A 72,089-nucleotide genomic window follows, 5' to 3' on the forward strand; every position below is an offset into this window, starting at 1 on the left:
TAATCAGCAGACCGAGCATTTTGTAAGACACCCATTTGGTGGCGGACATACCCATCACTAAGACTGTTCCGGTAAGTCTCCCACAGTCCTGCGAACTGCGTCCAGTGACATTTGAGCCCCGGAAAAATCGAGGAGAGGAGCACTGATCGTCCTGTTCGAACTCCGTAACTTTCCATCAGGCAGGAGAGCTCTTACATGGTGTACCGACAAAGGGGACTGCGGTCCAGGTGCTCGAACAAGAACTGTGATCTCAAAATTGTTACATTTTAATTTTATCCATATTTTGCAACTGCTGACGTGACACTATTCAATACAGTGGAAGTACCAATTAAAAATGCCTTCGGTCACAAATCTTAGTGTTTTATTAAATAGACGGTGCATTTCACAAACTATCGCTCCATTATCCGGTGAAAATTGTCTTAACACATGACCACATGAACACATGAATCTCTTGAATCAGGTGAAATGCATGTTCCTATCATGAAAAGATTTGATGTTATGAATTTCGTAAGTCAAATGCGAAAAATATGTACGAAACTCTAGAAAAAATGACCAGTGTACACTTGCCACATAATCCAAGAAGAGCGTTTCTAACTTGCCGGCTCGTGACCTTTGGCCGCAGTGGATAACCGACTGACCTCACGGGAAATGTCTAGGAGTATATACGGTGCGTGTTTTTTTGGATCTGTTTGTGTTAGCGGTATAAGTAAGAATATCTGGTGGTCGTTAGCTGTATGCAAGATGTAGAGATGTTGATTTTGTATGGTGTAGGATACGAATTGTGTATGTACTGCCCCGATTGGTATGTGGTGATACAGCCCGGCTGGAGACCGGTTTCAGGCTAAAAAATTCAAGTTTTCCTCAACAGTAGGAGATCAGAGTAATTGAGAAAGTGTCCTTGACAATAGTTTCCATTATTTCATGATCTGTAGACCACTTTTGCACGTTTTAACTGTCAGTGCAATATCACTGCTGTATGTCTTCTTTTTTTTTCAATCTTTAAAAACTAGTTTTGCCGCTGAAAGTATAGTAATTTGCTCGTCTGCAGAAAATGGCGGACAGTGCTGCCACACCGGTGGCAGCAGCAGCAGTTTGGCGGGTAAATTCAGTAACAGCCAATCAGAATGCTCATTCATACGAAGTTCAATAACGTCAGAGTGTCACAAGACATCATTTGCGTTTGGCATAGCACTCTATACAGACTCGTTCGAACAAGAGGGGGCAAGGTATCTCTGTAGAGTTCTGTGGTGTCTGAGAGTCACGTGACGTCTTCTTTGTTCAAGTGTGGCAGTAAACATCGTAAAATTGAAGCAATCTACTCTGCAGCGAACTTTCTGAAAGTGTATTTAGAGACATATGTAGTTGGATTTACACTACTGGCCATTAAAATTGCTACAAGAAGAAGAAATTCAGATGATAAACAAGTATTAATTGGAGAAATGTATTATACTAGAACTGACATGTGAGTACATTTTCACGCAATTTGAGTGCATAGATCCTGGGAAATCACTACCCAGAATAACCACCTCTGGCCGTAATAACGGCCTTGATACGCCTGGGCATTGAGTCAAACAGAGATTGGATGGCGTGTACAGGTACAGCTGCCCATGCAGCTTCGACACGATACCACAGTTCGTCAAGAGTAGTGACTGTCATATTGTGACGAGCCAGCTGCTCGGCCACCATTGACCAGACGTTTTCAATTGGTGAAAGATCTGCAGAATGTGCTGGCCAGGGCAGCAGTCGAACATTTTCTGTGTCCAGAAAGGCCCGTACAGGACCTGAAAAATGCGGTAGTGCATTATCCTGCTGAAGTGTAGGGTTTCGCAGGGATCGAATGAAGGCTAGAGCCACGGGCCGTAACACATCTGAAATGTAACGTGCACTGTTCAAAGTGCCGTCAATGCGAACAACAGGTCACCGAGACGTGTAACCAGTGGCACCTCATACCATCACGCCGGGTGATACGCCAGCATGGCGATGACGAATACACGCTTCCAATGTGCGTTCACCGCGATGTCGCCAAACACTGATGCGACCATCATGATGCTGTAAACGGAACCTGGATTCATCCGAAAAAATGACTTTTTGCCATTCATGCACCCAAGTTCGTCGTTGTGTACACCATCGCAGGCGCTCCTGTCTGTGATGCAGCGTCAATGGTAACCGCAGCCATGGTCTCCGAGCTGATAGTCCATGCTGCTGCAAACGTCGTCGAACTGTTCGTGCAGATGGTTGTTGTCTTGCAAGCGTCCCCATGTGTTGACTCAGGGATCGAGACGTGGCTGCACGATCCGTTACAGCCATGCTGATAAGATGCCTGTCATCTCGACTGCTAGTGATACGAGGCCGTTGTGATCCAGCACGGCGTTCCGTATTGCTCTCCTGAACCCACCGATTCCATATTCTGCTAACAGTCATTGGATCTCGACCAACGCGAGCAGCAATGTCGCGATACGATAAACCGCAATCGCGATAGGCTACAATCCGACCTTTATCAAAGTCGGAAACGTGATGGTACGCATTTCTCCTCCTTACACGAGGCATCACAAAAACGTTTCACCAAGCAACGCTGGTCAACTGTCGTTTGTGTATGAGAAATCGATTGGAAACTTTCGTCATGTCAGCACGTTGTAGGTGTCGCCACCGGCGCCAACCTTGTGTGAATGCTCTGAAAAGCTAATCATCTCCATATCACAGCATCTTCTTCCTGTCGGTTAAATCTCGCGTCTGTAGCACGTCATCTTCGTGGTGTAGCAATTTTAATGGCCAGTAGTGTACAAACTCTTGGAACAGCCCATGCTAAAAAACTTGGATAGGCTATGGTATTTCGCACATAACCGCGCTCAACGGTCTTTTTATAGCTCGTGTTAGAGTGTGGCGGAATACACCACGAAATTTGGCAAACTAGTGTGCAGCGATCTTTTTCAAAGTATATTTAGAGACATTTTCAATTCGATTCAATAATTCTTCAAGCAACTTGTGCTCAAAGACAAGGAAATGATTTGGTATTTCAGACAAAAGCGCGCGAAGTATCTCGAGCATGGTTTCACAAGTGTGCCGAGATAGTATTTTAGAGTTCGTGTTCCAGTGCCGTGGTGGTATTCCTCGGAATAAAACATGTAATTACATCGCAAATTGTTTGTATATCCTTGCATCACCCGCTAAGCTGACTGACTCGCTCTCTCTCTCTCTCTCTCTCTCTCTCTGATCGAGCGAGGTGGCGCAGTGGCTAGCACACTGGACTCGCATTCGGGAGGACGACGGTTCAATCCCGCGTCCGACCATCCTGATTTAGGTTTTCCGTGATTTCCCCAAATCGTTCCAGTCTAATGCCGGGATGGTTCCTTTGAAAGGGCACGGCCGACTTCCTTACCCGCCCTTCCCTAACCAGATTGGACCGGTGACCTCGCTGTTTGGTCTCCGCCCCCAGAAACAACCCATCTCTCTCTCTTTCTCTCTCTTTGTTTGTGCAGTGGTACATTAGTACATTTGGTTCCTGTGACATCTTCAAGTTACGTATGTGACAATATTCCGCACATTGCTGAAACACCAGATGTAATAACTCCTGGAGCAGTTCGTGTTCAACGACGAAGGATGTCCGTGTGCTCGAGGAGGGGGAAGAGGTAGGCAGCGGGTATTTTCGACGCTTCAGGAGTTGCTTAGCGGGGCTACCGCGTTCCGGTGCTGTGAGACCGGCACGTGGCCTCTTCCACAGCAAGCGCTGAGATTCTGGGGCAGGAAGCGCGCGCGCGCCTGAGTGGATGAACATCTTTCTAACCTCTCGCATTTTGGAAGACTGACTGGACTTTTACTGAATCATCTACTGTCACGGCACACGCATTTGTCAGCATGAGTTGCGAAGTGCAACTTAGCCCCATCCTGCTGCACCGTCATTATTTGATGAAGTGTATTCGTCTTCTTCACACATTCACCAAGTATCATTGCTTTTCAAGAACTGCGCAGGTGGCTATGAGCACAGCTGTCAGCTCCATCATCACAACTGACACACCCGTCAACTACTCCTTCCCCAGCACAGACTTCTCAACCACTGAACACATACTGCACAGTAAACAATTACGTGCATCCTCTTGAGAAGCTAAACACAGACTGAGCTGATTACCCCTCCCCTCCCCCCGGACATTTCTTGCTTGCGCTGCCATCTTGGATTACGAGATAGCGGACAGGGGAGGCCAAAATGTGTCCTCTGGCGGTGGTGCTGTGAACTACACTCATGCTCATAAATTAAGGACAATTGCAGAATGTGGTGCCCCACAACGTGGCACTACACAAAACTGGCGCTAATAGAGGCACATCGGGATCACACACGACACATATCTGTAAGTCCACGGTATTGGTGATAAGTTGAGAAAACTGTCCCGAAACACGTGTGCTACAAAACACCACTGTTTCCTGCGCATGTACCCCGACATCAGTATGGGATATGATCACCATGCACACGCATTCAGGCCGCACAACGGGTTGGCATTTTTCTCATCAGGTGGTCGAGCAGCTGCTGGGGTATAGCCTCCCATTCTTGTACCAGTGCCTGTCAGAGCTCCTGAAGTGTCGTAGAGGTTTGAAGACGTGCAGCGATACGTCGACCGAGAGCATCCCAGGCATGTTCGATGGGGTTTAGGTCTGGAGAACCGGTAGGTCACTCCATTCTGTTTCAAGGTACTCCTCCACGATGGCAGCTGGGCAGGGCCGTGCGTTATCATCCATCACGAGCGAGGTGGGACCCACTGCACCCCTGAAAATGCGGACATACTGGTTCAAAATGACGGCCCGTTACAGCTGATTTGTTACAGTTCCTCTGTTAAAGACATGCATGGGTGTACGTGCACCAATCATAATCCCACCTGACACCATCAAATCACGACCTCCATACAGATCCCTTTCAAGGACATTCAGGGGTTGGTATCTGGTTCCTGGTTCACGCCAGATGAAAACCCGGCGAGAATCACTGTTCACACTATACCTGGACTCATCCGTGAACATAACCTGGGACCACTGTTCCAATGACCATGTACTGTGTTCTTGACACCAGGCTTTACGGGCTCTCCTGTGATCAGGGGTCAGTGGAATGCACCTTGCAGGTCTCCGGGCGAATAAACCATGTCTGTTCATTCGTCTGTAGACTGTGCGTCTGGAGAAATCTGTCCCAGTGGCTGCGGTAAGGTCCCGAGCAACGCTACCTGCAGTACTCCGTGGCCGTCTGCGGCCACTGATGGTGAGATATCGGTCTTCTTGTGGTGTTGTTCACTGTGGACGTCCCTTACTGTAGCGCCTGGACACGTTTCCTGTCTGCTAGAATCGTTGCCATAATCTTGAGATCACACATCGTGGCACACGGAGGACCCGTGCTACGATCTGCTGTGTTTCACCAACCTTCAGTCGCCGTAGTATTCTATCCCTCATAACGTCATCGGTATGTGGTCTTTGAGCCATTTTCATCACACAGTCACCATTAGCACGTCTGTAAACATCTGCACACTTACTCGCTGCACCGTACTCTGACATGGTTCAAATGGCTCTGAGCACTATGGGACTCAACATCTTAGGTCTTAAGTCCCCTATAACTTAGAACTGCTTAAACCTAACTAACCTAAGGACATCATACACATCCATGCCCGAGGCAGGATTCGAACCTGCGACCGTAGCGGTCGCGCGCTTCCAGACTGAAGCGCCTAGAACTGCTCGGCCACTGCTGACAGCGCGTACTCTGCATGCACCAACACACCTCTGCATATGTGGACTGCTGCTAGCGCCACCGTGCGACGACCGCAGGTCAAATGCACCGCATGGTCATACCCCGAGAACCCGCAAACCCCCCACCAGAGCGTTGTTTCACCATGTATCAGCAATATCCTTAACTTATGAGCATGAGTGTGGTCAGTCAGACTCCATGCTTCAGTGGACACACTGGATGGAGCTACGGTGGGGAGGGGAGTTATGTTAATGCAGGTAGCCCATATGACCTATTTTTCCGCCAAAATTTGAGCTTCCCGCTATGACGTAAGTGCGACATTGCCACATCTATCGCCGCCATATTGGATCCGCCACGCATGTATGTCCAATGCCACTTTACATAGTAATCGGAATAACACGGGCACTGCAATATCGTAAACGAGAGATGTGTATTCGACCAGTCAGTCGTGAGGAGGGAATGTTAAATAGCGGACGTGCGGGCGCATTGTGTCAAGTTCTTGTGTGACGCACTGCAGCAGTGCAACACCTCTTAAATGAAGTGTTCAGGATATTCTCCAAAACGTTTTGAAGAAGAGAAGTGTGTGCTCTTTTTGTATTTCAGCGAAATAGAGGAGATAGTGCCACAGACATGATCATGATACGTGAATTGGAATGGCACTCATTAAAACAAAAGATTTTTACGTGGCGACAGGATCTTCTAATGAAATTTAAATCACCAGTTTTCCCCTCCGATTGCGAAAACATTCTGTTGGCACCCACTTACATAGGGAGAAATTGTCATCACGATAAAATAAATCAGGTCTCGCACAGAAAAATTTAAGTGCTCGTTTTTCCCGCGCGCTCTTCAAAGGTGGGACGATAGAGAGACAGCTCCTAGGTGGTTCATTGAACCTTCTGCCAGGCACTTCATTGTGAATAGCAGAAATCACGTAGATGCAGATGCTCATGGACTAGTTAAGTCACTACCAAATAAGGACACTGCCGCAGCACCCTCTGGTTACGGACCTATTAGCATACTTTCTCGACTGTCCAGGACCGGTGAGCAATACTCAAGCAGTGGGCGAACAAGTGTACTGTAACCTACTTCCTTTGCTTTCGGACTGCATTTCCTTAGGATTCTTCCAATGAATCTTAGTCTGGCATCTGCTTTACCGACGATTAGTTTTATATGTTCATTCCATTTTAAATCACTCCTAATGCCTACTCCCAGATAATTTATGGAATTAGCTGCTTCCCGTTGCTGACCTGCTATATTGTAGGCAAATGATAAGGGATCTTTCTTTCTATGTATTCGCAGCACATTACACTTGTCTACATTGAGATTCAGTTGCCATTCCCTGCACCATGCGTCAATTCGCTGCAGATCCTCCTGCATTTCAGTACAATTTTCCATTGTTACAACCTCTCGATATACTACAGCATCATCCGCAAAAAGCCTCAGTGAACTTCCGATGTTATCCACAGGGTCATTTATATATATTGTGTTTAGCAACGGTCCTATGACACTCCCCTGCCGGAGTGGCCGTGCGGTTCTAGGCGCTGCAGTCTGGAACCGAGCCACCGCTTCGGTCGCAGGTTCGAATCCTGCCTCGGGCATGGATGTGTGTGATGTCCTTATGTTAGTTAGGTTTAATTAGTTGTAAGTTCTAGGCGACTGATGACCTCAGAAGTTAAGTCGCATAGTGGTCAGAGCTATTTGAACCATTTTTGAAGACTCCCCTGCAGCACACATCAGATCACTGTTACATGGGAAGACTTCTCTACATTGACAATTATATGCTGCGTTCTGTTATATAGGAGCTATTCAATCCAATCACACAAGTGGTCTGATAGTCCATATGCTCTTACTTTGTTAATTAAACGACTGTGGGGAACTGTTTCAAACACCTTGCGGAAGTCAAGAAACACCGCATCTACCTGGCAACCCGTGTCTATGGCCCTCTGAGTGTCGTGGACGAATAGCGCGAGCTGGGTTTCACACGATCGTCTTTTTCGAAACCCATGCTGATTCCTACAGAGTAGGTTTCTAGTTTCCAGAAAAGTCAATGTACTCGAACATAATACGTGTTCCAAAATGACCTGGAGGTTGCCATGGATGCACAAGACACAACTGTAAACTTCAGCAAAGTTTTTGACACTATCGACTTCGACATTTTGCTTACAAAACTTAGCAGAGTACACGGACGGGTCCCACTCTCGCGCCCCCTAATTTCCAGTTCTGCAGTCTGTACAGTTTTGATCAGATGGTTTGTCGGCTGGAGACACGTACACATATCCTGGCGCGGCGAGACTTGTTTACAGCTCGAACGACTCCACGCAGACGCGGCCGGCCTTCCCCCGCGTTCCGCCTGTGGGGAGCGGCAGCGTCCGCTGGCTCGACAACCGCATCCGCCTCGGAGTCCTGTTTGGGATCCCACCTACTGGGCGTCGGCCGCCGTGGTTTCCCCCCGCGCTACAGTATACGGCTGGATTCTCCAGGTCGCTGGAGAAGTGCCTGTCGGCGCTTGTCTCCAGCAGGGACACTGCACCAAGGCCGTCCACTGTCGCTTGACTCTCCCACCTCACACATATCACACGCCACGCATCACCGCAGTTGCCTCTGGGCAGTGTCTCTTCTGGAATAGCTGTCACCGCACTCAGCATACAGTCTGACGGAAGAATAATAAACGTAGGTTAATTCTTACAAAGAAGGAGACAGCAACCAGCCACTATTAATACTGCTATTTACTTAGGTAAATAGCGCCGTAACCGGTTTCGAGCTGACAAGGCATTCTTTGTGTGTGTCTGATGCTTTGCGCAATATGGTGATGTACAAATTATGTAAGTGCTGGATATATTTTGAAATATTTGAAAAATACATTCCTGCAACTTCGCAACAAAATCGAGCGGAATTTTCGACGGCAACGACACACCAAGAATATTTCGCCACAGTGGGAGAATAAAAGTCGAAAACTGACGATTATCTAAAGTGTATCCTGCAAATCATGCGAACAGGCGTCTGATGATGAACTTGCTAGATCGAAACCGGTTACGCCGCTATTTACCTGTCTTCTTCTTTGTAAGAATTGTTGTTGTTGTTGTTGTTGTTGTTGTTGTTGTTGTGGTCTTCAGTCCTGAGACTGGTTTGATGCAGCTCTCCATGCTACTCTATCCTGTGCAAGCTTCTTCATCTCCCACTACCTGCTGCAGCAAACATCCTTCTGAATCTGTTTGGTGCATTCATCTCTCGGTCTCCCTCTACGATTTTTACCCTCCACGCTGCCCTCCAATACTAAATTGGTGTTCCCTTGATGCCTCAGAACATGTCCTACCAACCGGTCCCTTCTTCTTGTCAAGTTGTGCCACAAACTTCGCTTCTCCCCAGTTCTGTTCAGTAGCTCAATAGTTATGTGATCTACCCATCTAATCTTCAGCATTCTTCTGCAGCACCACATTTCGAAAGCCTCTATTCTCTTCATGTCCGAACTATTTATCGTCCATGTTTCACTTCCATATATGGCTACACTCCATACCAATACTTTCAGAAACGACTTCCTGACACTTAAATCTATACTCGATGTTAACAAATTTCACTTCTCCAGAAACACTTTCCTTGCCATTGCCAGTCTACATTTTATATCCTCTCTACTTCGACCATCATCAGTTATTTTGCTCCCCAAACAGCAAAACTCATTTACTACTTTAAGCGCCTCATTTCCTAATCTAATTCCCTCAGCATCACCCGATTTAATTCTACTACATTCCATTATCCTCGTTTTGCTTTTGTTGATGTTCATCTTAAATCCTCCCTTCAAGACACTGTCCATTCCGTTCAACTGCTCTTCCAAGTCCTTTGCTGTCTCTGACAGAATTACAATGTCATCGACGAACCACAAAGTTTTCTATTTTTTCCCCATGGATTTTAATACATACTCCGAATTTTTCTTTTGTTTCCTTTACTGCTTGCTCAATATACAGATTGAATAACATTGGGGAGAGGCTAAAACCCTGTCTCACTCCCTTCCCAACCACTGCTTCCCTTTCGCGGGCCCTCGACTCTAATAAGAATTAACCCTCATTAATTGTGCACAGCCACGGTTTGACTATGTCAGTCGTAGACAAAATAGCTACAGAATAACACATCCGATTTTTAGGCTGCTTTCCATCATGATACAAGCAATCACGAGTAATGAACAAAAGGCAGTTTTTTTTTTTTTTTAACCTACGTCTACGTATATTGCTCCCCAAGCCTTGCAAGGTGTAAGGTGGTTGGTACATCCAGCACCACTGCAATTTGCGTCGGATGAACGCCTATCGATAATCTCCCGTATAAGCTGTAATTTATCTGATTTTAGTGTCGTGGTCATTTCGCGAGACATATCTGGGAGGAAGTAATATCTTGCCAGATTATTCTTGGAGCGTACATTTTCGGAATTTCGACATTAAACGTGTGACTGATACACGACCCCTGTCTTAGCGTGTGTGCCCCTGAAGTTTGTCGTGCTCCTCCACGACGCTCCCTCGCCGATCGGTCATGTGACGAAATAAAACTGCTACGGAAGCAAAGGGAACTTCACAGCAAAACTTAAACATAGCCAAAGCCTTGCAGACAAACCAAAGTTACACGAAGTGTAATGTAGTGTGAGGAGCGCTATCCCAGAGGCGTTCAACGAATTCCATAGTAAAGTTCTCTTTACTGACTTGGCAGAAAATCCTAAGAAATTTTGGTCGTATGTCAAAGCGGTAGGTGGATCAAAACAGAACGTCCAGTCACACTATGACCGAAATGGTACTGAAACAGAGGGTGACAGACAAAAGGCCGAAATACTAAATGTCTTTTTCCAAAGCTTTTTCACAGAGGAAAACGGCACTCTAGTTCCTTCGCAAGATTGTCGCACAGATGACAAAGTGGTAGATATCGAAATAGATGACAGAGGGATAGAAAAACAATTAAAATCACTCAAAAGAGGAAAGGCCGTTTGACCTGATAGGATACCAGTTCGGTTTTACACAGAGTACGCAAAGGAACTTGCCCCCCTTCTTGCAGCGGTGTACCGTAGGTCTCTAAAAGAGCGTAGCGTTCCAAAGGATTGGAAAAGGGCACAGGTCATCCCCGTTTTCATGAAGGGACGTAAACAGATGCGCAGAACTATAGACCTATATCTCTAACGTCGATCAGTTGTAGAATTTTGAAACACGTATTATGTTCGAGTATAATGACTTTTCTGGAGACTAGAAATCTACTCTGTAGGAATCAGCATGGGTTTCGAAAAAGACGATCGTGTGAAACCCAGCTCGCGCTATTCGTCCACGAGACTCAGAGGGCCATAGACACGGGTACACAGTTACATGCCGTGTTTCTTGACTTCCGCAAGGCGTTCGATACAGTTCCCCACAGTCGCTTAATGAAGAAAGTAAGAGCATATGGACTATCAGACCAATTGTGTGATTGGATTGAGGAGTTCCTAGATAACGGAACGCAGCATGTCATTCTCAATGGAGACAAGTTTCCGAAGTAAGAGTGATTTCAGGTGTGCCGCAGGGGAGTGTCATGGGACCGTTGCTGTTCACAATATACATAAATGACCTGGCGGATGACATCGGAAGTTCACTGAGGCTTTTTGCAGATGACGCTGTGGTATATCGAGGGGTTGTAGCGATGGAAAATTGTACTGAAATGCAGGAGGATTTGCAACGAATTGACGCATGGTGCAGGGAATGGCAATTGAATCTCAATGTAGACAAGTGTAATGTGCTGCGAATACATAGAAAGATAGATCCCTTATCATTTAGCTACAAAATAGCAGGTCAGCAACTGGAAGCAGTTAATTGCATAAATTATCTGGGAGTACGCATTAGGAGTGATTTAAAATGGAATGATCATATAAAGCTGATCGTCGGTAAATCAAATGCCAGACTGAGATTCATTGGAAGAATCCTAAGGAAATGCAATCCGAAAACAAAGGAAGTGGGTTACAGTACGCTTGTTCGCCCACTGCTTGAATACTGCTCAGCAGTGTGGGATCCGTACCAGATAGGGTTGATAGAAGAGATAGAGAAGATCCAACGGAGAGCAGCGCACTTCGTTACAGGATCATTTAGTAACCGCGAAAGCGTTACGGAGATGATAAATAAACTCCAGTGTAAGACTCTGCAGGAGAGACGCTCAGTAGCTCGGTATGGGCTTTTGTTAAAGTTTCGAGAACATACCTTCACCGAGGAGTCAAGCAGTATATTGCTCCCTCCTACGTATATCTCGCGAAGAGACCATGAGGACAAAATCAGAGAGATTAGAGCCCACACAGAGGCATACCGACAATCTTTCTTTCCACGAACAATACGAGACTGGAATAGAAGGGAGAACCGATAGAGGTACTCAAGGTACCCTCCGCCACACACCGTCAGGTGGCTTGCGGAGTATGGATGTAGATTTAGATGTAGATAGGCGCCGTCCTTCGTTTCATCCTCTGCAACCGTGGCCCCACCTTAGATTCTGTAATGAATCGAACTCGCGTGTGTAAAACAGCTTCAGATGTCTGGTTAGTTTAGAAACGAATTAATGTGCCAAATATTTGACTTTATGTTTGGTAAAAGCACAATGGTCGAAGATGCCAAACCATGACTGGGTTGGTTTTATTAGTTTCCGATTATTTACTCGAAGACTAATGAAAAAGTCAAAAACAAAAACAAGTGTATTGAGTTTTGAAAAGGCTTGAAAACGTGTTAGAATTATTTTGGTGTGGCAATGTGCTCTCATTCCAAAACACTGCATGAATGTACACTGACTTGACGGAAGTCATAGGATAACCATATGCACATATACAGATGGCGACAGTATCGCGTACACAAGGTACAGAAGGACAGTGCGTTGACGGAGCTGTCAAGTGTATTCAGGAGATCCATGTGAAAAAGTTTCCGACGTGATTTTGGCCGCATGGCGGGAATTTTCGTGCGACTAGGGCCTCCCGTCGGGTAGCAGAATCTGAATGCGAAATAGTCGTTGAAGCTAGACGCCATGGGGCATTTTTTTTCCGGAAATCGTTCGGGAATTCAGTTTTCCGAGATCCACCCGTGAAGATTGTGCCTAGAGTATAAAATTTCAGGCATTACCTCTCACATGTGCCCCTCTCTTAACGACCGGAAGCAGCGGTTTTTGCGTAGAGTTGTCAGTGCTAACAGACAAGCAACATTGCGTGAAATAACGTAGAAATCAGTGTGGGGCGTACGACGAACGTATCCGTTAGGACGGCGCGGCGAAATTTGGCGTTAATCGTCTGTGGCAGCAGACGACCGAAGCGAGTGCCTCTGCTAACAGCACGACATCGCCTGCAGCGCCTCTCATGGGCTCGTGACCACATCGGTTGGATCCTAAACTATTGGAAAACAGTGGCCTGGTCATATGAGTCCCGATTTCAGTTGGCTTAGCCGGCACGGTAGTTTACGGTAGTTTAGCGTGTTCGGTCAGAAGGCTGGTTGCCCCCTGCAGTAGAACAACTGAGTAAACGAATCAAGGATCACCTTAAACGGACGTCATGTGACGTCCGCCCAGACCAAACGCAAATAACCATGCCCATCAGAATGAAGAGACGAAAAAAAAGAATAAAAACCATCACCAATGGCGGCCGAAGACTTCCGCCACAAGAGTTCACCGTCTGAGAGGGCGGAGGAGCGGACACTCTCTTGTCCTGGGGGTGGGAAAACTGCCCCTAAAGGTGGAAGGATCAGCAATGATCAACGGCATGAGGATGCAGAAGGCAATGGAAACCACTGCATTAAAGACACGTAACGTGTATCCAAAGGACATGTGGCCTGTAATTGAAGAAGTGTCATGATGATCTCTCCATTGGCAAAAGATTCCGGAATAGTCCCCCATTCGGATCTCCGGGAGGGGACTGCCAAGGAGGAGGTGACGTCGAGAAAAAGATTGAACAACAAACGGAAGGATAACGTTCTACGAGCTGGGGGGTGGAATGTCAGAAGTTTGAACGTGGTAGGGAAACTAGAAACCCTGAAAAAGGAAATGAAAAAGCTCGATCTAGTTATAGTGGGGATCGGTAAAGTGAAATGGAAATAAGACAAGGATTTCTGGTCAGATGAGTGTAAGGTAAATCAATAGCAGAAGAAAATGGTATAACAGGAGCAGGATTCGTTATGAATAGAAAGCTAGCGCACACAGTGTGTTACCGTGAACATTTTAGTGATGGGGTTGTTCTTATAATCGCAAGCGGAATATGAAAAGATACAAAAAGTATATGACAATATTGAACGTGTAATTCAGTACACAAAGTGAGATGAAAATCTAATAGTCATGGGGCAGTAGTAGATGAGAGGGTTACGGGAGAACATGGACTTGGAACTAGGATTGAGAGAGGAGAAAGACTAATTGAGTTCTGCAATAAACTTCAGATGATAATAGTGCATACTCTGTTCATGAATCACAAGAGGAGGCGGTATACTTGGAAAAGGCCGAGAGATACGAGAAGATTTCAGCTAGATTATATCATGTTCACGCAGAGATTTCGAAATCAGATATTGGATTGTAAGGTGTACCCAGGAACAGATATAGAATCAGATCAGAATTTAGTAGCGATGAAGAGTAGCATGAAGTTTAAGAGACTAATTAGCAAGAAACAATACGCAAAGAAGTGGGATACGGAAGTACTAAGGAATGATGAGATACTCTTGCATTCTCTAAGGCTATAGATACCGCCATCACGAGCTGCTCTGTAGACACTTCATTTGAAGGGGAATGGGTATCTCTAAAAAGGGCACTCACAGAGGTAACTGCCAAGAAACCATGGGTAGCAGAAGAGATACCTTAGTGGATCACTGAAAGACGGAAGTACAATAAGGGTCAGGGAAATTAGGGAATACAGAAACACAAGTCGCTGAGGAATGAAATAAACAGGAAGTGCAGGGAAGCTAAGACGAAATGGTTCCTTGAAAAATATGAAGAAATCAAAAAAGAACTGTCTGTCGGAAAGACTGATTCGACATATAGAAAAGTGAAAACAACCTTCGGTGAAATTAAAAGCAAGGATGGTAACATTAAGAGGGCAAAGGGAATTCCAGTATCAAATCCACAGGAGAGAGCAAATAGTTGGAAACATTACACTGAAGGCCTCTCGGAGGGAACAGATTTGTCTGAGGTCATAGAAAAAGAGCCAAGAGTAGACAGAGAAGAGACAGGCGGAACCAGTATTAGAATTTAAAAGAGCTTTGAAGACTTATGATCACATAAGACAGAGGGGATAAATAACATTCCTCAGAATTTCTAAAATCATTGGGGGAAGTGTCAACACAACTACTATTCACGTTGGTGTGTAGAATGTGCGAGTCAGGTGATATACCATTTGATTTTCGGAAAAGCATCATCCACGCAATTCCGAAGACAGCAAGAGCTAACAAGTGCGAGAAATATCGCACAATCATCTTAACAGCTCATGCTTCCAAGTTGCTGAGAAGAGTAGTACACAAAAGAATGGAAAAGAAAAATGAGGATGTGTTAGATGACGATCCGTTTGGCTTTAGGAAAGGTAGAGGCACCAGAGGGGCAGTTCCGGTGTCGCGGTTGATAATGAAAGCAAGACTGAAGAAAAATCAAGACACATTCGTGGGATTTGTCGACCTAGAAAAAGAGTTCGACAATGTAAAATGGTGCAAGATGTTCGAGATTCTGAGGAAAATGGTGATAAGTTACAGGGAGAGATGAATCATAAAAAACTTGTACAAGAACCAAGAAGGAATAATAAGAGTGGAGGAGGGAGACTGAAGTGTTCGAATTAAGGGTATACGACAGGGATGTAGTCTTTCGCCCCTACTGTTCAACTATACACCCGAGAATCAATTATGGAAATAAAAGAAAGGTTGAAGAGTGAAATCAAAGTTCAGGGTGAAAGGATATTAATGACAAGATCCGTTGATGACATTGCTATCCTTTGTAAAGTGAAGAAGAATCACTCGATCTGCTTAATTTAGTGAACAGCCTACTGAGTGCAGATTATGGACTGAGAGTAAATCGAAGAAAGAGGAAAGTAATGAGAAGTAGCAGAGATGGGGAGTGCGAGAAACTTAATATCAGAAGCGATAGTCACGAAATAGATGAGCTTAAGTAAGTCTGCCACCTAGGAAGCAAAATTAAATGTGACGGACGGAGCAAGGAGGACACGAAAAGCAGACTGGCGCTAGCAGAAAGGGCATTCCTGGCCAAGAGAAGTCTACAAGTATCAAACATATTTCTTAATCTGAGGAAGAAATTTCTGAGAATGTACGTTTAGATGACAACATTGTACGTCTGCCCCCGGTAGCTGAGCAGTCAGCGCGACAGAATGTCAATACTAAGGGCCCGGGTTCGATTCCCGGCTGGGTCGGAGATTTTCTCCGCTCAGGGACTGGGTGTTGTGTTGTCCTAAACATCATCATTTCATCCCCATCGACGTGCAAGTCCAATAGAAAGACTTGCACCCGGCGAACGGTCTACCCGACGGGAGGCCCTAGTCACACGACATTAATTTACAACATTGTATGACTGACTAACATGGATTGTGGTGAAACCAGAAAAGAAGAGAATCGAACCATTTGAGATGTGACGCTACAGAGGAAAGTTGAAAATTAGGTGGACGGGTAAGATAAAGAATGAAAAGGTTCGATGGGGAATCTGTGGTGCCAGCCGTAGTGGCCGAGCGGTTCTAGACGCTTCAGTCTGGAACCGCGCGACCGCTACGGTCGCTGGTTCGCATCCTGCCTCGGGCATGGATGTGTGTGATGGCCTTAGGTTAGTTAGGTTTAAGTAGTTGTAAGTTCTAGGGGACTGATGACCTCAGATGTTGAGTCGCTTAGTGCTCAGAACCATTTGAACCATTTTTGAATCTGTGATGAAAGGATTGTATCGGAAACACTGACAAGAAGAAGGGACAGGATGATAGGACATCTGTAAAAACATCAGGGAATGACTTCCATGTTACTAAGGGGGCTGTAGACGGTAAAAATTGTAGGTGAAGACAGAGACTGGAATGCATCCAGCACATAACTGGAGACATGGGGTGCATATGCTACTCTGAGATGAAGAGGTTGGCACAGGAGAGGAATCCTTTAGAATTCTTGGCGGGCCGCATCAAACGAGTTAGAAGACTAATTACTCAGAAGAGCTGATGGTAGGGTTCGAGTTTGGCGGAAACCCGCCGAAGCAATGAAGCCAGGTTGTCAACAGGGCACTTTACAAGCTGTTGATGGCTCCATAATGGAATTAGCTGTGTATACGTGGAATGGACTGGATCCTCTGGTCCAACTGTACGGTCGCTGAGTGGGAATGGTTATGTTCGGCTACCTGGAGACCATTTGCAGCCATTCATGGACTTCATGTTCCCAAACAACACGGCATGTCACCGGCCACAGTTTTTCGCTATTGGTTTGAAGAACAGTGTGGACGGCTAGAGCTAATGATGCGGCCTCCCATATCGCCCGACATGAGTCTCAATGAACACATATGGGACATAATGGAGAGGTCAGTTTGTGCGCAACATCCTGCACCGGCAACACTTTCGCGATTGTGGACGGCCATAGAGGCAACATAGCTCAGTACTCCTGGAGGGGGCTTCCAGCGACGTATGGACTCCATGCTGCATGGAGCTGCCGCACTACGCTGGACAGAGGGGGGCCCAACAAGATATTAGGAAATATCCCATTACTTTTGCCACCTCGGTGCAGTCTGGGTAGTTTGACACTATTCGTTACGCTGCATCAAGAGAGGTACACCGTTTCTAACTGCAACAATTTTTATGCTGTCAAACCATTAGCGTAAGATTATGCATGCCGCTCTTTGACTAGCTTATTTCAGCTTTTTAAGCACGAAATTTCGTCAAAAGCCTATGAAATACTGAAAAGTATAGTTCTGGTGCCCCTGGATCCGTGAGACAGGCAACCTGCAAATGTGATTGGGTGACGGTTTCAGCGGTCCAGTCCTACGCGTGTCTTCTATTAATCCCACTTGGCAAGGGTGCTAGATTTGATGAAAAATATTGTACAACCGGGCGAATAAGTGAACGTATGGCTGCTCTTCCGTAGATGAATCGCATTTCCTTAAGACTGACGCAATCAATCTCAGGCTGGCATACGTTTTGCCTGCAGTTTGCTTTATGCAGTCATTCCGCTTTATCATTTCCCGGGCGGATATTTGTAGGTGTTCCGGGTTTGTTACTGTTTGCAGTGACTTTTTGGCAATAGCTTAATCTAACAGCGCAGGATCTTTTCGCCTTTTTTATGCTGTGTATGTTATATTTCTACTACCACTAACGTGAATTGACAGTCCTTGCGTCAGTCATCGATGCTCCACAAATATTTCTTCTGTCCTCTGTCGCTGCAACCTTCCCGTAGCCATCCACATTATCCGTGACATCATTTACTGAATGCTGGGTGGTTATAATTAAAGTTCTGCTACTCAACAGAGGTCCAGTGTGGGCTGTAATTATCGTATGGCAGCGAAATTTGGTAGATAAGCTAATGCGTTAATGTGATGTTGATTGATGATGGGAAAAAATTACATCCAGTTTTGGTCACCAGACGCCGTACACTGTTTGTATGACGTCATCACACCACATCGTGAGTGAGCAGTACGGCTATAGAGAAGAGAAACGGTGCGCTATTTATGAAACTGTTTCGAGTGAACGGCAGCAATTACAATACCGGTACTGCATTGAGAGAATGGCGCCGGCTGAAAAGTCTGAGGAAGAGTCCGATGTCATTAAATATGATGAGGACGATGATGGTGATGGTGATGATAATGATGATGAGATTCGAAAATAGGGTGGACCTGCAATGGCACGTGGAAGAGGAAGACGTCTTATCCCTGTGGAAGTTATTGACGAGGTTGCTGTTGCTCTAACTGACAATGCAGCTCGTGACCCGGGTATTGTTAGTGTTCGTCCAATATCGCGGGAATGGTCCTCCTCATGTTCAACAATGCAGAAGACTTTTCGGTCTATTTTACACTGCTACCAGTACTAGATCCAGACGGTGCAGCAACTGAAACCTCATGATCCGCAGCAAGGTTCCGACTTTGCTTTTCGGTTTATGACTCGGATCTAAGTTAACCAAAGAAGACGAAGTGGATACTCCTGAATTCCAATCAAGAACAACTGCCAAGATGAGAAACATAGAAGCAGATATCCTCGGTGTAACAAACCAGCTTACAACACTTAATAAAGGCAAGGCCTCCGGTCCAGATTGTATACCAGTCAGGTTCCTCTCAGAGTATGCTGATACATTAGCTCCATATTTAGCTCACAGAAAGATCCGCATCTAAAAACTGGAAAATTGCTCAAGTCACACCAATACCCAGAAAGGGAAGTAGGAGTAATCCGCTGAATTACAGGCCTATATTACTAACGTCGATTTTCAGTAGCGTTTTGGAACATATACTGTATTCGAACATTATGAATTGCCTCAAAGAAAACGATTTATTGACAGATAGTCAGCACGGATACAGAAAATATCGTTTTTGTGAAACACAACTAGCTCTTTATACTCATGAAATAATAAGTGCTGTCGACAGGGGATGTCAAATTGATTCCATACTTTTAGATTTCCACAAGGCTTTCGACACCGTTCCTCACAAGCGTCTTTCTATCAAACTGCGTGCCTACGGAGTATCGCCTCAGTTGTGCGACTGGATTCGTAATTTCCTGCCAGAAAGGCCACAGTTCGTAGTAATAGACGGAAAGTCATCGAGTAAAACAGAAGTAATATCCGGGGTTCCCCAAGGAAGCGTTATAGGCTCTCTACTGTTCCTGATCTATATTAACGACACAGGAGACAATCTGAGTAGCCGTCTTAGATTATTTGCAGATGATGCTGTCATTTACCGCCTTGTTAAGTCATCAGATGATCTAAACGACTTACAAAATGATTTAAATAAGATATCTGTATGGTGCGAAAAGTGGCAATTGACCCTTAATAAAGAAAAGTGTGAAGTTACTCACATGAGTACTAAAAGAAATCAGCTAAATTTCGATTACGCGATAAGTCACACAAATCTGAAGGCTGTAAATTCAATTAAATACTTAGGGATTACAAGTACAAATAACCTAAATTGGAACGATCACACATATAATATTGTGTGTAGAGCAATCCAAAGACTGCGATTCATTGGCAGAACATTTGGAAGGTGCAACAAGTCTACGAGAGAGACTGCTTACACCACGCTTGTCCGCCCTATTCTGGAGTATTGGTGTGCGGTATGGGATCCGCATCAGGTGGGACTGACGGATGACATCGAAAAAGTTCAACGAAGGGCAGAGAAATAGGGCATAGTGCCACAGACATGATATGTGAATTGGAGTGGCAAATATTAAAACAAAGGCGTTTTTCGTTGCGACGGGATCTTCTCATGAAATTTGAATCACCAGTTTTCTCATCCGATTGCAAAAACATCCTGTTGGCACCCACCTACGTAGGGAGAAATGATCATCACGATAAAATAAGAGAAAAAAAGGGCTCGCACAGAAAAATTTAAGAGTTCGTTTTTGCCGCGTGTCGTTGGAGAGTGGAACGGTAGAGAGACAGCTTGAAGGTGGTTCATTGAACCCTCTGCCAAACACTTTGTTGTTTATAGCAGAGTAATCACGTAGATGTAAGTTGATGACACGTGGCCGGGCAATATTCTGTGGAGGGGCGAGGCACATTTTACACTACAGGGCGCAGTAAATATACAGAGCTGTCGAATTTTTTATACTGGTCAACCGCGTGCTGTGTACGAAGAGACATTCCACTGCGGCTGTGTGGTATGGATTCACAAGCGCCTTCAATGTCAGTACGTTCTTTTTTTGGAGAGAATACACCCAGAGGACATATCGGGTATACAGTGACGTCCACACGATACAGAGACCTCGTTGTAGAGCACAGCATGTGGTTGCTGCTTTTGCGGAGCACAACTACACTCCTGGAAATGGAAAAAAGAACACATTGACACCGGTGTGTCAGACCCACCATACTTGCTCCGGACACTGCGAGAGGGCTGTACAAGCAATGATCACACGCACGGCACAGCGGACACACCAGGAACCGCGGTGTTGGCCGTCGAATGGCGCTAACTGCGCAGCATTTGTGCACCGCCGCCGTCAGTGTCAGCCAGTTTGCCGTGGCATACGGAGCCCCATCGCAGTCTTTAACACTGGTAGCATGCCGCGACAGCGTGGACGTGAACCGTATGTGCAGTTGACGGACTTTGAGCGAGGGCGTATAGTGGCCATGCGGGAGGCCGGGTGGACGTACCGCCGAATTGCTCAACACGTGGGGCGTGAGGTCTCCACAGTACATCGATGTTGTCGCCAGTGGTCGGCGGAAGGTGCACGTGCCCGTCGACCTGGGACCGGACCGCAGCGACGCACGGATGCACGCCAAGACCGTAGGATCCTACGCAGTGCCGTAGGGGACCGCACCGCCACTTCCCAGCAAATTAGGGACACTGTTGCTCCTGGGGTATCGGCAAGGACCATTCGCAACCGTCTCCATGAAGCTGGGCTACGGTCCCGCACACCGTTAGGCCGTCTTCCGCTCACGCCTCAACATCGTGCAGCCCGCCTCCAGTGGTGTCGCGACAGGCGTGAATGGAGGGACGAATGGAGACGTGTCGTCTTCAGCGATGAGAGTCGCTTCTGCCTTGGTGCCAATGATGGTCGTATGCGTGTTTGGCGCCGTGCAGGTGAGCGCCACAATCAGGACTGCATGCGACCGAGGCACACAGGGCCAACACCCGGCATCATGGTGTGGGGAGCGATCTCCTACACTGGCCGTACACCACTGGTGATCGTCGAGGGGACACTGAATAGTGCACGGTACATCCAAACCGTCATCGAACCCATCGTTCTACCATTCCTAGACCGGCAAGGGAACTTGCTGTTCCAACAGGACAATGCACGTCCGCATGTATCCCGTGCCACCCAACGTGCTCTAGAAGGTGTAAGTCAACTACCCTGGCCAGCAAGATCTTCGGATCTGTCCCCCCTTGAGCATGTTTGGGACTGGATGAAGCGTCGTCTCACGCGGTCTGCACGTCCAGCACGAACGCTGGTCCAACTGAGGCGCCAGGTGGAAATGGCATGGCAAGCCGTTCCACAGGACTACATCCAGCATCTCTACGATCGTCTCCATGGGAGAATAGCAGCCTGCATTGCTGCGAAAGGTGGATATACACTGTACTAGTGCCGACATTGTGCATGCTCTGTTGCCTGTGTCTATGTGCCTGTGGTTCTGTCAGTGTGATCATGTGATGTATCTGACCCCAGGAATGTGTCAATAAAGTTTCCCCTTCCTGGGACAATGAATTCACGGTGTTCTTATTTCAATTTCCAGGAGTGTATGTGGAAAGTACTGTTTTCGTGCAAGATGGGGCAACGCCTCATGTCGCTCGCTCAGTGAAAGATCGACTCTGCAACTTTCAAAAATGGTTCAAATGGCTCTGAGCACTATGGGACTTAACTTGTGAGGTAGGATTCGAACCTGCGACCGTAGCGGTCATGCGGTTCCAGTCTGTAGCGTCTAGAGCCGCTCGCCTACCCCGGCCGGCAATGCAACTTTCGACGAACGTGTTATCTCCAGAGGTTTACCAGATGCGTTGCGTGTAAGATCACCTGATCTGAATCCATGTGATTTTTGGGTCTGGTGATATCTAAAAGGACGGGTTTACCAAGGACACGTTCTGTCTCAACCTGATCGGAAGGTCAGAAAACAGGGACACGTTGCCCCTAATCCCCCGGACCTGCTGCGAGCAATTGTTGATCACGGCTTTTGACGGATGTAGCATTTCGTTGACGTCTACGGTGCTCATACTGAACAAAGAGTGTAAACGGCGGTTAATGCTAAATTAAACATCATTCCTTTCTCACTTGCCTCACTTTTTTTTCCACCCACGTGCCATCCCTAATTCACTACATATGGAAACATTTATATACGTGCTTCTCGCACTCACATCACTAGATTCGTACCTGGTGGCCCAATTTCGCGTTAACGCATTAGCATGTCTAACAAGCTTCGCTGCCATACGACAATCACATCGCACACTGTACGTCTGTGAGTTGCAACACTTTAATCATATGCGCCCAGTCAAACAGTAACAGTCGTATCGCGCTTGCTTGGGCACTACTGAAATTTCCATCGTATCTGTCAGTTTGATTCCGTCAAGAGCTACGTGTTGAGTCTTGTCAGCAAGAAAGACCTGCATCCAGCCACCGGTCTGGTCCGATACACGGTAAGCTCGAACTTTCTCCACTCTGAACGACAGTGAGTAACCGTGTCACACGCCTTCCGGGAGTCACGAGACGCGGCATCCATCTACGTGGCCGCCTTTGTCTATGGCTCCCTAAGTTCCGTTCTCCAGAAGCATGGAGGTAAAAGTAAGAGGAGTTGTCATAACGTCACAAACTTGGAGCCGACCCAAGTGAGGATCCGCCATGTTAGCTACCCCAAAACATTCGCTTGTGGTAGTTTGATTCCGTGTAGTTGTGAAGTGTTTTGATAAAAAATGCCGGCTTGCGTCGCTTACTGGAGTACTAATAGTTCTGATTGTAGCCTAAAGTTTAAACAAATCACACTTCATTCGTAAGTGGACTTATTTAAGCCCTATTTTCTTATATATACTTGAAATTCTGATGCACTGCAAAGTTTTACAGCATGGTTTTATTTCTGTGATTTGACTTCAGATTTCCTATCAATCCAACGCGAAGAGCTCTCTGGAGGTGAGCAATACACGTGGTTTTCATTGCTTGGTTATTCCCAAGTAACTGAAAAGTCCTGGCAAGAAATATCCTGGAAATGGGGCTAATGTTTCAAAATGCGGTAATTTAATATAAAAGTAATGTAACTACATGTATTTCATTAAATCTTAAGTAACCTGTTACAGTGGTTAAATTATGAGTACTTAAAGGGTTTGCCACACTGAATGTCACTTGGTAGGTACAATTTAAAAGCAAAGCAGATGTTTAAAATACAATGGGCCTGACAATCTTAAATTCCATTTTTTTCCTTCGTAATTTAACAAATCTTTCACTTTGTTGACATGACAGCTGGCTTGTTTGTATCATCCCTGCATACATCTATGGGGCACCAAACGAAATACGGCAAGTTTCTTGCAAACTTGAACATTTAAAATTTGCATTTGACTTGAAAATGCAACGAATACAAATCGACGCCTCTAAACTATCAATCACTGCTTTTAGATTTCTGGCTTTATCAGTTATCGACACAAACACAATGAAAGTGAATAGAAATTGATTATGAAAGCATGCTTGTCATAGCACACCCTTCTCTTCTCGGTTATTCGAAGTGTATAAACAAAAAGGAATTACCGGACTGAGGCCAGAAGCGTCATATTCTCGTGTCGTATTACTGTATCGAATACGCATTTAAGACCAGAAAAACGTTTGAAGTTGCGTTCCTTATGCTGTGTTGTTCACTAAAACAGTGCAACATTAACTATATAAAATAAATATCACGTGCACACGACAGAAATAACGAACAAAATGGAATTGTAAACACTCGTCTGCTAATTTTTTGGGTGATCCAAGATGGCGGCAAGCCCAACCCATTGGCTTCAAAACAACGTACAGCGTAAGTCTGTAGCGCCATCTCCCCTTATTCTATCTCCATGTCCAAAAGCATCTTAAAGTCTGAGCGTAAAACACCTTCGATAATTTTGCATCAGATTGAAGTCAGCGATATGAGCCCACAATTCTGGGGTAGGGAGAACTGGTTCAGAAAAATTCATTCGAGAGTTGCAAGTGAAAATTACAAGACTCTGTAGGTCATAGCTGTGTCACCTAAACCGGTGGCCGCCTTACAGAGAGTATTAGTTTGAAGTCTGATCCTTTGTCTAGCGAGTAAGTTATTCATTAATAAGGGGTGAAATCGGTGTGATAATTTTCTGTGTGTTTACAAGACGAGACAAAGACGATAATTAGGTAAGTTTGGTCCTTCTGCACGAATGTGTTTTCGGATCTTTTAAATTACTTTGTAGCTCAGTCAATTTGGAATTATTAATTCTGTGGCTGACTTACATTTCCTCAAGATTATCCTCATGAACCACAGCCTGGTAAGTAGCGTCGAGTTATTTAAAGTGGCGCCCCTTATCTCCTGTGCTGATAACAGCTTTCGACAAGTCACTGAACTGAATCTCTCTTGTCGTGTTCCACTTGCCAGAGCAACCGGTGGGCAGTGTAAGTGTAAAAGCACGGTCTGCCGACGTACATAAAACTCCCAGAGGAAATTCTCTTTTTCGTGATAATTTTATTCGCTTGAGCTACTTGTGCTGGAAACAACAGTTACTCACCGAGCGAGATTAGCACACTAGACTCGCATTCGGGAGGACGACGGTTCAAACTCGCGTCCGACCATCCTGATTTAGGTTTTCCGTGATTTCCCCAGATCGCTTCAGGCAAATGCCGGGATGGTTCCTTTGAAAGCGCACGGCCTACTTCGTTCCCCAATCCGATGGGACCGATGACCTCGCTGTTTGGTCCCCTCTCCCACTCTCCCAAATCAGCCAAGTGCCCCCCCCCTCCCCCCCCCCCGTCTCCTACTGATAACAGCTACTGTCGAATCTGAAAGGTATAGTATAGGAAAAGATAAGTTCTGTTATTTGGGCATCGTAATTATAAAAATAGACAGATGTTGGACGGAAATAAGAGAATGTATTGCAACAGAAAATGTTGTGTTCTGTGAAGGAAGACAACTATTCGCGAACGAAACGTTTACTATAAAAGAGAATAAAATTATTATCTTAAGACGTTTACTTGGAGTGAGTCCCTGTATGGCTTTCAAAGTCAGGCATTGCTGGACAGAAAGCGCCTAAGGGCGATTGGAACGCTGGTTCGGAGAAGGCAGGCGAGGACCAGAGGGACAAAATGAGAAACCAACGATGATGTTTTCAAGGAAGTTAGCGAACGACACAAGTATTCAAAACATTATAACCAAATTTTTTCACATTTATGTAGAGACGAAACATGTTACTAAAGGAAAATGCTAAGGAGGAAAACCAAGGCGTGGGCAAGAAAGGAATTTGCAACAGTAGTAATGGAGATAGCCGAATGTCAAACTATAAAAAAGGAGTGAGAGTGGGGGAGAGAGAGAGAGAGAGAGAGAGAGAGAGAGAGAGAGAGAGAGAGAGAGCGTGTGTACTACACGAAGTGAAAAAGAGTGGTTGTGACGACAAGTTAGAGTATTCAGGAGTTATTTGACCGATGGCAGTCCAAAAGCAAAAACGTGTAAACTGTATTACGCTACAAAGCAAACCGCTGAATCACTGCAACTGTCCCTGAAAAATGCACTGTATTACAATGAGTTTTTCGATTAACGCAACGAATCCCACGTCTTTCTTTTGATTTCTTTCAATCCACGGCGTGGTCCTGGTAATACTTTCAGTATTATGGAAACTCCATTTTTTTCTTCTACTTGCGCTTCAACGGCGATACTACTGACATATTCAGTTTTTAAGAAGGTAATTTAGCAGTTGAAGGTTGTTTAGTCCAACATTTTGAAACACACCTATGGGGGACCGTTTTGTCGATGAACAAGATGTAATCCGCTGTGCATTGCTTTTCGATGCACGCCGGAAATTCTGCACTAATTGCTACTCAAATTGGTTAATTCTCTTCGCGTAGGCCGCTTCGAGCAGTAATTGAATGTCAGAAGACCCTTCCTGTACTGTCAATCATCAACTATTGCTCCGAGCAGGTATGAATGTTTATCAACCAACAATTTCCGCAATCATTCAGTATGCTTATGCGATGACTTCGCCCGTTCTCAACCACGACAGATTTTTATAATCAAGCGGGACACATATTAAAAGCACTTCCTTGTGATTGTATGCCGTAATGAGACAGGGTGTCCTAATTGTCCCTTTTCGATATTAACCTCTTTTCTGAGTCCTATAACTAATCTTGCTCTAATATGTATTATTTACGAGGTATGTTTTAGCTGCCTCTTTAAATAGGTGTATTTTAGTCATCTTTTTCATCAGTTTGGGCAATTATTTATTATTATTATTATTATTATTATTGTTATTCACGTATGGACCCATTAGGACCACGCGAGGTACAGTCAATGAATGTCGCATTTGATGGTTGGCCTTGCTTCGTGTCCAAATTTGTTTCATCCTTTCAGAATGAAGTCTCTTTCTTTCATCAAACCACTGTATTCCAGTCCGTTCTCTAATATCCCTCTGACCAACTTTGCAGTCACACATCTTTTGTCTGGATGTTTTGCTATCTGTAACGTCTGTCTGAATTATACTGGCTACTTTAAGATCCTCCTTAATCGCAGTGATCAATTTAATTGGTTCAGTTTTGACCTTACTTCTGTTTTCGTAGAATTTTACTGTTCGTTTTGTCAACCTAGTGAGTCCCGTTCTTTTAATGTGCCGATAAAACTAAATCTTCGTTTTCTCATGTCACCATGTATGTCTGTGTATTCTTCTATTTCCTTATTACTTGTCACCCTATATGTTTCTCCATCAGTAATTTTGAGGCATAATATTTTTCTAATAGTCTTTCTTTACTTCGTTTGAATTTCTTCAATATCCCTATTTCTATTTGAAATTAAAGTTCCTGCTCCATAAAGACATTCATGTTTGATTACAGCTCTGTAATGCGTAAGTTTACTGAATTTAGAAAGTTATTTTTATTATAAATATTTTGTGTTAACCTGAATGCACTTGCCATTTTTTGAAAGCGAACTTAGATCGCAGCTTTTTCCAGACGGTTTTCTTGTATGATTTCACCCCAAGTATTTAAGCTGAGAAATCTTTTATTTTTCCATATTTCGTGTTCAAAAACTTTGGTGCTTCTCTGTTGCAAGTTATATATTCCGATTTTTCGAATGATACTTCTAGTCCTACTTTTCCTGCAACTTACTTAAAATTTCAGTTTTCTTTTTTTTTTAATTTTTTTTTTTTTTTTTAGCTGTGGTAATGGTAATATCCCTAGTTAACACTGCCAGATCATCTTCAAAGGTGAGCCAATCTACTCTAATATTAGTTCCACCTAAGTTCATTGATTGATATAAATTTTGACTCGAGATTTGCGCTCGCCATTTCCAAAACACAGTTAAACGGTAATAGGGAGAGTCCATCTCCCTGTGTTGCACCAATCTTAATGTCAAATAGTTCAGAAATTTCTCCCGTGGATGTAACTTTAGAACTGGCGTCGGTTAACGTTTCCTTAATCATTGTTAGACTTTCATTTCTAGCACTGGTTAATTTAAAATTTGGAAAAGAGATTCTACATCTACACCTACATTTATACTCCGCAGGCCACCCAACGGTGTGTGGCGGAGGGCACTTTACGTGCCACTGTCATTACCTCCCTTTCCTGTTCCAGTCGAGTATGGTTCGCGGGAAGAACGACTGCCGGAAAGCCTCCGTGCGCGCTCGAATCTCTCTAATTTTACATTCGTGATCTCCTCGTGAGGTATAAGTAGGGGGAAGCAACATATTCGATACCTCATCCAGAAACGCACCCTCTCGAAACCTGGACAGCAAGCTACACCGCGATGCAGAGCGCCTCTCTTGCAGAGTCTGCCACTTGAATTTGCTAAACATCTCCGTAACGCTATCACGGTTACCAAATAACCCTGTGATGAAACGCGCCGCTCTTCTTTGGATCTTCACTATCTCCTCTGTCAACCCGACCTGGTACGGATCCCACACTGATGAGCAATACTCATGTACAGGTCGAACGAGTGTTTTGTAAGCCACCTCCTTTGTTGATGGACTAGATTTTCTAAGGACTCTCCCAATGAATCTCAACCTGGCACCCGCCTTACTAACAATTAATTTTATATGATCATTCCACTTCAAATCGTTCCGTACGCATACACCCAGATATTTTACAAAAGTAACTGCTACCAGTGTTTGTTCGGCTATCATATAATCATACAATAAAGGATCCTTCTTTCTATGTATTCGCAATACATCACATTTGTCTATGTTAAGGGTCAGTTGCCACTCCCTGCACCAAGTGCCTATCCGCTGCAGATCTTCCTGCATTTCGCTGCAATTTTCTAATGCTACAGCTTCTCTGTGTACTACAGCATCATCCGCGAAACGCCGCACGGAACTTCCGACACTATCTACTAGGTCATTTATATATATATTGCGAAAAGCAATGGTACCATAACACTCACCTGTGGCACGCCAGAGGTTACTTTAACGTCCGTAGACGTCTCTCCATTGACAACAACATGCTGTGTTCTGTTTGCTAAAAACTCTTCAATCCAGCCACACAGCTGGTCTGATATTCCGTAGGCTCTTACTTCGTTTATCAGGCGACAGTGCGGAACTGTTTCGAACGCCTTCCGAAAGTCAAGGAAAATGGCATCTACCTGGGAGCCTGTATCTAATATTTTCTGGGTCTCATGAACGACTAAAGCGAGTTGCGTCTCACAGGATCGCTGTTGCAGGAATCCATGTTGATTCCTACAGAGTAGATTCTGGGTTTCCAGAAATGACAGGATACGCGAGCAAAAAACATGTTCTAAAATTCTACAACAGATCGATGTTAGAGATATAGGTCTATAGTTTTGCGCATCTGCTAGACGACCCTTCTTGAGGACTGGGACTACCTGTGCTCTTTTCCAATCATTTGGAACCTTCCGTTCCGCCGGTACACGGCTGTTAGAAGGGCGGCTAGTTCTTTCGCGTACTCTGTCAGGTCCAGTGGACTTTCCTCTGTTGATTGATTCCAGTTGCTTTTCTATTCCTTGGACACTTATTTCGATGTCAGCCATTTTTTCGTTTGTGCGAGGATTTAGAGAAGGAACTGCAGTGCGGTCTTCCTCTGTAAAACAGCTTTGGAAAAAGGTGTTTAGTATTTCTGCTTTACGCGTGTCATCCTCTGTTTCAATGCCATCATCATCCCAGAGTGTCTGGATATGTTGTTTCGAGCCACTTAGTGATTTAACGTAAAACCAGAACTTCCTAGGATTTTCTGTCAAGTCGGTACATAGAATTTTACTTTCGAGTTCACTGAACACTTCACACATAGCCCTCCTTACGCTAACTTTGACATCGTTTAGCTTCTGTTTGTCTGAGAGGTTTTGGCTGCGTTTAAAGTTGGAGTGAAGCTCTCTTTGCTTTCGCAGTAGTTTCCTAGCTTTGTTGTTGAACCACGGTGGGTTTTTCCCGTCCCTCACAGTTTTACTCAGCACGTACCTGTCTAAAACGCGTTTTACGATTGCTTTGAACTTTTTCCATAAACACTCAATATTGCCAGTGTCGGAACAGAAATTTTCGTTTTGATCTGTTAGGTAGTCTGAAATCTGCCTTCTATTACTCTTGCTAAACAGATAAACCTTCCTCCTTTTTTTATATTCCTATTTACTTCCATATTCAGAGATGCAGCAACGGCCTTATGATCACTGATTCCCTGTTCTGCGCTTACAGAGTCGAAAAGTTCGGGGCTGTTTGTTATCAGTAGGTCCAAGATGTTATCTCCACGAGTCGGTTCTCTGTTTAATTGCTCGAGGTAATTTTCGGATAGTGCACTCAGTATAATGTCACTCGATGCTCTGTCCCTACCACCCGTCCTAAACATCTGAGTGTCCCAGTCTATACCTGGTAAATTGAAATCTCCACCTAAGGCTATAACATGCTGAGAAAATTTATGTGAAATGTATTCCGGATTTTCTCTCAGTTGTTCTGCCACTAATGCCGCTGAGTCGGGAGGTCGGTAAAAGGAGCCAATTATTATCCTAGCTCGGTTGTTGAGTGTAACCTCCACCCATAATAATTCACAGGAACTATCCACTTCTACTTCACTACATATAAACTACTACTAACAGCGACAAACACGCCACCGCCGGTTGCATGCAATCTATCCTTTCTTATCACCGTCTGTGCCTTTGTAAAAATTTCGGTAGAATTTGTCTCTGGCTTCAGCCAGCTTTCCGTACCTATAACGGTTTCAGCTTCAGTGCTTTCCATCAGCGCTTGAAGTTCCGGTACTTTACCAACGCAGCAACCCTCTGCGATGGCGCCTTCCACTGCAGTTTCAGGTCTCTCTTGGCATGTGTTCGTTATAGAGCCACTGGTTCACTAATTAGTCATACGAGTCCTGAAGCCTTTGGTCTTCAGGCGTGCTCTCCTGAACACACAGGAAACCATCGTTCAACATTTGTAGGGCAAGATGTACCAGCGCAGAACACATTCTTACGTGACAGCGAGCGTGTTTCCTCGTTTTGTTTCCAGTCTGCAACGAGGTCACAACACTGAAGTTGTTTTCGCAAACGCTGAATGCAACAACTGCAGTCAGTAATTCAATACCAAGAAACAAACTTATAGCTGCTTGGCCAACTGCAATTTAGAAATCTATCATCACAGATGCAGGGCTCCATCCAGGCACGTTACATTAATACATTAATAGCTTAAAAAAAGCGTTCATATGTTTCTCGCTTTTCATTTGGCAGCAAAGCGTAGACAGCTGGAATGGTGTTAGTTTGCTCTCAAGAATTATTAAGTCGTTATGGAGTATAAACAACTGTCCAAACTGCTTGCGCGAACTCTTGCAACATTCAATCCACAAAGAATGATTCAGAGTTTTCCGTTTTCGCTGGTAAACACCAGTATTCTAATGGTTCAAATGGCTCTGAGCACTATGGGACTTGACATCTGAGGTCATCAGTCCCTTAGAAGTTAGAACTACTTAAGCCTAATTAACCTAAGGACATCACACACATCCATGCCTGAGGCAGGATTCGAACCTGCGACCGTAGCAGTCGCGCGGTTCCGGACTGAAGCGCCTTGAACCTCTCGGCCACCGCGGCCGGCACCAGTATTGGAACTTCCAGTCCCCTGTTGTCATCTGAAAGTAAAAAAGCTACCATTGTTCATCAGTAAATTACTCTCTTGGAAGAATATCCCTCTGGAAGCGATAGGATCTTGTGTAATTCCCACACATTTTCGCCTAATGCTATGTAACGATTGTCTTGCACTTCTGTGTGTCGGTAACGATGTTACTAGGTCGTTGCCTTGACTGAAGAGCCGCCCTACTTCTTCAACGTAAACTCATGAAGCTGTAGCGTCTGTTTCTTTTTGCCCGCTTCTTTGCGCCGGTAAAATGGTGTCACACTCCATTTGCTGATTCATCTGGAAAACAAACATGGCTACCTTCATGCCGTTTTTTCGAAAACTGACATTCCGAGCCCGTGGCTGTGTATAGAGAAGACAACAGCAACCAACCACTTTTTACATTGCTATTTATTTACCGAAATGGCGCCGTTACCGGTTTAGAGCCGAAAGGTTCATCTTCAGATGGCTAGTTCACGTTTTACACTAGCTTTCACTCTTTTCTTTCCCAACTGACGCTATTTCCTTGGATGGTGGTGTCCTACAAGTGAAACAAGATGCGAGACAATGTCTCTTTAACTGTAACTGTGGCTCACAACGAATTTAATTGATGTAAACAACTTACTCCAGTGAAGATGTTTGGGTTACTTACCTTGAAAAGCACGCGTCATTACGCTCCAGTGCGGCATGATCACAAGCAGTCAGCACTGGAACGTGTTAGCGCGGTTTTTTCAACGTAAGTAACCAAAACATCTTCACTGGAGTAAGTTGTTTACATCAATTAAATTCGTTGTGAGCCACAGTTACAGTTAAAGAGACATTGTCTCACATCTTGTTTTGGCTGCAGGACACCACCATCCCAAGGCGATTTCAGCATTTGGGAAAACAAAGAGTGAAAGCTAGTGTAACACGTGAGCTAGCCATCTGAGGATGAACCTTTCGGCTCTAAACCGGTAACGGCGCTATTTAAATAAATAATAGCAGTGTAGAAAGTGGCTGGTTGCTGTTGCCATCTCTGCAAGAATCAACCTATATATGGCCACCTTCCCCTAGAACTTCGCTATTTTTTTCTGGATACTCTTCCTTTGCATATGTCCTTTTTAAAGTTTAGACAACGCCAGTAACTCACTTGTGAAGTCCACTATATGCTGACCCCATTGTGAATCAGTAAAAGCTTCCCTTTGGTGACCTCGGTGAACTCCATTACCTCAGCACTAAAACACGGACCACTACTTGCCAGTCAGAGGTCAACTGCAGCACTGGACTCTGGTAGAGAGCCACAGCTGAAGTTGGCTGCGATTGGTTGATCAGCTTTGGCGCCATTTTTCTGCCAAATGTCTCTCGCGTTTCCTATGTTAGCCGTGCTTTTGAGTTTAATTGAAGTTCAGAGGACTTTTAGGAAACGATTAAAAGGTATTTGAATTATTGAGAGACTTGTTATGCGTTGTACATGCATGTTCGATTTAGTTGTATATCGTTTTTAGTACGTAATTAGCGTTTGCGTGCATAGCTTTCCTGAGGCCAATATCTGACAGTCCTTGCTGGAAACGGAAAGTTCCTGTAATTGCTGTGCCACGCCCATTCGACTTTATAGCGTCAAACTGTATTTCGTTCCGAATCAGAACACTAGGCATTATTTTTGTTTCAGTATTATTGCTTGACTGTTGACGCAGGCAAGTTTTATGCACATTTTCTGCAGTTGTCGTGGTTGCTGAAACATTATTCGCAGTAAATAATTGTAGGTACTCTTGAAGACAGTTTTTAATAGGCCTACTTACCGTGGAGTAGAAGGGATACGGTAGTTTTCTTGTTACATTTGGTCGTTATTACAGTAGCCTGCATTTAACAGCCGGCCCGTGTGGCCGTGCGGTTCTAGGCGCTTCAGTCTGGAACCACGCGACTCCTACGGTCGCAGGTTCGAATCCTGCCTCGGGCAGGGATGTGTGTGATGTCCTTAAGTTAGTTAGGTTTAAGTAGTTCTAGGGGACTGATGACCTCGGAAGTTAAGTCCCATAGTGCTCAGAGCCATTTGAACCATTTTTTTTACATTTAACATTACCTGATTTTTGTAATCTTTTTCGTTTGTTATCTACGAGAGGTATTCAGTATATATATGAAACAAAGTCGTAAGCAGGTGTTTACTTGCGACATGCAAAAAGTTTGAAGACGTGACAAGAAGTACTAACACGTCTCTCACTTTTTGCATGTCACGAGTAAACAACTGCTTACGACTTTCATTCATCTGACGTAATACAGGTTCGTTAAATCTTTAGCGTTATGCACTTCCGATACAAAACAAATGCTATACACTATTTTTTTTATTTACGTTACTTTCATTGCAATGTGTGTAGTAAACGAACTTTATAGGAGATAAATGCAAGTAACGAATAATTTTTACAGCCACTGTATCAAATTTTCATGTTCTGTACGTAGTAGGCTACTATGAGTATATTATAGCTGTAAAGAAAGACATTTAACGATTGATTCCGCCATATTGTCTTGCGCTTTTGATTCGGTGAGTGTGTACTCCACTACTCGCCATTCAAAAATCCCGCCCGCAGTTTGGCAGAAAAATGGCCGCCGTATCGTCCGGTTGGCCACTCTCTCCCTATACAGGGTCTCTAAACTCTTGGAGAGTGCCGCGCTCACTAAGAACTGGTGCGGGGACAAGGAAGTTAGGGCAGGAAATGCGCTTTGTCCTTCTCCGGAATGCGTCACAGGTATTGGCGGACACGCCGGCGTATCCTGCTTCTGGAACACCCTGTCTGTCACCTACAGTGTCCTGGTCTCCGAGAGGATGTCAACACTTTCCCTCTCCGTATAAGTGTCACTCGGTGCAAGTGTCACTAACTCCAGAGACGCGGTGTACTTTCGGAGACGATACTTCTGAGACATGGTGCAGGGCGCACTCTCGGAAGCGGCTCTGCTGATGCACTGCTGGGTACCTGCAGAGTGGCCAGGGTCACCAGTAGAGATGGGTAGTTCGCGAACGAACGGGTGCAAAGGAACAGTTCATCAAGGTGAACGAAAGGACCGAGGAACGAATTCCAAGGAACGATCGGTTCATAGTTCACTTCGGTCGCGGCGGTCTACTTACAGTTCCCGAGTTCCGGGGAACGAGGAACGATCGGTTCATAGTTCACTTCGGTCGCGGCGGTCTACTTATAGTTCCCAGGAACGAGGAACGATCGGTTCATAGTTCATTAGTTCACTTCGGTCGCGGCGGTCACTTCGGCAGTTCTCGTTCCAGCCTCGGTCACGTGCTCGTCTGTCTCCCTCGGCCGCACTCGTCTTTCTTCGCATGTCCACCTGTCTCAGTTCCACTGCCGATTGCTCCTCGTTAGTTCAGTATCCAGTTGTTCGTTTCGTTCGCTGCGCTCGCCCATTTTACATGTGTTCCAGACTGTTCTTTCACTTGGTTCTGGCTATTCAGCGTCCACGACCGGTAATCAAAAAGTATTTTATAGTTACGTAAATTACATAAAAATTACGTTGTACGTAATAGGTACGTCTTTTCAGGTAACAAAAGGGCATATCAGCTCATTTCATTATATCGATGAATAGCAGAAGACATACTTATAACAAGGCGAGTTTTTTTCTGTTATTCATATATTTTTTTGTTTCATCGACTTGCTTTAGCAACTAACTTTCAATAATTTGCTTCATTTTTAGTGTAAGAAAATTCATATAAAACGATTTTCCTGCATCTTTCATATACAAAACATTTCATTTAGAAGGCTCTAATTATTTATAAGTTTGGTTGTTTCCAATTTGCATTACCTGCTAGTTTGGTTTCTTTGAAAAAAAAAAAAGTGGGTTGTGCGTCATTTTGGCTCAGTAGGAAAAGCGGTGCCTCTCCATTTGAGAAGACATAGATTGCCATAAAATCATATTTACTTATTATCTCAAAAACATTTCTTCAGAAGGAGCTTTCAAACCAAAAACTTTATTGCGCGAACTTAATTATTATGATTATTATTATTGCTGCATTAACTTTAATAATGCAACATAAAAACCTAATTTTTACTAAGCGTGTGACGCAAGTATGATGAGAAAACCACATTTTATTTTATGCTTCCATAAAGTCTACTTCGCCTACGAACTCAGAGAGAACGTGAAGTATATATAGGGTATAAACGATTATTGTTTACAACGTAGCATAGCTATATAGTGGAAGTCGAAACGAAGAATGTTGTACATGACACTTATGGTCTATTAAGTCGGGAAACAGCCACCAACAGGTTTACCAGACTACATGTGCTATAGCCCATGCGCATGCGGTAGCGTTCTCGCTTCCCACGCCCGGGTTCCCGGGTTCGATTCCCGGCGGGGTCATGGATTTTCTCTGCCTCGTGATGACTGGGTGTTGTGTGATGTCCTTAGGTTAGTTAGGTTTAAGTAGTTCTAAGTTCTAGGGGACTGATGATCATAGATGTTAAGTCCCATAGTTCTCAGAGCGATTTGAACCATTTTGAACCCATGCGCGTCGCGTGAGATTTTCATGTTCTCTTCTCCAGCTCTCTACACATCGTCATCGATTGTTTCGCAATTGTTGCTTGCATTACCTTGTTATTTCTTCACTGCCTAATTATTACATGTTTGTCTGCCTGTTGTATCTGCTCGTAACGGGCAACACATCATCCGTAATTGGCGAGCAGTCTGTACTCGGGGCCGGTTTTCCGTGCGCCACCCTATATTATTTCCATGCGATCAGCCACACAACGCTACAGTTGGCTAAACGAAAGGTTCTGCAGAATCACAGAAATTATTTCTAAAAATGTGTAAGAATTCTGTAATGAATAAAAACTCTCTTGGTGCCCTCCATCCTTCAGTCACCTTCACTACTAGTTTTCAGTTTTTCATAAGAACCATATAACATATACCAATGAACGGTGAACGAAAAAAAATGAACGGTTCTCAAAAGAGAACGATCAACAGTGAACTGGTTCCCAAGGATGAACGAGTTTGCCCATCTCTAGTCAGGAGACCGGGCAGGTGGACAGCAGGCGGCTGTGACGTGTGGGCGCACGCGCGTCTCTGCCAAGGCCGGCACAAAGCGATTCTCCGCCATCACTCCCTCCCTCCCCCCCTATACCTCGGTCGACTCGCTCTGTGAGGCAATACCTGCTGCCCGCCTCCCACGCGGCATACAACACACCGGCTGGACCTAGTGAGCGGCCCCTGCGTTACAGAGCAACACGATTCTAGGTCCACTGGAAGTATGTTATAGATTTTCCAGAGTAAGTTTGCGAGTAACTGAATTTGTGACAAAAATAACCGTATCTTTTGACTGCGTTGGCTGAGACGTTCAAATATTTTGCACCGCCTTAGCACGGTACATAAATTTATACTCGATATCTTTTCGCGAAGACAGACAGACAGACAGACAGACAAGAAATGACAAAACAAATGTTTTTTCCTGTGATGTAATTATAATTCCACAATTTTCTCACTTTTTCTTTTCCTTGTACTATGAAACCTTGCTTCATACCAAATTTTACACTACTGGCCATTAAAATTACTACACTAAGAAGAAATGCAAATGATAAACGGGTATTCATTGTACAGATATATTATACTAGAACTGACATGTCATTACATTTTCACGCAGTTTGGGTGCATAGATCCTGAGAAATCAGTACCCGGAACAACCACCTCTGGCCGAAATAACGGCCTTGATACGCCCGAGCATTGAGTCAAACAGAGCTTGGATGGCCTGTACAGGTACAGCTGCCCATGCAGCTTCAACACGATACCAGAGTTCATCAAGAGCACTGACTGGCGTATTGTCACGAGCCAGTTGCTCGGCCACCATTGACCAGACGTTTTCAATTGGTGAAAGATCTGGAGAATGTGCTGGCCAGGGTAGCAGTCGAACACTTTCTGTATCCAGAAAGATCCGTACAGGACCTGCAACATACGGTCGTGCATTATCCTGCTGAAATGTAGGGTCCGCAGGGATCGAATCAAAGGTAGAGCCACAAGTCGTAACACATCTGAAATGTAACGTCCACTGTTCAAACTGCAGTCAATGCGAACAAGAGGTGACCGAGAAGTGTAACCAATGGCACCCCATACCATCACCCCGGGTGATACGCCAGTATGGCGATGAAGAATACACGCTTCCAATGTGCGTTCACCGCGATGTCACCAAACCTGTATGCGACCATCGTGATGCTGTAAACATAACCTGGATTCATACGAAAAAATTGACGTTTTGCCATTCGTGCACCCAGCTTCGTCGTTGAGTACACCATCGCAGGCGCTCCTGTCTGTGATGCAGCGTCAAGGGTAACCGCAGCCATAGTCTCCGAGCTGATGGTCCATGCTGCAGCAAACGTCGTCGAACTGTTCGTGCAGATGGTTGTTGTCTTGCAAACGTGCCCATCTGCTGACTCAGGGATCGATATGTGGCTGAACTATCCGTTACAGCCATGCGGCTAAGATGCCTGTGATCTCGACTGCTAGTGATACGAGGCCGTTGGGATCCAGCACGGCGTTCCGTATTACCCTCCTGAACCCACCGATTCCATATTCTGCTAACAGTCATTGGATCTCGACCAACGCGAGCAGCAATGTCGCGATACGATAAACCGCAATCGCGATAGGCTACAATCCGAACTTTATCAAAGTCGGAAACGTGGTGTTGTTGTAACGCTCAGCCTTCATCTTTTTGACTCGCACTGGAAGGCTGCCTAACATATGATCGAACTCAAAAAAAGTCACCATGCTCTGAAATTGTGGAGTATAATACTGCAGACGATAACTACCAATGAATGTCAGTCGAGCGCAATAAGATAATAATTTAGTTTCAGTCAGATTATTTCGCCAAACAGTCTTCACCTGTTGAAGTAAAGAAAGACTGTAAGTGAAACAAAATATTTTAAACTTCGAAATACTGCACGAGCAAAGATTACATTGAGCAACTAATCGCTTCATTAATCTAGAAGATTTATGCCGAAAGTAATAACTAATATACAAGAGATACCAAAATAATGTACAAGAAAGAAAGAAAGTAATGAAAGATATCGAAGTGAGACATACAAACATGAATAACGCCAAATCTAATTTAATAACTGAATTAATGGATCTCAGAGTTCTCGATAGCATCTACTAAAAAGTTCATCTCAAAACAAACAAAGAGAGAATATGCCTGTACACAGTTACATAACTAAATACGTGTATCTGAGAAACGCAAACACGTAGTCACGTAACACGGGTCGCATCACGCCAATGCTTCACACAACCAAAACACGATGAAATAATAATTCTACAAACTACTTTTAATAATGTTAGAAGTCTGTGGTACTGAAACTAACGAAAATTGCAGAAAATTAGATTATTTGAACCTATCCTCTAAGTATTGGAGTTATTGATTTGAAATTTTAACGGTGTGGTTGTGTTAAGCATAGAATTTAGTATACAAAGTATGAAAAAGATTGATTAATATTTAATAGTACTTCTTTAGATTCTTCGAGAGTATGTGCAACGTATTGCACGCAGCGTTAATCAAATACACTGTTCGCTCGGCCGGCCCGGTAGCCAAGCGTGAGAACCAAACATCTGCTGTCCTACCGGCTACATGGCAAGCTAAGCTTTCAGTCCAAGGTGACAACTCTTAACCATATACCAACGTTACACACCGACTCATTAAAGTGAAGTGGCGACAGAAGTGCCTCGACGGATAATAAATGCTAATCGCATCTTCTTTAGTCTGTGGGCCCGTCTACGGTGTCGTGGGGTTTCCTACCATGTGGTTTCCTACGTGCAGTGGCACACTAAACCTGTCAGAGGCCCGGGCCGGCAAAACAAATCGAGGCTCCCCTTGCTGCCCCCTCCCTCCCTCCTCACCACACAGGATTTCTCCGAGAGTTTCAAACGCAAACGGAAGGAAGTCCCACATTGCTTATCATCTTGATTTTGTGTCGTGATAATTTACAAGGTGTAACGTTATTTTACGTAACACTGAAAGTGACTGCTCTCGTAATCTCGTTACTATTATTTAATAGCTATATTGTCCCTTATACGACAGAAATCATTACACGATTTCTGCTGTTCGAATCTATCATTTATGTTTCGCAACTAAGTCGGCATAGAGCGAGCGGGGTGTGTAAAAATGAATTCCTATTTCCCAAACCAAGGGGAAGGTCACTGTGTACATAAAACTTCGTTCAGTGCATGGTGGAGGGTACTTTACTTACGGATTTCAACAAAAGCCACAGTGTTGCTACGATCTTGATGAAATTTTGTACATTTGATCTTCAAAACAATGGGAACCTCACTGTCTACGTGAAATTTGATACGGTGTATGGCGGAGGGTGCCTTACAACAGAATTACACACCATTTGACTGATCAGCTTGGGAGTTGACTCACGTATGTATGTTCTCGTGGTGAAGGCATTTACACAAGCCAACGTAGGCTGGATGGCAGATGGTTGGCCTACCTTTAAATAAATTCAACGCCGTCTCTTCAATCAGCATGAAAGTTGGCAAATATACACTCCTGGAAATGGAAAAAAGAACACATTGACACTGGTGTGTCAGACCCACCATACTTGCTCCGGACACTGCGAGAGGGCTGTACAAGCAATGATCACACGCACGGCACAGCGGACACACCAGGAACCGCGGTGTTGGCCGTCGAATGGCGCTAGCTGCGCAGCATTTGTGCACCGCCGCCGTCAGTGTCAGCCAGTTTGCCGTGGCATACGGAGCTCCATCGCAGTCTTTAACACTGGTAGCACGCCGCGACAGCGTGGACGTGAACCGTATGTGCAGTTGACGGACTTTGAGCGAGGGCGTATAGTGGGCATGCGGGAGGCCGGGTGGACGTACCGCCGAATTGCTCAACACGTGGGGCGTGAGGTCTCCACAGTACATCGATGTTGTCGCCAGTGGTCGGCGGAAGGTGCACGTGCCCGTCGACCTGGAACCGGACCGCAGCGACGCACGGATGCACGCCAAGACCGTAGGATCCTACGCAGTGCCGTAGGGGACCGCACCGCCACTTCCCAGCAAATTAGGGACACTGTTGCTCCTGGGGTATCGGCGAGGACCATTCGCAACCGTCTCCATGAAGCTGGGCTACGGTCCCGCACACCGTTAGGCCGTCTTCCGCTCACGCCCCAACATCGTGCAGCCCGCCTCCAGTGGTGTCGCGACAGGCGTGAATGGAGGGACGAACGGAGACATGTCGTCTTCAGCGATGAGAGTCGCTTCTGCCTTGGTGCCAATGATGGTCGTATGCGTGCTTGGCGCCGTGCAGGTGAGCGCCACAATCAGGACTGCATACGACCGAGGCACACAGGGCCAACACCCGGCATCATGGTGTGGGGAGCGATCTCCTACACTGGCCGTACACCACTGGTGATCGTCGAGGGGACACTGAATAGTGCACGGTACATCCAAACCGTCATCGAACCCATCGTTCTACCATTCCTAGACCGGCAAGGGAACTTGCTGTTCCAACAGGACAATGCACGTCCGCATGTATCCCGTGCCACCCAACGTGCTCTGGAAGGTGTAAGTCAACTACCCTGGCCAGCAAGATCTCCGGATCTGTCCCCCATTGAGCATGTTTGGGACTGGATGAAGCGTCGTCTCACGCGGTCTGCACGTCCAGCACGAACGCTGATCCAACTGAGGCGCCAGGTGGAAATGGCATGGCAAGCCGTTCCACAGGACTACATCCAGCATCTCTACGATCGTCTCCATGGGAGAATAGCAGCCTGCATTGCTGCGAAAGGTGGATATACACTGTACTAGTGCCGACATTGTGCATGCTCTGTTGCCTGTGTCTATGTGCCTGTGGTTCTGTCAGTGTGATCATGTGATGTATCTGACCCCAGGAATGTGTCAATAAAGTTTCCCCTTCCTGGGACAATGAATTCACGGTGTTCTTATTTCAATTTCCAGGAGTGTACATACTTTTTCGTAGACGTGGAAAGAGAAGATGGCATGACGGAGGCGGTGGAGGAGATATACGGAGAGAGGAGAACGTGATAGGGGCGGGGAAGGGGGAGGAATTGCATCCAGAGAAGTGAGAGAACCAGATTAAAAGAGATAGGGAGCAGCAGGTAAACAGAGAAAGGGGGAAGGTCATGAATGACTAATGTAACACTGTAATAAATACATAAATTAGGGGTGTTACTGTGAATTTGATGCACTATTAAAAAAAGCAGAGGAGGAGGTGGACAGAGACGGGAAGATGGATGGAGAAGGAGAGGATGATGGAGAGGAGGAGGAAGTGTTGTAAGAGGGGGGGGGGCAAATGGAGGAGATGGAAAGAGAGACGGATAGGCGGAAGGAGGAGGTGGATAGAGAGACGAGATGGGACTAAACGGACAAGAGAGATGAGGGAAGAGGGGATGAACTGACGTAAAACTGGGATGAATAAATATCCAGGCAACGCCGGGTTTACAGTTAGTAATTAGATAAAGATTTACGCGACAATGGGCGTGTTCATCTGAAAGAAATTACAGAATATTTCCCTATGGTTAGATGCGGCGTATAGTCTCGATAACTAGAGTGTTGCTCTTGATGGCTACAGATGATGAAATTCGTTGCTTAATATAGATGACTCCAGCAAAGTTCATCTAGTTGGAATTTCATCTTTATAAAATTAACTACATAATAATCAGCTGAAAAATACTCCTGTTGGAGCACGATAAAGGTAAATATGATCGTGTTTGATAGTTTCTGACAGAAAAGTGGGCCACCAGCTGTCTGAGTCCTCATTCCGCCTTCCTCACTAAAAATTCTGGAAGCTTCACAAGACGAGTGACCATGTTATGTAAGAAATTTACCAAATAAAAGTTCAGTTTTGCTGAGATAAAAATTCAATAAATAGCAGATTGTGTATTAGAACTTCAGAAATACCATTAAAAACGTACTTTTGTGAATGAGATCCGCCAAACACAAATAATTAGTTTCGTATGACATATATGACGAAACTCTAGAATCGGCAAGTTAACTTTGCGAAATTATTGATGCTGATCGACGACGACACTGTCTGAGAAACGGTGACAACACCTGCACTGAGGGTGAGCGACTGGGGTAGACAAGCAGTGGGGGAGGCTCAGTTCACAAACACCTCGTTACGGGGCCGGTTGCTCGGGACAGATTCGCTACCTGCTGCAACCTTGTAGGAAACCCCACGATAGGAAACCTCACGTAGCCCCGTCTACAGTGCCATGTAACGTAAATGGGAACAAGGAACGAAAGAAGACGTGTACCAGGGGTTTGGGCAGTCTCACATTGGCCGAATATTACGGCAGACAGACTGCAGTGGGTTGGCCACATTTCTGAGGCTGATGGATTCCTCCCCTACCGACCCCCCAACTTATTGGCAACCCCCAAAGAGAACGTCCAAGGACACGACGGAAGGATTGAGTACTAACAGCCCCTAAGCAAGTGCAGCCGACAGCGTTAGAAGATGAAACTAGAGGCCGACTACGGGGGTCGACCGTCTGCAGTAAATTACATCCTCTGTTGTGACCAAGTGACAGACTTTCCCTTTTTTATTGTGCTTTTCTTAATGTGTTTCTTTATAATTTTTTTGTTATTTATTTTCCTTGTGTGGGAGGCTTTTCCTTTTTTTTCTGCTGTAGTGGTGGTGGTGGTGGTGGTGGTGACTGGAAAGAAATATTTACCTGATATTGCTCAGGTGGTAAAGACAGCAGTGTCATCGGAAATTCTGTCACGCTACAGTAGACTGAAACAGATGCTGTATGTGTTGAATACGTTTCCAATCTCTGTCTTCTGCTACAGATTTTTACCCCCTACAGCTCCTTCTAGTACCACAGAATACATTCCCTGATGTCTTAACGCGTGTCCTATCGTCCTGTCCCTCCTTCTAGTCACTGTTTTTCACGTATTCGAATCTTGCCCGTCCTCTGGAAGACCACCTCATTTCTTGTCTTACCAGATCAGTTCATTTTCGGCAACCTATAGCACCTATCTCAACCGCTTCTATTCTCTTCTCTTCCAGTTTCCCCACAGTTCATCACTCACTGCCATACACTGCTGTCCTCCAAAAGTACATTCTCAGCAATCTCTTCCTCAGGTTGACGCTTATGTGCTATACTGACAGACTTCTTTCAGCCAGCAATGTCCTCTTCGCCTCTGTTACTCTGCCCTCTATGACTTCCTTGCTTCATCTGCATTTACATCTACATGGATACTCTGCAAATCACATTTAAGAGCCTGGAAGAGGTTCATCGAACCACCTTCACAATAATTCTCTATTATTCTAATCTAATACAGCGCGAGGAAAAAACGAACACCAATATCTTTCCGTACGAGCTCTGATTTCCCTTACTTTATTATGTTGATTGTTTTTTCCCTATATAGGTCGGCATCAACAAAATATTTTCGCATTCGGAGAAGAAGTTGGTGACTGACATTTCGTGAGAAGATTCCGCCGAAACGAAAAACGCCTTTGTTTTAATTATGCCCACCCCAAATCCTGTATCATTTCAGTGATACTGTGTCCCCTATTTCGCGAAAATACAAAACGTACTGCTCTTCTTTGAACTTTTTCGATGTACTCCGTCAGCCGCATTTGGTAAGGATCCCACACCGCGCAGCAGTACTCTAAAATAGGACGGACTAACGTAATGTAGGCAGTCTCTTTAGCAGATCTGTTACATTTTCTAAGTATCCTGCCAATAAAACGCATTCTTTGGTTTGCCTTCCCCACGATATTTTCTGTGTGTTCTTCCCAATTTAATTTGTTCGTCATTGTAATTCCCAGGTATTTAGTTGAATTTACATCCTTTTGATTTGACTGATTTATCGTGCATCCGAAATTTGAGGTATTCCTTTTAGCACTCTTGTGGATGAACTCACACTTTTCGTTATGTAGGGTCAATTGGCAATTTTCGCACCATACAGATATCTTTTGCAATTTGTTTTGCTCCGTTTCTTATGTGTTATTTTGCTTACAACGGGGGAGAACTCCTTCACTTCGCCAACTTCTTGGTACCTAGTTTTGATGTTAAGTTTATCGCTAATCTCTTTCCTGTTACATCTCATTGGTTTCACCTTTATTTGGTTTACTTTAAGTCCATACTCTGCGTTCTTTAGACTGCTCATTGCATTTAACAAGTCACGTAATTCTTCCTCACTGTAACTGAAGATTATCAGCGAATTTTGTCAGTGGGAATGTTTCACGTTGAATTTCAGTGCCATTCCTGAAACTTTATTTTATTTCCGGCGTTACTTCTCCAATTTACAGGTGCTTGAATAGTGGATTCTTGCATTACACCCTGTTTCAGCCGAGCACGTCACTCTAGATCTTTCATTCTTATTGTTCTTTCTTTCTTATTGTACACTATCTGTCATTCTCCACCGGCTGCAGTCTCCACCTGGTTCTGTGGAAATTCCATTTATGTTGAACTATTTACCTCGTCAAACTCTTTGTCTAGGTGTTCAGATCCAATGAAAATGTCTGATTTTTCAAACCTGGCCCCATTATCAACCTTTGGGGCCTCTCATTTCCTAAAGCCAAACTGATGGTTATGAGTCATATCCTACATTTGCATTTCCACTGTTCTGTACATTAATCTTTTCACGAATTTCCTGCGCCTGAGCTGACAAGCTGAATGTGCTACACCTGTCGCACGTATCTGGCTTTCTTATCTTTGAGAAAGTGTGCCTCATATTCTCCCGCAAGACCGATGTTGTATCTCCACACTCATAAATTCTACATAATAACTTGAATAAAATGATTTTATGAATTCCTTCGGAATTTGGCTGGTTTCATCGCAAGCCCTCCTAAACTCTTTCAGTCTCTGACTCTAATACTAAATCCCCAATGTCTTCTGTCTTAAGTAACAATATAATTATAATATCGACAGTTCCTTATTTCTCTATATAAAGTCTGAGTTATGTGATTCTGACTGGAAAGAGGCGTCCGCCAGAGTTGTTCGTGGTTTCCCTGTACGTCTGCAGCCGTGTCCTGTCTGCTAGTATTCGTCATGTGTGTCCTCGATTGACATACAGCGTGTTTTCCTTACACACGTCTGCTCACTTGGCTCTTACTCTCGTTTCATTAGTATACAAATGACGTCAAACGAAGCAATATTACAAGGGAACTTTCTTATGTGAATATCTAACACTCACCATTAAAAACATCTCCATTAACATCGGAATGTATTTCCAGATTACATTCAATACCATGATGTTTACATTTTCTCGTTAGTGACGCTGTGGTTGCGTAGTTAGCTTTCGCAGCGATGGAGTCGTTTCGCAACTGGTTTTTACTGGTGTTTACTGGAATTAAACTCTCTTTTTACGAGCTACACATCTTGTTTCGCTAGCGAACGATATTATGATGAAACATTACCGTTCTCCCAAAATTCGTCATTTGTTATTGTTAAAACAGTGGCAGCTTATCCGTTGGCCAAGTAGTGTGTACAGAGAGTGGGCAATTATAGAAGCAGTGTAGTGGAAAAAAATGAAATTTCACTGAAAAGTATTCATTGGATGAGTTCATTTACGGTTTTAATAAAGACTTACGTCAGGTAGCGTGTTTCGAATCGTTGTGTTGAGCTTTCGGTAAAGAGTCATGCCCAGGAAAGACTTTACAGCTGGTTTGCAGAGTTTCCTCTAGATGCGTGGTCCCGACAGAGGTGAACTTTGTGAAGGTCCACCAAAATTTATTGTTGTGCCAGGAAACATTTACACATTATGCATCATCATTGAAGAGGATCGGCATGTTGTAGCGTCTCACTCAATCGATATTTCAAATACAATATTTTACAAGAGTAACAAATTATGTTAGTAGGTTAGCAGCGTATGCCTGGTACAGCAGAAACGAAGCGCGAGTAATTTAAATCTCTGTTTAAATCTCTGCCATCGGACATTCTTTTGCTCTCTGCCTTATACTGACAGGGTCCTTGGACAAGACGCTAATGTATAGTACGTGCAGTTCTTCCTCTCTGCTCCAGTCACGTCACGTCGTTCAAAGTCGGTGCGGAGCCTCTTTCCAATGCGACGGAAGACAGTACATAATGCAATAAAAATTGTTCTCACAGTCATGTAGCTTTAAAATAGTACTTGCGTACGTCAGAGACTTCGTCACATTGTCCGCTGAAAGTAGCAAGAGCGGGTCCTAAGTATCACCACTCAGTCCAGTCGTATGCTGTCCGACAGCGATAAGTGAACCACTCACAAAGGGAGGAAGAAACACAATTAATCTTCGCTGTTTTGAAGGGTATACGAGGTTGTTTCAGTTGTTTCAGAATCTATACAAATGTACAAATAAGGTGGTGTTACATCACCAGTTAGTTGTCAGTGCGACGATGCACCCTCGCTGGTCTGGGTGAACGCCCTGATGCAGCTGCGGAAGGTGTAATCAGGCCGCTGTGTCTGCTCCGTAGACAAACTGACCCACGGCCGTTGTATCTGGTCTTTGATAGCCTTTATGCAGGGTTGACTTTTCAGCTGGCCCCACACATGTACTATTGGCCACAGACCTGGCCATCTCGCTGGCCACAGCAGTGACCCAACATCACGCACACAGTCCACGAACACATTTGCCACGTGTAGACAAGCGTTGTCCTGTTGAAAAATGCCACCACGGTGGTGTCGCAAAACAGGTAATGGACAGCCGGGCTATTCTGCACATTTCAACTGTAAGCCCTATATAATATGACTTCAAACTTTTAAAAAATCTCTCAATGTGGTGCAATTATGGTCACTTAATTGTGAATACAAACCAGTATATGTTGTTGTTGTTGTTGTGGTCTTCAGTCCTGAGACTGGTTTGATGCAGCTCTCCATACTACTCTATCCTGTGCAAGCTTCTTCATCTCCCAGTACCTACTGCAGCCTACATCCTTCTGAATCTGCTTAGTGTATTCAACTCTTGGTCTCCCTCTACGATTTTTACCCTACACGCTGCCCTCCAATACTAAATTGGTAATCCCTCGATGTCTCAGAACATGTCCTACCAACCGATCCCCTCTTCTAGTCAAGTTGTGCCACAAGCTCCTCTTCTCCCCAATTCTATTCAGTACCTCCTCATTAGTTATGTGATCTACCCATCTAATCTTCAGCATTCTTCTGCAGCACCACATTTCGAAAGCTTCTATTCTCTTCTTGTCTAAATTATTTATCGTCCAATATAAAAGGTCTAAATCCCTGTAAATGTACAAAGTACTAAACAACATCTGAAGAAGGCAGAAATTACAGTATATAAAAATGGTGAGGCTATTCCACCCAGTCGGTATTCCGCCCAGTGAATTTCAGTGTCAAAAGTACAAGCATTTATCCCAAGTAAATCTTTTTCCTTCTTTTGCACCCACATACACTCAAAGACTGTAGCACATTCCTGGCACTTTATCCACAGGAGCTGCCTATAACTGTTGCTACTGCTCGTTTGATATCTTCGTCGGACCCTGAAGCACTTAGCTTTCTCCTTTTTCAAGTACGGACCATCCTAAAAGAAACAAAGAAATCACGTTCTCTAGATTTTCGCCGTAAAACATCAATTACAGTAATAATTTCACTGACTGTAAATAGCCCCACGTGTACGGGGCGAAGTTGCCCCATGTGCAGACATTTCGAAACATGTGCCAAATCATAGCTCTGTGGAAAAAGCCAAGAATTTTTGTTGATACGAACACAGCTTAATCTGTGTCCTTGTACCAATAACCATACCAGTTCAAAATTTCACGTTATTGTGCATGGTACACCTTACTCTGTTAGGTTGTATTCTTTAACTAGGGCATCACAGTTTTCTTACCTCTAAAGTTTGTTCTTCTGTCCTGTCTTCCTCATTAGTTACGTGATCTAATCTAATCTTCAGCATTCTTCTGTAGCATGACGTACACTATGTGATCAAAAGTATCCGGACACCGGGCTGAAAATGACTTAGAAGTTCGTGGCACCCTTCATCGGTAATGCTGGAATTCAGTATTGTGTTGCCGCACCATTAGCCTTGATGAGAGCTTCTACTCTCGCAGACATACGTTCAATCAGCTGCTGGAAGGTTTCTTGGGGAATGGCAGCCTATTCCTCACGGAGTGCTGCACTGAGGAGAGGTATCGATGTCGGTCGGTGAGGCCTGGCACGAAGTCGGCGTTCCAAAACATCCCAAAGGTGTTCTATAGGATTGAGGTCAGGACTCTGTGCAGGCCAGCCCATTACAGGAATGTTATTGTCGTGTAAACACCACAGCCTGTCCATCATGAACAGGTGCTCGATCGTGTTGAAAGATGTAATCGCCATTCCCGAGATGCTCTTCAACAGCGGGAAGCAAGAAGGTGCTTAAAACATCAATGTCATCAATGTTGGCCTGTGCTGTGATAGTGCCACGCAAAACAACAAGGGGTGCAAGCCCCCCTCCATGAAAAACACGACCACACCATAACACCACCGCCTCCGAATTTTACTGTTGGCACTACACACGCTGGCAGATGACGTTCACCGGGTATTCGCCACACCCACACCCTGCCATCGGATCGCCACATTGTGTACCGTGATTCCTCACTTCACACGAGGTTTTTCCACTGTTCAATCGTCCAATGTTTACGCTCCTTGCACTAAGCGAGGTGTCGTTTCGCATTTACCGGCGTGATGTGTGCCTTATGAGTAACCGCTCGACTATGAAATCGAAGTTTTCTCATCTCCCGCCTAATTGTCATAGTAGTTGCAGAGGATCCAGATGCAGTTTTTAATTCCTGTGTGATGGTCTGGATAGATGTCTGCCTATTAGACATTACGATCATCTGCAACTGTCGGCGGTCTCTATCAGTCAACAGACGAAGTCGGCCTGTACGCTTTTGTGCTGTACCTGTCCCTTCACTTCACTATCACATCGGAAACAGTCAAGCTAGGGACGTTTAGGAGTGTGGAAACCTCGCGTACAAACTTATGAAACGAGTGACACCCAATCACCTGACCACGTTCAAAGTCAGTGAGTTCCGCGGAGCGCCCCATTCAGCTCTCTTACAATATCTAAATGACTACTGAGGTCGCTTATATGAAGTATGTCAGTAGGTGGTAGCACAATGCACCTAAAATGAAAAACACATATTTTTGGCGGTGTCCGGATTCTCTTGATTTCATAGTGTACGATTGGACCGACATATTTGCTCAATCAATAGCGTTCAGTGCGTGTATGGATCGTGCGGTAGGTTACCGAGACAGTCGGTGCTCTTGCGGTAACGCTGTGTCCCGGATGGCGCCTAGTAAGCAGGAGATCCCGGGTTCGAACCCCGGTCTCGGTACACATTTTCACTCGTCGCCATTGATTCCGCGTCATGTACCACTGCAGCTGACAACAGTGACCACCCTTCCATTTACACACTGGCAAGGAGTTCCTGTGGCAGGGCGTTAAATTCCTCTGATGGCGCTGTTGCCAATCGGTGGATGATCGTTGGTGCATATGGACGTACTCAAATGCGTCTCCCCACGCATCTCACAAATGTTGTATAGGATTTAAGTCTGGGGAATGGACAGGCCAGTCCATTCGCCGAATGTTTTCTAAATTCAAGAGCTCCTCTATCAGTGCTATTTGATGCGGTTGCGCGTTGTCAGCCATAAAAACGGAGTCAGCACGTGCAGTACCAAAACGGTCATGTCCGACCATGTTTGTGGGTCCATTACCTGTTCCCACCTCTCGCCATATGAGAGTGCTCCAGAACTCTCGCCGGCAGCTGTGACCTAGCGGTTCTAGGCGCTTCAGTGCGGAACCGCATTGCTGCTACGGTCGCAGGTTCGAATCCTGCTTCGGACATGGATGTGTGTGATGTTCGCTTCAGTGTGTCCACGATTTTTGCTGCCGTCCCTTCACAAAGTAAAGTGTTTCGTGCGTGATCAGCTCTTGTTGCAAGGAAACTTAAGGCAGTTCTTATTGCAAGGGCCATTGTACGCTAGAGACGAGTTCCTGACTAGAATGAGTAGTCTCATGTATCTGAAACTCTCAGATACATTCCCAGACCTTTACTAGTGGTCCTGTCTGTTTATTATTGTAAACGTCTCTATTATATATTTTCTGCAATATTTATTTGTTCAGTAATGTTTGTTTAACCAAAAATGGTTCAAATGGCTCTGAGCACTATGGGACTTAACTTCTGAGGTCATCAGTCCCCTAGAACTTAGAACTACTTTAACATAACTAACCTAAAGACATCACACACATCCATGCCCGAGGCAGGATTCGAACCTGCGACCGTAGCGGTCACGCGGTTCCAGACTGTAGCGCCTAGAACCGCTCGGCCACTCCGGCCGGCGTTTATTTAACCATAAAAATCACGTTTCTGTGATAGAACCTAAGCTGTAGATAACTTTAATATGTAACTGATTAGTTCTTTTTACCAAATGCCATAAAAAATTTGTATAATTGGCAGATTCCATATGCTGTGATACATTCACAACATGGATCACCGGAACAGCAAATAAATAATTAAGATAAACAGCACGAGCAAGTTGCGCATGCTTAACACAAGGCTGCTCCAAAGGAAATGGAAGACAACGACTGCTGCAAAATGGCGGTAACTGCCGTACTATTAGCCTCGCGATGTCGACACCATTTAGTAACTGCAACGGAATGGGGTGGAGAGCTGCTCTCTCGACTGTTTAAAGACTCGCTCGACGAAATACAGTTCAACTCCATGGTATACGAAAAGGTTCTTGTAGCCAGCCGAAGAAAAGTTGGATGTGCAGCCGTTCCCATTGTTCTGGCCGACTGGAGCGGCTGAGATCTTGCCTCCAGGTTGGGTGGTCCGAACGGGCGCGGGTTCCCAGAACGCGGGAGACTTTTTACGTCTCTGCCACCGTGTAGGCTCAAACGATGATTCCAAATAACGCCAGGTAACCAAGCTAGATTTTGCCATCTTCAGCGTTATTTGTATTAACAAAAGGGGAACGTCAAAAATATGCTGCCCCTCGAACTGATCATCGCCTTCGAAGACAATACCTCCGTTGCGTCTGCTGACCTGGGAAACTTACTGAGTTGGCGCACAGGTTCGTAGCATTTTTCAGTAAGTTTGATAAACGCAACAGATACTCGCAACAGAGATTTTCGTCAAAAATAATATATCCTCCTTCGCTATGTACAACACACTGGCAACGCTGGGCTAACATTTCGATTCCGAGACTGCAGAAATCACGTGGTTTTGAGGCGAAGAATTTGTTGATCTGTTTTCGGAGTGTACTTTCACCTGGAAAGGTAGTTCCTTCAAGGCTGCTCGACAGAGACCATAAAAGGTGAAAATTTGAGGGCGCAAGATCGGGTTAATAACGTGGGTGTGGAATGACATTCCAACACAACTCCTGTACAGTATTTTTTGCCAATCTGGCAGAATGCAGGCTGGCTTATAGTGGAGTAGCATGATTTCACGTAGTCTTCCTGGTCGTTGTTCTTGAATTGGGTTACCAAGACGTCTCAGTTGTTCACAACAAATGTCCGTAGCGATGCTTATGCCTCGGGGAATCAATCCACGGTACACCACACCGCCGCTGTTGCAGCAGATGCATAACTTACCTTTTGCAGCTGTGTGCAGGTCTTCGTACGGGCAGTTGCTGTTTTGTTTGGACCCAGCCGTTTTTTCCTCTTCCTTATGTAAGCATCAAGACATGATTTGTCGTCACCAGTCACGACAGAGGATACAAATGGTCGGTGTTGTTCACGTGCCAGCCTACGGAATATCAGACCAGCTGTGTCGCTGGATTGAAGAATTTTTAGCAAACAGAACACAGCATGTTGTTCTCAATGGAGAGACGTCTACAGACGTTAAAGTAACCTCTGGCGTGCCACGGCGGAGTGTTATGGGACCATCGCTTTTCGCAATATATATATATATATATATATATATATATATATATATATATATATATATATATATATATATATATATGACCTAGTAGATAGTGTCGGAAGTTCCGTGCGGCTTTTCGCGGATGATGCTGTAGTACACAGAGAAGTTGCAGCATTAGAAAATTGCAGCGAAATGCAGGAAGATCTGCAGCGGATAGGCACTTGGTGCAGGGAGTGGCAACTGACACTTAACATAGACAAATGTAATGTATTGCGAATACATAGAAAGAAGGATCCTTTATTGTATGATTATATGATAGTGGAACAAACACTGGTAGCAGTTACTTCTGTAAAATATCTGGGAGTATGCGTGCGGAACGATTTGAAGTGGAATGATCATATAAAATTAATTGTTGGTAAGGCGGGTGGCAGGTTGAGACTCATTGGGAGAGTCCTTATAAACTGTAGTCCATCAACAAAGGAGGTGGCTTACAAAACACTCGTTCGACCTATACTTGGATATTGCTCATAAGTGTGGGATCCGTACCAGATCGGGTTGACGGAGGAAATAGAGAAGATCCAAAGAAGAGCGGCGCGTTTCGTCACTGGGGTATTGGGAAAGCGTGATAGCGTTACGGAGATGTTTAGCAAATTCAAGTGGCAGACTCTGTAGGAGAGGCGCTCTGCATCGCGGTGTAGCTTGCTCGCCATGTTTCGAGAGGGTGTGTTTCTGGATGAGGTATCGTATATATTGCTTCCCCCTACTTATACCTCCCGAGGAGATCACGAATGTAAAATTGGAGAGATTAGAGCGCGCACGGAGGCTTTCCGGCAGTCGTTCTTCTCGCGAACCATTCGCGAGTGGAACAGGAAAGGGAGGTAATGACAGTGGCACGTAACGTGCCCTCCGCTACACACCATTGGGTGGCTTGCGGAGTATAAATGTAGATGTAGATGTAGATGCCGAGCAAGCAGAGATGCACATATGGGCACCCACTGATATTTGTGATTTCGGCTCAGAGCGTGCAGAAGCCATACATTCGATGTTTGAACCTCCCCCATTGCTTGAAAATGTCACACGATGGTGGAATGATGACAATTTATCACATCTGTAAGTCCTCGAGTGCACGGACTTGAATCGTTGTGGATTAATGCCTTTAAACGATCTTTATCAAACCCCGAGTGGTCAGCACAACAGAATGTCATACCTAACGGTCCGGGTTCTATTCCCGGTTGTGTCGGAGATTTTCTCCGCTCAGGGACTGGTTGTTGTGTTGTCCTTATCATCATTTCATCCTCATCGACGCGCAAGTCGCCGAAGCGGCATCAACTCGAAAGACTTGCACCTGGCGAACGGTCTACCCGACGGGAGACCCTAGCCACACGGCATTTATTTTTACCAAACCCCGAAGGCCTTCCTGAACGTGGAGAGTCACTAGTGTGAAAACGACCCTCCTTAAAAATTAGAAAACCATTTTATTTCCGTGCTCTGTCCAACGACATTATCCTCACATACACCGCAGATGTTTCTGACTTCCTCCGCTGATGCCAGATATTTATTGCTGAAAGTTTTTGAGGCATTTCTCTTTAGAACGTTAGGAGCGTCTGTCTGACTTCTGTAGTAGGCTGGGGATAGAAATTGCATGTTGCAGGAGCCACAGGGTAAAGGGTACACCTCAGATTAATCCGTTGCGCAGAATAACAGAATAGCAGATCAACCCCACGCTCACAGTAGTATTAATGGAGTTATTAACATTGACGACTTGTTCATTAATTACCTGACCGGTCTGTGCCTGGGGAGTTCGAATCCGTGATCAGAACTGAAGGATTAATGTCGTTACTCTCTTTGCCTTTGTGGTGGGTGCGGTCTGGACAAACGCTGTGGCTTCGTCACTTTGCGTTACGTGTTAAGCAGTAAGTCACTGTGTTACACAGCGGCTATCAGACTCTTACTTTGGGTTGTGTCCATAGCGTACTCCAGTACTTGGTGGACAGCGTTTGATGCCCCGCGATGCCTGGTAACGCAGCGGTTGCCCCGTCGCGAGCTGGCACGCTGCGTTTCGCCGCGTCAGCGAGGCGAATTCCTCAGGAGGCCGGCCGTGACGCAACGGCTGTGTCCGCAACAGCCGGGGAAAGCAGGCAGGCAGGCAAGCGAGCGAGCCAGCCGGTCAGGCGTCGCGGGCAGAGGCACGCCGCTCTGGTATAAAGCGGTCCACCGAGCACCTGGCGGGCCCCGTCTACAACGTAGCCTTCCTCCCCACTTCGGCTACCCCCCCCCCCCCCATCGTGCTTTGACCAGTGGAGCCCTCGATGTCCGCATTGGCTCAGACCGAAACACGACCCGCGGCCCAAATCCTGCCTACGAAGGAATTTGGTGCGGCACGCGAAGCGATTTAATCCGGCTCGCTCATCAACGAAAGTGTTTTAAAGTAGCGCCGATTCTTCCCGATCGTTTAACTGAAAATTGTAGCTGGTAACTCACAATACAAATATTTTTAAAAAAGTGCTGAAAACTGCCAGATTTTTACCTTACCAAACGGTTGGAGAACTGTACGCCCCAACGGAAGCTGTAGGGAATTGCGCAAGCGCAACATGGAAGGCGCATATCCCTGGTTGACGGAGCATCAGACAACAGATAAAACAACTTGGCGCGGTCTAATTTGTGAAGCGAATTTCACATTTAATCTTCGTTCATCCATAGTTGAAATGGAGGACAGTGGGACGTCAGCTGGTACAAATTTATATTAAAAAATGGAGAAATTCGTCCAGCTGTATTTAAGGTGTCGATTTTATTTTGGCAACTAGTTTCAACGTTTTAACAACGTCATCTTCAGGTCCGTACACTTGTTGACGTCAACTGCGTGCGGTTGATACTAGAAGTCAGTGGTGAGATACGGACGTGCCACTCTGAGCACGTCCGTATCGTGTAGGGGTTTCATGTCCTGCTCTACCCCCCCCCCCCTTCCTCACCCCTCTTTTTCCGGTTTCACATTTTCTTTAATTTTCTGAGATTTTTCCTGTTAAATTAATGCGAATACTAAAAGTGTCTATAAAATAACAGAGCTCATCTCTCAGAGTAAGCGCACATGCGCGAAATATGAAGGAATAATATCTGTGAGAGTCCTCGTGTATTTAGACAAACCAGTGTGGCCATCTCCTTAGTTTGTGTGAGAGCTGCTATGAATTATTCTTCCAATATTCGCGTCGTATCTTTCTTATTTTCACATGAAGTTCAGCAAGAAACTCAAACTAGTGGTGTTCATTAATAATTTGACCTTCTGGAACACAGTGGATATAGACAATTCCGTGAATATCGAATAAAAAAAGACAATCATCACCCCTTTCATTTCCTCACTCAAGCTTTTTTCGCTCTCTTGAAGTTCATCCCTTCCAGTGCATTGATTGCTGCTTAGTTTGTGGATCATAGGTGAAAAACCGAGATTCGTTACATTTTATCACTACTTCTAAGAAACTAGTATCATTTTCAGTGACATTGAATGTGTCAGTAAGACATTTTCATGAGCTTATTTTTGTTCAATCGTGAGAATATTCGGCACCAGTTGCGCACACACTTTTCTCGTGTTAAATTTTCTATGTAAAATTTGCCTTACGCATTCTTTGTAAAGTCCTACAGTTTCAGCAATCAACGGTCGGACACAATCAGAAAAAAAGAATGAAACTGAAGTTTTCTCACATATTCTCGAAATACTAAAATCATTTCAAGATAATAAAACTGGTAATAAAATGAACTTCACTTTGAATTCTAGTTCTTACTTTTGATTTTCACTTCACTTTGTAAAAAAATACGTCTTAGCTGAAGCTGCAGTATGGGTTTTTAACTTACACTCTTAATTCGACTTTCTCCTACTTCTATTTTGATCAGACGAACTCGTGTTAAATCGAATTTTCATTTACTCGAGCTTCTCGTCAGGTCTCTAAAAATATAACCGTCTTAGTTTATTTTTTCAGCACACTATTTCATCTGTACCTTTAATCGAGAAATCGATTCATTCTTACATTTCCATCTTATAACTTGTCATTTCAAATTATAGCCAATAACACACAATTTTAGAGACAAAAATTACACTTCGGTTTATTTATTGAAGTATTTTGTGTTGTCCTGACATCCAGTATCAAATCTACATAATTTACTACCTGTTATAACAACAAGCCCGTCATGGGTACATCGCTGTTTTACGTGATGTTAATCGACTGTTTTGCATATGAAAATAAGAACGTGTGTGTGAATTCCTAAGGGACCAAACTGCTGAGGTCATCGGCCCCTAAACTTATTCACTACTTAAACTAACTTATGCTATGAACAACACACACACACACACAGCCATTCCCGAGGGAGGTCTCGAACCTCCGTCGGGAGGGGCCGCGAAATCCTGAAAATAAGACAGTTGGTATAAAACAAAGGGTTAACGAGCTTATGTGATATATAATTACTATATACATGAAAGCATTTAACAAACATTAAAAGTCCGCCCCCGGTAGCTAAATGGTCAGCACGACAGAATGTCAATCCCAAGAGCCCGGATTCGATTCCCGGCTGGGTCGGAGATTTTCTCCGCTCAGGGACTGGGTGTTGTGTTGTCCTAATCATCATCATTTCATCTCCATCGACGCGCAAGTCGCCGAAGTGGCGTCAAATTGTAAGACTTGCACCCGGCGAACGGTCTACCCGACGGGAGGCGATAGTCACTCGACATTTATTTATTATACAAACATTAAACACGTATGTATTTAAATAAATGTACCATGTGAGAGGCAAATTTTGTAGAAGATTTTGATATCTACGAATTTATCGAAGTGTACTGAATAACTTATCACGCATAATATGAAAAAAAATTTTGAAGTATAATAAACGATGTAAGATTAAAATTTAACAAAGAGGGAGATATAGTGATCGCGGAAAAATTATAAATGGCATGGTGGCTGTGGCCGTGTGGTTCACTACACCTAGGCTCATTATTGACAGACTCTTTGATTCACTCTTGTTTTAGCTGGGCTCAGTGTGCGTTCGGTGTAATACGTATTAGTCAGGTTTCAGTGCTTTGATCAGATATTATTATAAGCACCTGAATTCAAGTGAGGCAGAAATGTTTGCATTTGTATCTTCAGTCACGCAACAAGACCCTACGTCAGCAAATCATTCCATCAACGAGCCAAGTATATTTTGATTGCATAACGTGCCATTCTGTATATATTGTTAGTGTACTGAAAAAGCGGTAAATGTTGTTAAAATGTTTCAGGAAGTGTCCTATCAGCCGATCGCTTCTTTTACTGAAGTTCCGCCAAAAATATCTTTTTTACCCCATACGGTTCAGAGCAGCTGAACGGAATGGACAGTGTCTTGAAAGGAGGATATAAGATGAACATCAACAAAAGCAAAATGAGGATAATGGAATGTAGTCGAATGAAGTCGGATGATGCCGAGGGAATTAGATTAGGAAATGAGGCACTTAAAGTAGTAGAGGAGTTTTGCTATTTGAGGAGCAAAATAACTGATGATGGTCGACGTAGGGAAGATATAAAATGTAGACTGGCAATAGCAAGGAAAGCGTTTCTGAAGAAGAGAAATTTGTTAACACTGAGTATAGATTTAAGTGTCAGGAATTCGTTTCTGAAAGTATTTGTATGGAGTGTAGCCGTGTATGGAAGTGAAACATGGACGATAAATACACTCCTGGAAATGGAAAAAAGAACACATTGACACCGGTGTGTCAGACCCACCATACTTGCTCCGGACACTGCGAGAGGGCTGTACAAGCAATGATCACACGCACGGCACAGCGGACACACCAGGAACCGCGGTGTTGGCCGTCGAATGGCGCTAGCTGCGCAGCATTTGTGCACCGCCGCCGTCAGTGTCAGCCAGTTTGCCGTGGTATACGGAGCTCCATCGCAGTCTTTAACACTGGTAGCATGCCGCGACAGCGTGGACGTGAACCGTATGTGCAGTTGACGGACTTTGAGCGAGGGCGTATAGTGGGCATGCGGGAGGCCGGGTGGACGTACCGCCGAATTGCTCAACACGTGGGGCGTGAGGTCTCCACAGTACATCGATGTTGTCGCCAGTGGTCGGCGGAAGGTGCACGTGCCCGTCGACCTGGGACCGGACCGCAGCGACGCACGGATGCACGCCAAGACCGTAGGATCCTACGCAGTGCCGTAGGGGACCGCACCGCCACTTCCCAGCAAATTAGGGACACTGTTGCTCCTGGGGTATCGGCGAGGACCATTCGCAACCGTCTCCATGAAGCTGGGCTACGGTCCCGCACACCGTTAGCCCGTCTTCCGCTCACGCCCCAACATCGTGCAGCCCGCCTCCAGTGGTGTCGCGACAGGCGTGAATGGAGGGACGAATGGAGACGTGTCGTCTTCAGCGATGAGAGTCGCTTCTGCCTTGGTGCCAATGATGGTCGTATGCGTGTTTGGCGCCGTGCAGGTGAGCGCCACAATCAGGACTGCATACGACCGAGGCACACAGGGCCAACACCCGGCATCATGGTGTGGGGAGCGATCTCCTACACTGGCCGTACACCACTGGTGATCGTCGAGGGGACACTGAATAGTGCACGGTACATCCAAACCGTCATCGAACCCATCGTTCTACCATTCCTAGACCGGCAAGGGAACTTGCTGTTCCAACAGGACAATGCACGTCCGCATGTATCCCGTGCCACCCAACGTGCTCTAGAAGGTGTAAGTCAACTACCCTGGCCAGCAAGATCTCCGGATCTGTCCCCCATTGAGCATGTTTGGGACTGGATGAAGCGTCGTCTCACGCGGTCTGCACGTCCAGCACGAACGCTGGTCCAACTGAGGCGCCAGGTGGAAATGGCATGGCAAGCCGTTCCACAGGACTACATCCAGCATCTCTACGATCGTCTCCATGGGAGAATAGCAGCCTGCATTGCTGCGAAAGGTGGATATACACTGTACTAGTGCCGACATTGTGCATGCTCTGTTGCCTGTGTCTATGTGCCTGTGGTTCTGTCAGTGTGATCATGTGATGTATCTGACCCCAGGAATGTGTCAATAAAGTTTCCCCTTCCTGGGACAATGAATTCACGGTGTTCTTATTTCAATTTCCAGGAGTGTAGTTTAGACAAGAAGAGAATAGAAGCTTTCGAAATGTGGTCCTACAGAAGAATGCTGAAGATTAGATGGGTAGATCACATAACTGATTAGGAGGTATTGAATAGAATTGGGGAGAAGAGGAGTTTGTGGCACAACTTGACTAGGAGAAGGGAATGGTTGGCAGGACATGCTCTGAGGCATCAAGGGATCACAAATTTAGTATTGGAGGGCAGCGTGGAGGGTAAAAATCGTAGAGGGAGACCAAGAGATGAAAACACTAAGCAGATTCAGAAGGATGTAGGTTGCGGTAGGTACTGGGAGATGAAGCAGCTTGCACAGGATAGAGTAGCATGGAGAGCTGCATCAAACCAGTCTCAGGACTGAAGACCACCAGAACAACAACAACATTCAGTCGACCCATCTGATCTTCAGCATTCTTCTGCAACATAACATTCGAAAAGCTTCTAGTCTGTTCTTGTCTGAACTGATAATCTCCCGCGTTTTACTTCATGCAGGGCTACAATGCAGATAAATACTTCAGGAAAATATTTCCTAACACTTAAATTTATATGAAATGTTTCATTTTCAGAGACGCATTTCTAGCTATTGCTAGTCTACGTTTTACATCCTCTCTACTGTGATTGCAGTGGCCGAGCGGTTCTAAGCGTTTCAGTCTGGAGCCGTGCGACCACTACAGGTTCGAATCCTGTGACGTTTTTAGGTTATTTAGGTTTAAGTAGTTCTAAGTCTAGGAGACTGATGACCTCAGATGTTGAGTCCCATAGTGCTCAGAGCCATTTGAACCATTTGAATCTACTGCGACTACCATGAGTTACTTTTCTGTCCAAATAGCAAATGTCTTCGACTAGTGTCCCGTTTCGTAATCCAGTTCCCTTAGCATCGCCTGATTTAATTCGACTACATTCCGTTACCCTTCTTTTAATTTCTTCATGTACGATCTACAGCCTCAATGTACCGTCCAAATGATGGAACAACTTTAACCACTGTTGGCTGTCGGTTTTATTCCTTTAATACATATTACATTACTAGCCATTTATCAAACGTCTGCAGTGTAACACCAAAAGCACAGTAACTTGGTAAAACATATTAGTGGATAACATTACGCTTGAGCAATAAAGTTGTTGTTTAAATTACTTACCTGATTTTGGTCACGTGTGTATCACATTAAAAAGGATTTTTTCGTGTTATGTGAGGACAGACACATTCCCACACAGCCACAAGTCGAATGTTACAGATACGATCTTGCACATACCAATCAGCTTACAAGAACAACTTTCACAACACGTCATGTAGGCAAAAACCTTACTAACAGGTAGCTTATTAGCCTTTGCACATTCGTTTAGCAGTATACCGTGTACTTTTCCGCATTCTTACGTACACATAACTGTTACAACTCACGGGAAACGTCCATCAACCAAAGAGCATGCTAAGACGTGTCACTTTGCAGAGACGATGGATGTTATCGCCGGAGGAAGCTGTAGTCATATGATCGCCGTCTTGCGCACATGTTCATTCTTATTAAACTTCGTACATGATGGCCTTCGACAATACATATACCCATAATAGGTATAATCAAACTTACTTTATTGCTACATGATCTTATTGCATCTTTTCCTAAATTAGCCTCAGTTATATATGCCAGTGCTGAAAATAGCCTCTATATTTGTTATTATAAAAATTATAACGTGGCTCAGCATTACTGTCCCTCGCTACTATACTAAAAGCAGTCCAGTAACGTAATTTATATGTTTGGAACATTAAAGGAACAAAACTAACAGCCTAGGGTGGCTAAAATGGTTCCATGATGTACACTACCCTTGTTTTACTTTTGTTGATGTTCTTCCCGTTGCCTGTAACTGCTCTTCCAAGTTCTTTGCCGTCTCTGGCAGAATTACAGTGTCATCGGAAAATCTAAAAATATTTTATTTCTTCTCGTTGAATTTTAATTCGCCTTCCAAATTTCTTCTCGGCCAGCGATTATTAGAACCGCATTATGTTATACATATGCACTTCTAATTATCCGAAGTCGCCTGTGTCTCCATCGTTTTCCAAATTTTTGAGAATGTGATGTATTCTGGAATACTATCCCACCTGATCAACAATAACATTCTCAGTAAATCACAATTTGGATTTCACAAGAGTTGTTGTTCTGAGAATGACATTTACACGATCACTGGCCAGATTTTGCAAGCGTTAAATAATAAAATAGGAGCGGCTGGTATTTTCTGCAACCTATCTGAAGCATTTGATTGTGTGAATCACAATATTCTCCACGACAAATTGAATTTTTTGAGACAGATGATGTAGCCAACCGACGGATAAAGTCATATCTAATCAAAAGAATGTAGAAACTTATACTTAGTTGTTCAAGCACTGTAGTCCGTAAACGTTATTGTGACTGAGGGGGAGTCACGAAGGGGTTCCCCAAGCCTCAGTCTTAGGTCCGCTATTAATCTTGCTTCTAATATGCAACAAGCAGAATTAGTTATTTTTGCAGATGGAGCTAGTATCGTATTCAATCAAAACGTAAATACAGGAACAGAAGAAATGGTAAACAACCTTCTTAAAAGTATAATCGACTGGTTTCCTGCGAATGGTTTTACCTCAGTTTTAAAAAGACATAACATACTCAGTTCTGCACATCTAGAGGTGCTGCATCAGTGGTAAGTATGACACATGGTGCAGAAATAATAAATAGTGCGCAAACTTGAAATTTCATAGGTATCCGCATTGATGAGAATTTAAACTGGAAAAAGCACATTTTGGAACTCTGAAATAACTCAGTTTAGCCACACTTGGACTTGAAATCACTGCAAATCTTGGGGAGAGACAAATCAGTGTTGTTGTTGTGATCTTCAGTCCAGAGACTGGTTTGATGCAGCTCTCCATGCTACTCTATCCTCTGCAAGTTTCTTCATCTCCCAGTACCTACTGCAACCTACATCCTTCTGAATCTGCTTAGTGTATTCACCTCTTGGTCTATGATTTTTACCCTCCGTGCTGCCCTCCAATACTAAATTGGTGATCCCGTGATGCCTCAGAACATGTCCTACCAACCAATCCCTTCTTCTTGACAAGTTGTGCCACAAACTCCTCTTCTCACCAATTCTACTCAATACCTCCTCATTAGTTATGTGATCTACCCACCTAATCTTCAGCATCTTTCTGTAGCACCACATTTCGAAAGCTTCTATTCTGTATTTGTCTAAACTATTTATCGCCCAAGTTTCACTTCCATACATGGCTACACTCCATACAAATACTTTCAGGAAAGACTTCCTGACACTTAAGTTTATTCTCGATTTTAACACATTTCTCTTTTTCAGAAACGCTTTCCTTGCCATTGCCAGTCTACATTTTATATCCTCTCTACTTCGACCATCATCAGTTATTTTGCTCCCCAAATAACAAAACTCCTTTACTACTTTAAGTGTCTCATTTCATAATGTAATTCCCTCAGCAACACCCGACTTAATTCGACTACATTCCATTATCCTCGTTTCGCTTTTGTTAATGTTCATCTTATATTCTGCTTTCAAGACACTGTCCATTCCGTTCAGCTGCTCTTCCAGATCCTTTGCTGTCTCTGACAGAATTAGAATGTCATCGGCGAACCTCAAAGTTTTTATGAAAGGGAAGCAATGGTTGGGAAGGGAGTGAGGCAGGGTTGTAGCCTATCCCCGATGTTATTCTATCTTTATATTGAGCAAGCAGTAAAGGAAACAAAAGAAAAATTTGGAGTAGGAATTAAAATCCATGGACAAATCAGTAATCTGACGTATTTTGCGTATTTTCATTCAATAATGTTATATGGAATAATGTTCTGGGGTAACTCATCTTCAAGAAAGGCAGTCGTAATCGCTCAAACACGTGCTGTAAGAATAATATGTGACGCTCCTTCACGATCATCTAGTAGACATGCGTTTAAGGACTTGGGCATTCTGACTACTGCTTCACAGTATAGAGGGCGTTTCCTAAGAGCGTGCAAAAATGTAACGGGACATAGAGAGTGTTCCATTGCACAATTTGAGGTAGGGAGCCTAGGTTCAGAGAAGCCTGCTTAAGGGGATATGGAGGTCAACTTGTCTACCGCTCTGTATAACATTCCTGTTTCCAGCTTATTTACAACTAACATGAGTGCAAATTTACAAGTACTGTGCTGTTTATTTACATGTACATTATTTATTTCATGCAAGGAAACAAGGACGACGAGCCTGTTCACTAGGAAATCTGTCTGACCGCCTCAGTGGTCAACTGTACTTCAGATTCATGCAATGAATTATACCTGAGTTGTTGGAGAACATATTCCGCTGACTGTTCGAGAGAGGATGTGGATACAACACACGGAGCACCGCCTCACTTCAGTGTGGATACCCGCAACCATCCCAGTGCTGTATTTCCTGGTCGCTGGACTGGAAGCGGAGGTCCTGTTCCATGACCTGCGAGGTCACCTGACCTGAATACCCTTGATTATTTCTTACGGGGCCAGCTAAAGTCACAGGTGTATGAGACCGCAGTGGATAGCGAGATGGAATTAGTTGCCAGAACTGTAGCTGCCTGTGATGTGGTCCGAAACACACCAGGGGTATTTGTCAGGCTGCGTCAGACTTTTGTTCGCCGATGTCATGGTTGCATTGAGGTTGATGGCCGTCGGTTCCAGCACATTTTATAAGATACAGTACAAATAGTACGTTCATTGTGTCAGTGGTGGTATTTGTGGTTAAATAAAATGGTTCAAATGGCTCTGAGCACTATGGGACTTAACATCTATGGTCATCAGTCCCATAGAACTTAGAACTACTTAAACCTAACCTAACCTAAGGACAGCAGACAACAGCCAGTCATCACGAGGCAGAGAAAATCCCTGACCCATTTGTGGTTAAGAAATGTAAATAAAAATGTACACATTAATCTGACTTTATTTCTGTTATCTCCTTAAACTGGCTTCTCCGACACCAGATCCTCCACCTCAAACTGTTCAGTGGAGCATCCTCTACTTTCTGTTAAATTTTTGCCAGCTCTTACGGAAACACCCTGTCCCTCATGAAGAACGTTGTAAATAATCTTCAGCGTTTCAAAAGGGACCTTGATGTACATAATTACAATACCAGAAGGGAAAAATTATATTCATTACTCCACACGTTGGTTTTCTCTAGCTCAAAAAGGTGTGGATGACCCTGTAACAAATATTTTTGATAACTTACCCAGCGGTATAAAAGGTTCGACAGATAGGGAAGTGAAATTTGAAAACAAACTAAAAAGGTTTCTCCTTGACACCTCCTTCTAATCTGTAGAAGAATTTCTGTTAGTGTAACGTTTAAAAGCTGGTGGGTAGGTATTACTAACTCATATCTTCATATATTTACGAGAAATAAAAGAATTTTACGAAAGTTCAACATGTAATCACGTTTAAAAATTAAGTTGCGATGCGTATATAAAATGACACGTTCCACATCGTCACAATTTATCATGCAAAATGATCCGTCGAACATGAAACTAGCTACACTGAAGCGCCAAAGACATAGAAATGCGTATTCAAATGCAGAGATATTTAAAAGGCAGAATACGGCGCTGCGGTCGGCAATGCCTATATAAGACTGCAAGTGTCTGCCGTAGTTGTTAGATCGGTTACTACTCCTATAATGGCAGGTTATCAACATTTAAGTGAGTTTGAATGTAGTGTCATAGTCGGCGCACGAGCGATAGGACACAGCACCTCCGAGATAGCGATGAAGTGGGTATAACCCGTTCGACCATTTCACGAGTGTACCGTGAATATAGGAATCCGGTAAAACATGAAATCTCTGACATCGCTGCGTCCGGAATAACATCCTGCAAGGACATGAGCAACGACGACTGAAGGAATCGTTAAGCGTGACAGAAGTGCAATCCTTCCACCAATTGCCGCAGTTTTCAGTGCTGGCCCATCAACATGTGCCAGCGTGCGAACCATTCAGCGTAACATCAACGATATGGGCTTCCAGAGGCGAAGGCCCACTCGTGTACCCTGGATGACAGGACTACACAATGCTTTAGGCCTCGACTGGATCCGTCAACACCGAAATTGGGCTGTTGATGACTGGAAACATTTTCCCCAGTCGGAAGGGTCTCGTTTCAAATTGTGTCGAGCGAATGGATGTGGACGGTCATGGAGACAACCTCATGTATCCACGGACCCTGCATGTCAGCAGGAGACTGTTCAAGCTGGTACAGCCTCTGTAATGGTGTGGGGCCTGTGCATTTGGAGTGATATGCGACCCCTGATAGGTCTAGATATGACTCTGACAGGTGACACGTACGTAAGCATCCTGTCTGATCAGGTGCATCCATCCATATCCATTGTGCATTCCGAAGTACTCGAGCAATTCCAGCAGGACAACGCGACCCTCCGCACGTGCAGAATGGCTCCACGAACCATCATCTGAGCTTAAACACTTCCGCTGGCCACCAGCCTCCTCAGACGCGAACATTATTCAGCATATCTGGGATGCCTTGCAATGTTCTGTTCGGAAGATATCTCCAGTCCCTCGTACTCTTACGGATGTATGGACAGTCCTGCAGAATTCATGATGTCAGTTCCCTCCAGCAGTACTTCAGACATGTTCATCAACATCTACGTGATTACTCTGCTGTTCACAACAAAGTGCCTGGCAGAGGGTTCAATGAACCACCTTCAAACTGTCTCTCTACCGTTTCACTCTCGAACGGCACGCGGGAAAAAACGAGCACTTAAATTTTTCTTATTTTATCGTGATGATCATTTCTCCGTATGTAAGTGGGTGCCAACAGAATGTTTTCGCAATCAGTGGAGAAAACTGGTGATTGAAATTTCATGAGAAGATCCCGTCGCAACGAAAAACGCCTTTGTTTTAATGATTGCCACTCCAATACAAGTATCATGTCTGTGACACTAACTCCCATATTTCGCGATAATAAAAAACGAGGCTGCCCTTCTTTGCACTTTTTTGATGTCATCCGTCCCAACTGATGCGCATCCCACACCACACAGCAATACTGCAGATCAGGGCGGACAAGCGTGGTGTAAGCAGTCTCTTTAGTAGACCTGTTGCACCTTCGAAGTGTTCTGCCAATGAATCGCAGTCTTTGGTTTGCTCTACTCACAACATTATCTATGTGATCGTTCCAGTTTAGGTTGTCTGTAATTGTAATCCCTAAGTATGGAGAAGAAATAAAAACTTTAAGGTTCGCCGATGACATTGTAATTCTGTCAGAGACAGCAAAGGACTTGGAAGAGCAGTTGAATGGAATGGACAGTGTCTTGAAAGGAGGATATAAGATGAACATTAAGAAAAGCAAAACTACGATAATGGAATGTAGTCGAATTAAATCGGGTGTTGCTGAGGGAATTAAATTAGGAAATGAGACACTTAAAGTAGTAAAGGATTTTTGCTATTTAGGGAGTAAAATAACTGATGATGGTCGAAGTAGAGAGGATATAAAATGTAGACTGGCAATGGCAAGGAAAGCTATTCTGAAGAAGAGAAATTTGTTAACATCGAGTATAGATTTAAGTGTCAGGAAGTTGTTTCTGAAAGTATTTGTATGGAGTGTAGCCATGTATGGAAGTGAAACATGGACGATAAATAGTTTGGACAGGAAGAGAATAGAAGCTTTTGAAATGTGGTGCTACAGAAGAATGCTGAAGTTTAGATGGGCAGATCACATAACTAATGAGGAGGTATTGAGTAGAATTGAGGAGAAGAGGAGTTTGTGGCACAACTTGACCAGAAGAAGGGATCGGTTGGTAGGACATGTTCTGAGGCATCAAGGGATCACCAATTTAGTACTGGTGGGCAGCGTGGAGGGTAAAAATTGTAAAGGGAGACCAAGAGATGAATACACTAAACAGATTCAGAAGCATGTAGGATGCAGTAAGTACTGGGAGATGAAGAAACTTGCACAGGACAGGGTAGCATGGAGAGCTGCATCAAACCAGTCTCAGAACTGAAGACCACCACAGCAAACATCAAGTATTTAGCTGAATTTACAGCCTTCAGATTTGTGTGTCTTATCGCGTAATCGAAATTTAGCTTATTTCTTTTAGTCCTCATGTGTATAACTTCACACCTTTCCTTATTCAGGGTGAATTGCCACTTTTCGCACCATACAGAAATCTTATCTAAACCATTTTGCAAGTCGTTTTGATCATCTGATGACTTTACAAGACGGTAAACGACAGCATCATCTGCAAACAATCTAAGATAGTTACTCAGATTGTCTCCTATGTCAGTCATATAGATCAGGAACAATAGAGAGTCTATAACGCTTCCTTGGAGAACGCCGAATATTACTTCTGTTTTACTCGATGACTTTCCGTCTATTACTACAAACTGTGACCTTTCTGACAGGAAATCACGAATCCACACGCACAACTGAGGCGCTACTCCGTAGGCACGCAGTTTGGTTAGAAGACGCTTGTGAGGAACGGTGTCGAAAGCCTTCTGGAAATCTAAAAATATGGAATCGGCACTTCCGTGTGGTTGCTGGGGACCCACACGATGTTAGGCAGATGTGCCAGCTTCTTTGCCTCTTAAGTGTGACTATGCCGTTTCCAGGTGTAAACTGCCCCTGACTTATCGACCTCAATAATAGTGAAAAATTAAACCGCGTGTACCTAATGGAAAATTGGGCAAAGCAATCGTCACAGAAGTTAATCTGTCGGTAAAAATGGAGGAAAGGGTTACATCTAAATGAAAGGAAAAATGCAAATGAAACTGGTGGAATTTAATTTTGAAAATGGGTAAAGTTAATAAAGAAAGTAAATGTGCGGTCGTTACGTTAACAATTAACTGGTGTTAATTAGATATTTCAGATTTGGGGAAAATTACGGTCGCCAGTCCTATTGACAACTACTATAATAACTGAAAAAGAAAGATTATTGCACATATAATTAGCACTAAAAGCGTGGCAACTGAAGGTTGACACGTGTTATGTCAAAACTGAATGTTTGTCAGAAGTAATAAATTTCGCTACATTCTGATTTAATTTAGAAAAATAATTAATAAAACCGGAAAATTGAAAGTTAATTCAGTGACTGAAATTAACAGTGAACTTTGTTTCTGAAGCACTACGAAATTCAATAAAATAAGGTTAGTCTTGGGCTACCTCAATAATCATTTCAAAAGCTGGTTGAATCTACGCGATTTAGAAATAAGAGATTTAACTTTGAACTTGAATGAAATGATTCTGAACAATTAACAGTAACAAAAGTTAGTACGTACGAAGCTGAGCTGCAGTCACAGGTGAGCTAAAATATGGTAACAAAACTCACACTCTTAATTTGTGCTTGTGTAATCTAAATATTTTAGCCAGCTATGAATACCTTCACTGAACTTTGAAATTAAAGCAGTGAAATGGAATGATACTACTTTAATGCTGGCGTTTGAATTTGAGCGACACTCGGGTTCATTTCGGAAAGGGAAGGGACCCTGCTTGGTAATGCAATTGGTACAATGAGCAACAAAGGTTCATGTTAAGCTGCTGTATTTTTGTAACGCTACAGTTGGAAAAGCTGAGGTCTGCCATACAGTTCTAAAACTTTACGTGCTTTCAGTCTTCCTTGTTGATTGATTGAAGGTTTGAAGTCGTCGATCGAGAAGGTGGCGACAATCGCTCATTGTCGGCCGTAGCTGTTTGCAAAAGCTGGATGTTGGCGCGCCTTCTTCTCGACACGGTCACCAGGCGAATCGGGCTCTTGGTGTGCGCCAGCTAATGTTTCCCGTCCGGGACACCGTGCCAGAAACTATCATAGCAAGTCGAGCGCAATTACATGCTGCCAAACCCCCGGAAGCGCGGCAACTCGCGGGAGCGTCACTCAACACACCTGCTCCACCTCCCTAATCCAGCCAGACTCTGCTCTGCCCGCGCTCCACGCGGCAGAGTTAACACTCCCAAAGATCCTAAACACTTTGGTTCTCCACACGACCTATGGATGTAATCGTTCGATAGCATAGTTCTCCCTAGGTAAGACCCAGCGTAAAAATACAAATAATATTGACAAAACAAACCAATTATACATCGACAAAAAGTGGTTCAAATGGCTCTGAGCACTATGGGACTTAACATCTGAGGTCATAAGTCCCCTAGAACTTAGAACTACTTAAATCTAACTAACCTAAGGACATCACACACATCCATGCCCGAGGCAGGATTCGAACATGCGACCGTAGCAGTCGTGCGGTTCCGGACTATAGCGCCTGGAACCGCATGGCCACCGCGGCCGGCATACATCGACATAAATATATATACAGGGTGTTACAAAAAGGTACGCCGAAACTTTCGGGAAACATTCCTTACACACAAATAAAGAAAAGATGTTATGAGGACATGTGACCGGAAACGCTTAATTTACATGTTACAGCTCATTTTAGTTTCGTTAGTATGTACTGTACTTCCTCGGTTCACCTCTAGTTGGCCCGATTGAAGGAAGGTAATGTTGACTTAGGTGCTTGTGTTGACATGCGACTCATCGCTCTACAGTACTAGCATCAAGCACATCAGTACGTAGCATCAACAGGTTAGTGTTCATCACGAACGTGGTTTTGCAGTCAGTGCAATGTTTACAAATGCGGAGTTGGCAGATGCCCATTTGATGTATGGATTAGCACGGGGCAATAGCCGTGGCGCGGTACGTTTGTATCGAGACAGATTTCTAGAACGAAGGTGTCCCGACAGGAAGACGTTCGAAGCAATTGATCGGCGTCTTAGGGAGCACGGAAAATTCCAGCCTATGGCACGAGACTGAGGAAGACCTAGAACGACGAGGACACCTACAACGGACGAGGCAATTCTTCGTGCAGTTGACGATAACCCTAATGTCAGCGTCAGAGAAGTTGCTGCTGTACAAGGTAACGTTGACCACGTCACTGTATGGAGAGTCCTACGGGGGAACCAGTTGTTTCCGAACCATGTACAGCGTGTGTAGGCACTATCGGCAGCTGATTGGCCTCCACGGGTACACTTCTGCGAATGGTTCATCCAACAATGTGTCAATCCTCATTTCAGTGCAAATGTTCTCTTTACGGATGAGGCTTCATTCCAACGTGATCAGATTGTAAATTTTCACAATCAACATGTGTGGGCTGACGAGAATCCGCACGCAATTGTGCAATCACGTCATCAACACAGATTTTCTGTGAACGTTTGGGCAGGTATTGTTGATGATGTCTCGATTGGGCCGCATGTTCTTCCACCTACGCTCAGTGGAGCACGTTATCATGATTTCATACGGGATACTCTACCTGTGCTGCTAGAACATGTGCCTTTACAAATACGACACAACATGTGGTTCATGCACGATGGAGCTCCTGCACATTTCAGTCGAAGTGTTCGTACGCTTCTCAACAACAGATTCGGTGACCGATGGATTGGTAGAGGCGGACCAATTCCATGGTCTCCACGCTCTCCTGACCTCAACCCTCTTGACTTTCATTTATGGGGGACACATGTCCACATAACATATTTTCTTTCTTCGTGTGTGAGGAATGTTTCCTGAAAGTTTGGCCGTACCTTTTTGTAACACCCTGTATATATAGTAAAACAATTACAATAAATAAAGACACATAAATGTCATATCTTCAGATAACACAAAAAGGAAAGACTTTATAGTACAGTAGATGGAATCAGGAGGATGTGCATTTCCGGCGTTACAGAGAGAAGCCCTGTGTCACTCCCTTCTGAGGCACACCTCCACCGAAACAGGGGCAGAGAAAACTGAGGTTATAGTCGAGGAGTATGGAGACTGTGGGCAGAGTACGGATTGTGGGCGTGTCAGACGCGGTGCATGGATTGCGCGAAAGTGAAAGGCCCCATCCAGCAGCGGTCGCGCAATGCCGCCTGTCTGAGTGGAGCTGAGCGTGCCTTAGCCGTGCCGCGGTCCCCTGAACTTGCCGCCAGCCAGCTGGCCAGCTTTCTCTCTCCTGTCCCGACCGCTGCCGGTGCTCTCGCAGTTCCTCTCGTGACGGCCTCGCTCCCCCCCCCCCCTCCCCCGTCCCACGGGAGCCCAACACTGTGCGGCGTGCCACTGCGCCATTGACACACATTTTTACTTTCACGCCGCGGTCGTCCGCAGCCGTTCCCAGCCATACTGCTCTCCTCTCCGTGTGCGGACAATTGCCACGCCGGACATTTGCCACGATTTTACCTGCTCCGAAGGGTTGGGTCCCTTTTCTCCCCCTCCTCCTCCTCCTCATCATCATCGCTTACTGAGCCTTTCCGCTGGTTTACTTAACATAGGACCAGAATCTCTATCGATTTTCCGCCACATTTCTAGAAACGGTTTGGTTGTGGAAACTATTAAATGCATCTCGCATTGAAATCCGCACCAAATTTCGAGCCACAGTAAAACTTCGCCAATCTTGGAGATTTTGCGATCGTCTAAATTATACTTGCCTTTTTCGGTACTCCTGCATTAGCTTTCTGTCGTGTTTTGTGTACCACGGGGGATCAATTCCGTCTCATATTAATTTATTTGGCATGAATCTCTCGAGTGCTGTTGATACTATTTCTTTGAACTTAAAACACATATGGTCTTCACTTACATAGTTTGGAACAATTGGAGACTGTCTCTTAGAAAGACGTCAACCGAGTTTTTAGTTGCTTTTATATGTATATATATTTCGCATTTAGTTTTGGTGAATTTCTTTGTTATGGAATTAAGCCTCGCTCGACTCT

This window comes from Schistocerca nitens, chromosome 10, assembly GCF_023898315.1.
Source record: "Schistocerca nitens isolate TAMUIC-IGC-003100 chromosome 10, iqSchNite1.1, whole genome shotgun sequence".
In the NCBI taxonomy this organism is placed as follows: domain Eukaryota; kingdom Metazoa; phylum Arthropoda; class Insecta; order Orthoptera; family Acrididae; genus Schistocerca; species Schistocerca nitens.